Genomic DNA, 71,576 nt, shown 5'->3' with positions numbered 1-71,576 from the left:
GTAAACATCAATCCCTAGAAAGAGGAATAATTAGCAGCTAAATGTGGAATGCAAAGGGCTGCTGTTATGGTTGGGTCAGAAGCTGCAGAACAGCTCCAATCTAGAGCAGAAGCAGAAGATAATTTCTCCATCCAGGCTGTGCTTGAAGATTTATCTAACATCATACTAACCTCCATGAAGAGTACTGTGCATTTGCCACTAGTGGGCACACAGAGGTCCTTTTCTGACATGGATCTACTAGTTCCAGTGTAATGTCGTGGGAGAGACAAGGGAAATCACAAGCACAGAAAGTCTTTTCTGTATCCTTATCTACATTTGTATTTGGTAACTGGAAAAACACAGTTGTGTGGAAATAATTAGGTGATGGTTCAGAGCACTGTTAGCTTTTATTTTGGCTGAAAGTTCTTTGTAGTGATGCTCTGCATTCAGTGGTTGAGAGCTGATCTGCATTTTCAAACACTAGATGGTGCCAAGGGTTCACATATAAAGAAAAGCAACGAAAATACTCATTTTACTGCCAATACTGGTGTAGTTTGGTCGTTTTGTAGTTCTGAATTAGTTCAAAATCTATTCTTAGAATGTCTCATTACCAAGGAAGTCACAGGGAAAAAAATTCTGTACAAAAGGATACTAACCCAAGTAACCCAAGTCACATCTAAATTATTGTTGGAGTCCCGAGAGAGAACAGCAATTCGGACACAAAGTTTCAATACAGGGGTGTTCTCAGCATGGACCTAGTGTTTTCTTGGATAGAAAATTTTATATTTGCTCATTCAATACTCTTACTGTTCGCACTATACAACCAAACTTTTGGGAATGAGAAACAAATTACCCCAACTTTAAATCAGAAATGCATAATATCCTCTGCATACTGCTTTACAGCAATATCTGGGGGAAAATCTGTAGCCATTTTTCAAGCCAGTATCATACTTTCTTCAGGCAGTTTGTATGAAACTGTTATCTGTTAGACTACAATACTGATAGTTTGCAGGAAGACTGCTATTAAATTAACAGCAAGAAAGGTAAAAAAAAAAAATTGATACCTCATTAGCATTTTTATTCTAATACTCTATTGTTTCAAGTTATTGACACTGTTCAATTTTCCCAGTCCAGATTTTCCTGTTTCTACTCAGTCAGAGTTCTGGGGAAGAGGAATGTCTGTCTGCCAAGGATATGCAAGAAGTGTGGAATTATCTGAGTCTTGGGGAAAGTGCCCAGTTCATGCAGTTATCTTCAGCACAAGTGTTAGATCCTGATCCTGCATTCAGAAGAATGCTCCTAAGGAACCTCTCATAGATAACAATGCAAGTGGACAGAGAGTCTGTCTTCTCAGTGGAGAAAAGTACCACTTCTTAAAGCCTTCTGATCCAAGTCTTTAGGAAGGATCCTTGGATCCACTTGATGAAAAATTGCTCCCTGGAAACCAGGCTGGGATGCCTCCACAGTGCAGTCTCTGTGTGTCCTGTGGCAGCACCATGCACACAAAGAAAGGAAGTTCCTCCTGGATGACCGGCCCACAGGTGCGTCTCCCACGGCTGACCCAGTCCCCAGGACACAGGAACAAAGTGCTGCAGCCCAGCACAGAGCAGGCTGAGCAAACAGAAGGCACCTTGTCTGTTGTTTGTACATCCTGCATTTACCAGAGCTGTGCTGCCCCAACAAACTTGTGTACAGAAGCTGTGCTGGGGACAAACATTCCAAAGGGGAAACAACAGTGTATCTCTGCCTAATGGATAGTGATGTCTGGAGATCACAAAGTGGAGATGTGGAGAATGAGGACAGATCAATAACACAGAATGGTCTGGGTAGCATGCTCAACTGGAAACAGAAGACATAATGAAACATAAAATCTTACATCAAGGATGAAAGCATAACCCTCATATTCAGACAACTGGTGAAGGCTGGGTGAGCTCTCATGTGAAAATGTGACATTGGAAAGGATTTGGCAATGAGTAAGGTGGATTGACTGCTGAATATTCAGCCTGGGCTCTGATTCTGCAGCCAAAAGCCCTAATGCAATCCATAAATGTACTCATAAATCAAAACTGAAGGCGCCTATTTGATATTTGTGTGATTGATCTCCATTAATTTCAGCTGGAGACACTAAGAAGGTTTAGAGTAGACTCATAGTTGCCATAAAAATTGGAAAACAGTTAGCAGTGAAATATCTCAGGAATTTGGTTTGCTTTGCTTATGAAACTTATGTAAGTCTATGACCCCCTGTGCAGTTTCTCTGCAGATAAGTTCACTTCCCATGACCACTGGGTCATTTCTAATGCATGTGTGTGTATAGATCAGCTACTTAGGGTGAGGTCATTTCAATCTCATTTTGACTTAGTTGCATTTTGCAAAGTTAAGTTAAATACTTTCTTTAAAAGAGAGGCCCAGTGACAGATGAATTTGTTACCCATCCATGTCATGTAAGAAATAAGGACTTTGTTTAAAAACCCAGTTCTGAGAACCAGCTACCACAAGTTTCACCTCATGCCTGTCTGTGCAACTGATTATTGCAACACCATCCCTAAAAATCCAGGGAAGTCATGAGTATACAGGTGAGCCCCACTGACACAGGACTACAATTCATGACTGGGAGATGATCACAAGCTGGAAATACCAATGCATTTTTGGGCCAAATGCAGCCTTGTTGCCCAGGTGTTGAGCAGTCCTGCCCTTGAGCACTCCTTCTTGTTTCTTGTCATTGTCACTGTAGATCATCTGTCAAAGAGTGGATAGCTTCAAAAAGCTAACTTCAATTTCTAGGTGTCCTTGCAAATCCACCTACACAGCATCAACTCAAGCCCAAAGCCAGAAGTCTTCAAACTAAATGATACTGCAGATAAATGAGCTGCAATGCTCAATAAGCAAAACTTTTCCAGTAGCAAGCAAAACATCAAATAAATGGGTTTTATTTCTCCTTTTTAATGGAAGGTGAGAGGAGAGAAGAGAAGAAATAGCAACAGATCCACTAGATATACCTGAATAGAACATAATTCACAGGTCAACTACATCACTCCCAGTATGAGATTAGAAATAGAGGCATCATAATTCTTCAAAAGCTATCAGGAATGACTGAGATAAACAGCTCCTGCTCTCAGATTGATGTTCAGGCTCAAGAGGGATGAACTGGTGAGTACATCTATGAGCACACTGTGAAAAGAATGTTCATTGTCTAGAGCTGGCAAGCAGCTTACAGAAATAAAGTCAGTGTGTGATACAGACCACATCAGTGTTCCCAACCCACAATACAGAACTATTATAGATCATTAGAATGGCCCTGGGTGTCAGAACTGTCTTTCCCAACTTTGCTTCCCAACTTAAATTGGCTATGTGATACCATGGCAGAATTTTCACTTCCACAAACATGAGTTTTACACACATGCTCACCTAAGAAACTCTGTTTATGCTCCAAGTAAGTAAGAGTTAAGCTCAGGCTAAGAAGCTAAGGAATAAAGAAATACTTAACCAGATCACCATCCATTTACCAGTTTATAGTCATTAAAAAAATTTATATGTTTTCCATATTTGAATATTTCAACTGAAAAACCCAAATCTTAGTATTTCCATGCTTCACAGTGAAGTCACAAAGTCTAATCCATGAAACTCCAAAGTGTGATGAGGTCCTCAGCTAGAAGATAGCTGGAAGAACAGTAAGATTTATTAGAAAGTAGAGAAAATGATCTGAACAATTAATAGGAGGGAAATAGACTCTGTTTCACTCTATTGGGATGAATGGCATTTTGCCTGGAATATGAGTCATGAAAAACATTATATTCTGAGTGTATGACATGGCTAGGCAAGAAGGAAGGGGGAATAGTAATCTGGAGGATAAATTTCAGGAAGAAATAACTAAGAATAGACTGAGGTGTATATTAATGCATGAGTAACTACTGTAAGATTAAAAGCTCAGCTGCATCTTATCACTTTGAAAGTCATTCAAGTTAAAAGCCTCCAGAATTCTGCTGATAGAATTACTCACATCTCAAAGCCTGTCAATACAGCACAGGAGAGCACAGCACAATGCATTCTCACTCTGGGACACCTGCCTCTGGAAAGAATTTTCAGTACAGTTTTGATGAATCACAGTCAGAGCTTTCTTGAGTCATTGCAAAACATTAATTAACAGTTTCAGACCCAAATAAACATCTGCAATAATAACTGAAACTCACAGCTCTCCCACAGAACAATGAAGGTTTAGCAGACACAGCCTGGTCCAACACAAAGCTTTGAAGAAAGTGAAGTGTGAGAAAAGCCAGAGAGTCAAAATTGAAACATGATTCATTGCTTCTATAAAGAAACCCCCAGAATTACTGATGGCATACTCATCTTCTTTGGCCACATGTAGACATTTTATTGGTACTTAGGTAAGTCCTTTGGCAAAATGATAGTAGCAATGCTGGCACCTATAACCACACTCAGAAGTCTCAGATTATGGTGGCAGCAGTTTCTGTTTTCTCTTTTTTTTTGTGGACTGGGGTCACTGAATCTTGTCTGGGTATTGCTGTTGTTGCCAGCAGTGAGTGTTCAAAGGGAAGGACACCAGAAACACAAAAGCATGTCAGGACTGAGATGGGGAAAGCTGTGGGCATATCTTAGTGACAGTAGGAAAAAGCAGACAAACTTCCAGGGCACAATGACTATATTTTACCTGAACTGCTTGCCAAATGCAGTTCTATCCACTGTCATTAACAAAATCCAGGCCTAATAAATGTCATTTGTGTAGAGTTGTTGCAGGACCTGATTTGACACATCTATTACTGACATCACACAAGTCCTGCTTGGAGGAATTTTTGATTGAATGTGCTGATCCAGACTGCATCCAAAGCTATTTCCAGAGGACTTCAGAAAAATATTGATTGCAGCAATAACCTGAAAAAAGATGCATCTAGTATGTTTTATACATTATATAGCTAAAAAATACATTGGATAATTTGATTTGCTGCTATAGTTGAATGTACTCGCTTATGCTATCAGCATAAAAGCAACTCACACACACACTCAGATGCACTATGCCTAGTTTTTTTGTATTACTGTGCACGTGGACTCTGAATTTTGGTTTGGCAATGTATGAAGCTTATTGCCTAGAACTTCTTTTTAAGGCTATCAGTTTTATTTAATTATATTCAGATTTTAAATGCATGGCTTTGATTTTTCTGTCTTGATTCAATGCCCAGTGAAGTCAGTGGAAAGTTCTTATTGACCTAAAAGGAAGTTGTTTGAGGCACTTTTGTGTGGCTGGTTTGATTTGACATTAAAGTTCTTCTTTAAATATGTTCCCCACATTTAAAATGGGTTTGGAACTGTCACAAAGTACTGAACAGTTTTTTGAATGCAGAGAAATGACTAAAGAGCACAGCTTGTGAGAGCCTGCCCCAGCTCTCACTGAAATCAGCAGGAGCTGTTTCATTTACTGCAGGGGAAGCTGAGCTAGAGCTGAAGATCAGAATGACATTTATTCCAGGATTTATTCCAGAAAGTGAAAACCTAATATAAAAACCATATGGTTTTGCCCTTTCTGGGTCTTTATTGAGTTGGAGAGAAGGTAGGATCCCAGTGCTGGCCACAATTGAATGAATTAAATTAAATTAAATCCACAGATTTAAATTTCCAGTGTTCTGTGAAACTCTCCACTTTCATCTTTAAAAAAAAGAACAAAAGGAAAAAAGTAAACTAACTGCTTTTAGAACTACAGAGGAAGGTGGAAAACCATAAATCCTAAGAGCTCAGAAATAAGAAGGCCAAGTCCCTCCTCACAGAATGATACGTGGTAAAATGATATGATTTTTAAATCAGTTTTGTAGCTTGGAGGACTGATTCACTTTGAAAGGCTTAGTGTCATTAATGCCTCTGTCTCACTATGCTGGATAATTATTCTCTGGGCCATTTCTCTCAACAGAATCAGCACTCCAATAATGCCAGAGGCTTTCCAAAAAGTCAAATTTCAAAAGGTAAGAGTCATGCAAGCATGTCATCAAAATTAGTTTTATCATGAACTCATATGCAAATGTATTAAATATGGTGTTAAAGCTACAACATTATAGTCTGCCTTGTTCCTTGTATAAAATCAAAGTGGAAGAGAGATTAGAAGACCTTCCTCAAAACTATCTAAGTATGCACCATATCATGTTTTTTTCTGGAGGGAAGCCTGTGTCATATACAGGATACCATATATCTTTGGCAAACGGATGCTGCTTGGAATTCCAAGGCTCTATTACTGATACAAGAATGATTACCGACAACCCTAAGCCTAGATGTGATCTGCTGCTCATCTGCTGTACCCAGATTTCTTCAACACAGAAACTGTTGAGGGAGCAGCTATATCACACACTGCTCATAAATACCTGAGCACTTTACCAGCTCTGCACACCTTGTTATGCTACTGTGCTGTTCATATGGAAAATGCTTGTTGTTTTCTCAGCTGTCAACATCTTCAGGGCCTTCTCCCCTCCATTGTCTCCTGCAGTACATGAAATATGCCCTGCAGACCTGAGCTGTGAGATTTTAACATGTACGTCCTAAGGCTGGGGAAATCAGACATTCCTAATATGAAGGATGCAGCCAGTGCCTGGCTGCTTTCCTCTTTTCTTAAAGCACCATATTACCACTTCTTGGGAAATCATTTTTACTTAATGAGGTATGCTCTTGCTAAAATGGCCTATTAAACCTCATGAGTCTGCCATATCAGGCTTATAAAGAATATTTTAATGGAAAAAATATTTCTTTAAAAGGCCCTGCTTCCAAAAGCCAAAGGGGCTTTATAATTTTATGAATCCCCAAGCTTTTATTTTCTTTTCTCCATTTTTTAATAACATGGATGATAAATAATCTAAACTTTAATACCAAAGAGTACATTTTGTAAACTTTAAAATCTTAATGTTCCTTTGGAAACACATTACACACATTATTTCTATCACTGCCACTGCTGGGTATTTTTAATTCTGGAAATTCACATAACAGTTGATTAGAAAAGTCTCCTATTATTTCTTTTGTTGAAAGTATGCAAAGGATAAGCCTTTTAGTAGGGACCTTTATGAGTCAGTATTTAAAGACCAATTAAAAAAACTATCCCCATCCAAAGAGAAAAATCAGCAAGTAGTTACAAACACATTGGTCATGAGTGAAATGAAAATAAGAACAAACAACAATATGCCCAATTTTGTTTATCATGTGAGAATCTGTTCCAGGGCCACCTTTTAAGATGCTTCCTTTTCAATTGCATAACAATTTGATGTAAGCATTACCTCTGTTCACATGGACTTTGCCTGGGCTAAGATGGTTAAAGTGATGGTGGTCCTGAGGTGTTCACCAAACCAGGTCATACAGCAGGTCAGAAGGAACTCACAGACAGAGACCTTAAGACCAAAGAAACGTCAGGGAGCAGTCTAAAAGCAATTAACATTTAGAGTGTGATGAGAAGAGAGATTTGCAGAGCTCATCCTTCTTACTTGGTCTGACTGTGCTTTCCCTCTCTTTCGCTAAGGCCTTCTGGGATTCACCTCTGTTTTTGCCCTGGCAAGCTGCTCGTTTCTTTGGCTAGTTTAAGGCTATGATAATACTGTAGCTTCATTAATAATTGGTAAAAGCATTTTTAGGGATTACTGCAGCAATGACTTGAGGACTTGAATGAAGAAAATGAAAGACAGTGCAGGGAAGAAGTGTGCACAAAAGAAAGGTACTTTATGGGAAGTGTGAAAAATGCTTTACTCAAAAAATTTCCTTCAATAAATTCCATCTTCTGCTCACTTTCTCTAATACTGGAAAATTACCTTCTTTTTTATCACTGCTTTCTGGGCTGAACCCTTTTATTTGTGAAAGGAAAGCATTATTTATCCAGTGCTTGCTCTGTGACTCATATTTCATTTGGGGATCACAGCTTCTATGTGTCAACTTGATTTTGCTCTCATTGTAATTCAAATGTTTGTGAAGAGGTTCCTCTACTGCTGCAGTGCATGGGGGACCTATTTTCTCATCCCCTCAGCACAATCACTACTTGTAAACTTGGGGTTCTAGTTTGATTTTTCAGAGTTTGATTTTTTTTCTGTATAATAAATCCATGTAGTTTTTCAGTATTTTGAAAATATTCTAAGACTTCACATTTAGAAGGTCCTCTCACTCTGCCTTGATTTGCATTCGGTAAAACAGTTAAACAAATAAAGTTTAACCCTAGAAAATTATCACATTGTGACTGGGACAGAAATTGGCCAGAACTCAAATTTTGTGAATTCTCAGCAATATTCAGAACCAGGTGAAAAGTTGAAGACTGTAAATGTTCCTGAGTCACAGATTTGCACCCAGAGGAGATTTCTCACTTTCTTGAATGGAGGGAAAAAGGAAAGAGCAGGTCTAGATGCAAACCCCCAGCTCCTCTTAGCACAACTGTGTCCTCAGAGTAACTACACAAGTTAACTGCAGATTTTTTCACTAAAGCTGTTTTCAGGGCCTGGATGGACACCTGTATTTCCCATAGGGGCTCTATGGGTCATTTGTCACATTACAACCATAAACCCCTTTAGAGCAGAGTTTTTTGCTCTAAAGTCAGGTATTTCCTTTCCTGTAAAAGCTTATCTGTGCTTTCATGTACACTCAGTAACGCTGTCTTGATAAAGGTCTCGATGAGATGATGACCATTAAGGATACTGACAGGCTGTCTCCATGTAAGTACCACTCACTACCCTTCATTATTTACTGTCCAGCTCTTTATGGAAAATTCTGATTTTCAGAGTCTTGGATGCCGTGTTGAATAAAAGGAAATTATAGTGAAGATAATAAAAGAGGAAAAATTGCTGTGAGTTCTTACTGCTCCAGGAGGTAAACCAGAAAAGAAAACACTAATCCTTAAAGGTATATGTTAAATCGCAGCTTCTTTGGGGAGTGTGAAATGTGAAAGCTGTTGCATCTGTGGCATAAAGCTGTCCAGGGCTCATCAGTGTAGATGTCCTTCAAGAAAGAGTTACATTTACTTCTGTAGATAAATACCTGAAAGCTGATGGCCTAGGACAGAGTAAAGCTGCTGCTCTCCTTCAGGTTTTCATAATCCCAACTGAAATTAATGACAACAGGGCAAGTATTGCTCATGCAAACACTATGCAAACTACACCAAGGGTCTCTACCTGAAATCAGAAAAGCTCAATCCAAATTTTACATTCACTGGCTTGATCTTCAGATCCTTCCACAACTGAAACACCTTCTACATTTATTTGCTGGAATGCCATTTAAACTAATTTCTTTTGTTTTCCTAACCAGTAGAACTTTCTTTTTTTTTACTTTCAGCCATATAGTTTTACTATGTACACACTGCCAAGCTACAGTGTAGCTCCAGTATTTATTCCATATGAATCTTTGGCAGCTTGAATGACTTGGAATACGCAAAAAATATACCTACCTGCCTTAGCAAAAATTCTGCTTCTAATCCAGATTCACATAAACTGTGCCTCAAAATAAATTGATTAATAATTTGAACCACTGATTTAATTATGACTTAATACAGCAAATGGAAATTCCTAACTTGGCTCATTTATTGTTTTCCATTTCCATGGCTTTTTACCTCACAGAAAGAGTTGGATTCTCATTGATTAGTAATGTAGTGCTCATTTGCAGCAGAACATAGCCTTCATATTACATTGGGGCTTCATTTTGCTAATCAGTAAGACACCTTCTTTTCATACACAATCATTTAACATGGCATGTATTTATTCAGATTTTTAATGCCTATACTTCATTCTAGAAAAAAAGTAGCTGCTATTAAGAGTCAATTTATTTTTGATTCCTGATTAGTGTTAAGCTATGCTTAGATGCCAATTGGAATTCAAATATATTAAAAACATTCAGAAAATTAAAGTAGTACTTTATTAGCTGAATAAAATCAGCTTGAATACCCAGCAATATGAATAAAAAGGCTTTTCAAAATAAAATTCCCATTTAAAATGTCACCTTGTCTTCATGAGCTGGATGATTGTTCCTGGGCATTCCATCCTTCACAATGTTATGGAAGTAATGTTATTCTGAAACTGGAGGGAATTAAGTTTTTCAGCTCCCTAGCACCCCAGCTGTAAAATACCTCTACATGTGCCCTGTGTACAGCTTCTAGGCTCTGTTTCAGATGCAGGAGTGAACCTCCTATAGGTATTGCTGGGCAGACATGCAAGCTTCAAGACCACAGTTTAGGAGCTCAGCATTTGCAGGTTCTGACTCACACCTATACTGCTGTGGTCAGAGGCCACCTCACAGATTTAGTTGGCACAGAAATCCTATCTACTCATTACTTTATTTAAACATCACCTTTTCTCCGAGGATCACTCCTAGGAGTTATTCAGCACTTAGACCCTTTCTTTTTGCAGGTGCCTCCTTTGAGTCATGACAAAACTGGCAGATAAAAGCTCTGCAGTGGCTCCCAACCTGACAAAGAGAGATGACCTTCAGGGAGCAGCTGCAAGGTACACAGGTGAAACTCCATCTTCACCTCAAGTTCTGAGAATACTTTCCCCTTCTTATACCAGGCAAGGCTCTTCCACAGACAACAGGAACCATGCCAATGATAGACTGTGTTTTGTTTAGACCAGTAACAAAGATGATCTCAGAATATTTTTTTGTAGGAAATTACAGTTTACATAAGAAGATTTTATAATAATTTATATGGTTAATTGCAGCTTTTTACTGGCAGGGCTGTTTCATGCCACAGAAATGCTATCTTTTGTGACAGCATTTCTCAATCAGACTTCTTGAAAGCTTGCACACAAAACACTTGCCATCATCTACAAGCAGAAAGATTGGCAGGAGGGTGTTCTGTGTGAGAGGTGCTTAATTGAGGAGTTGGCACCTCACCCTGAGCTGAAATAGCTTCAAGAGCATGCTGCAAATATTTTCCTATTGCCCAGACCTCTCAGTGGGCAGGGACTTGGCAGGAAGCTGAGGCCTGCATGAAGGGAAGATTCTGTGTTCTGCTTAGTTAAGATCTGACCACCATATGTACATACTTTACTGGCAACTGCTGATGGCCCTGCTGGGCATCTGCTAGCTTTGCCAGATGACTTTTGCAAACAAACCAAGGATACCTGTAACCTCCAGATTAGTGCCTCTTTCTGGGTAGAAAAAAAAGATTTCTCACAATAGAGGAGCTCTCCTTTCTATTGAAGGGGCTGATGCTATGAAATAACAAGCATGCTCCCTGCACTTGAAAAAATGGTCCATGTACCCCAGACCCAAAACCAGCATGTGCCAGAGACCCTCCTGTATTCCTACTGTGAGTGCAACGGATGGACTGTGATATTGGAGATTGCTTTATGACTGTGATAGCAAGACTGATGATGCATTGGAAATAGATTACACTGGTAAAATAAGATCTCTTTGTCATGGCTCACAGATACCTTATAGAAAAAAAGTAAAGTTTTCATATGTTGACACTAGAAGATTGTAAAATTTATTAACGTTTAAAATATGTATTAAAATAAGTGGGTGCTGGTTTAACTCTGACCTCATAGACTAGGCCAGAGAGGAGAAGCAAATGGTTTCAACCATGGCTGAGCTGCAGAAAGTGAGCCATGGCTAATACAAATGGAACTGGGAGTCCCTAATGCCTTTTTTGAATGCACTCCAGAACTGCCACAGCAGATACAGATAATCTAAGCTGTAACAGCAGCTAAGTATTTTTTAAACAAAAATATTTTGAGAGATAAATCTACAAAGAATATAGCAATGGTAACTAGCACATAGGACATTATGAATAGGCCCTAATGCCTCTTTTGTCAGATTAGATATGGTGGTGTACAATCATTTGTATTCCCAGCCCAGTACTCCTCATTAGTACTACACTTACTGGCTTTTCAAAACATTAAACAAATGCTTTTAGCACAACAGCTCACTTCATTACTTGGTGTTCAATGTGATGGCATGTGCCTGGAGGTCAGCAGGAACATCTCCATTGCTACTCCACAAGCACAAGCTGCCAAAGCTGATTTTGGACTCAGATCCCATGACCTTGGTGAAGTCACCTGCAGCTGGCTCCACCAAGGAGGCTGAAGTGCTCCAGTGCTTCATTTTAGGCTAATTCACATGCAGTGGGATATTCAGCCTTGAGATGGGCACTGCTGCTTACCTGCAAAAAAGTGCATTTCAGAGCTGTTCTCAAAAGTTATGAATGATACTGCTGTGAACATTTGTCCAGACATAATATTCTAGAACATTAAACTCAGATTGAAGATTTAACAAATCACTGTATGGATGCATGTGTTCTATTGCTCAGTGTTGACAAACAGCAGGACAGTCACCAGTATCATCAAGGGCAAATGGCCTGAAATTGTGCCAAGGGAGGTTGAGGCTGGATATGAAGAAAACTGTCTTCACTGAAAGCATTTTTAAGCATTGGAACAGCCTGCCCAGGGAAGTTGTGGAGTCACACTCCCTGGAAGTGTTCAAAACCCAAGCAGACCTAGTGCTTTGTTATATGGTTTAGTGGGCATGGTGGTATTTGGTAAAAGTTTGGACTTGAAGACCTTGAGGATTTTTCCACTCCTAATTGTTCTATGATTATTTTGCATTCTTGCAAGGAGATTCCAAATCCAAAGAAGAAATTTCTCATGCTGATCAAGAATTAAATGGAAACAGACTCCAACAGTTTGACAGCACCAACAGTAAAAACAATTGCCAGACACTAGAGCTACCATATGTGGTGGTTGTGTTATGTTTGGAGAAGCTCTATCAGAAAAGCAGCTACTTCACAGCTTTGTTCTCACATTCTGTTAGCACCCTGCAGTCTCCTAAAACTCCTGCTAGAGAATAAAAGTATTTTATTCATAGCTACCCAACAAAAAACAGATGAGGTATTCTCTCACTGTTCGCAGCATAATGCCACTGTAACATTTTACTGTCAGAATCTAAAACCACCTACTCATTCCCACACAAGAAATCAAAACCAAACCAACTTATCCCACATACTAACAAAGTGTACAGAAGAAAAACTTAACTGCATATTCCGAAAGACAAGCAGGCAATAACCAGATGTCATGGAGAACTGGCTGACCTTGAGGACATCCTTGAGGACTCAGAACACTAAGTCCCGCTCTTGAGGATTCAGCCCCACTTCAAAGGGCTCTAGGGGTTGTTTTCTAAAAGATGCCTTGATTAGGAAAGGTGTTTATGCTGTCCCCAGACAGCATCCTGCCTAGGAACAGCCAGAAAATACAGAATTGATGTAATCTGCTTCTCCACTGTCTTCTATCCTATCTGGCAGAATTAGGGTGCAAGCTAAAATTCCCAGCTGACACGGTTAAACAAAAATGCCACAATGCTTCAGAAACAGCTGCCTGTTAAGCTGCCCTTTGGAATTCATGACCCACCAGAAAAACAGCAAGGCAATTATGTGCCCATACCTAAAAGTCACTGGCTGGAATTTGGTTAAGTGGACTACAATGAAATATGGATATGTGGTTGTGGAGAGCCATTCTCCAGAACTGCCCCTTTCCTCCACAAAAATGTTTCTATATCCTGAAATTAGGACTCTCTAATACATAGAAATGTTATGGGGCCTTCTGCAGAATCCAAAGAAGAGGACAAATCTGTATTTGTTTAGCCCTCAAAAAACATTTTTAATCCTTTTCCTCAATCAAAAGCAATTTTCTAGACCAACAGGGAGAAGGACTGAATGATACACTGTATCATGCAATGAAGTACCATGCAATGTATCTAAGTACTGCATGTTCAGCCTGTTTTGATGTGTCAAAAATGTTCAGTCAAGAGTCAACAGGCTGCCTCATACTTCCAGTGAAGACAATTTATTTCCCACTAGCTAGAAATTGCAGCTCAGAAGCAGTTTCCGATTTTTCGAAGGGAATACAGAATCAATAAGGTAATACAAAAAATCAGCTTCTATTGTATCACTATATACCCACTAATGGCAAACTGAATTTTTATTAAATTTTTTCTGGAAAGAAACCTGCAGTAACAGTAAATCATATGGTGATAGTATATAAAAAAATACCACTTGTTCTGATATGCCACATTTTGTACCTTACACTGTGAAGTACCTTATTACACAGCTTGATGTGAGCACCCATTCTCAATGAAATAAATTTAATGGGAATTAAGTCCCTAACTACCCTTAGATATTTTCACTTCCAAACCAAAGGAGGAGAAATACTTGGGAGAAAGAGATACTATACTACATCAAGAAGTGTGTGAAAATCTGACCGTTAATTTGAATTTGGATCAGAATAGATTTTGAATCTATAGATTTTAGGGGTTTTTTTCCTATCAGATTATTGATTTATTCAGTATTTCTAGTTTTGCCAGTTTTATGAATACAGCATTTTTCAAATGCAAATGTATTTTCAGATATAGTTGTTCTTCAAAGCACTCTAATCCTACTGACCATCTTCTTGACAAGTGCCCTACAACAAGCTGGATATGCCTTTATCATTGGCAGAACTGGGATAATATACCATAGCCCATACGTGTTCAAGTAAGAACGAATTGAACAGATAGTTTTATGTATGAAATGTTCAATAAATGTCGAAATTCCATCTAACTTTAATCAATGCTGAAAGCTGACCAGTCATATAGGGGAAATATTTACACAAACAAAACAGCTGCATAGCCCAAAGTATTAAGTACTGTTATGAAACTTACACACACACACATAAAATGTTATGGAAAATTGTTTAAATGGACCTTGAGAGGAAATAAATCCCCTCAAGAAATATGAAAAATATAATCCTCTCAGAAATATGAAAACTCTGCTGTACTTGTTTCTCAAACTAATTAATTCCTTCAGTAAAACACTTCTTGTGTCAAGCTCCTGTCCAGTGTGCCCTGGTCGTACAGGTACCAAAAGATTGCCCATGGAAAGGGCACACAGAGACAAGGCACCTCCCAGCAATCTGCATATGCCACGGCTCTTTTCAGTGAGTTCCAACCCCAACCTGACACCAACTTCCTCATCAGCCTTGCACAAATCATCTGAGTGGTTCTTATTTATCCACCTGGTGTGGGATTGTAAGGGAAAATGAATGCTTACTGAGTGCTCAGTGACAGAAGAGTGCACTCATGTTCCACACACTTTCACTGGTCCTACTCCTACCATTCTGTCCCTCAGTCCAAATGGTGACATTTTCATGATGAATATAAAGGCAGGAATAAAGCCAGAGCATATGGCACTTCATGGCTGAACAGTGTTCATAGAATTGCATTTCACAGCTGGCATGTGACAAGCATACTTGTCAAAACCTGGCTAACCTATATATTCACCTGCAATGAATCTTCATGACCTTGCAATATACAGTCTTATACTGGAAAGGATTTGAAACTTTTAATTATTCCCTTAAGTAAGCTTAAACTTAAAAAAATGTCCCTGGCCCCCAGCTGTTTCTGAAAAAAACCAAACCAAAACACAACAAAATCCTCAGAAATATTTCATAGAATAAAAAAGCATGGATATTGCAAGCTGGTTTATAACCTTAACATTTGCATGACCATTTGTTTTTAATTCAGCTAAGATAAATAATTTCAAAAGTTTTCTCTTATATAATGAATGTGACATTCTTTAAAAATGTTTTTTTTTCTTTTTAATTCATTCATCATAATACCAGGTCATCTATTTTTTCCTCAGTGCGGCTATCAGTACTGCACTTAAAGTTCACCAGTAAAAAATGCTTGTCTGTTACCCTGCAAATCTGGATTAAAAAAAAAAACAAGGGTGGGGGAAGGGTTGTGAATATTAGCAGCAAATTGAGGAATAAATTGCATTTGCTGATCTCTACAAAATTTTCCGAGAAGCTTCAAAGATTCACTCAGAGAGTTCACTGTTTGTAATGCTTTAGAATTTGCCACAGAAATTAAATTTGAGTACTTTGACTTGTAGAACCTGTATTTTGTTGCCCTCACTAGCAGACACATTTTTCTTTAGCTACCACCAGGAGTTTCTCTGCTCAGTGCCTCCACAACAGCACTGCAGGATGACACATTCCTGTGTACATGATACCCCCTTCTTCATCTCCAGGGCAGCCCTACCAAATTTATGTAAATCCATACTGATTTACTTACCTGGCCACTATTTCTAAACTAGGCTGGGAAATGTGCCAGTTTAGTGAGTCTCTGAATTTATATTTCACATATTCTGATGATAAGGCAGCAATTACTGTTGCTAATACCTCACTATTCAAACAAGGATTTATTTTAAAGTAGAGTGACTCAGTCACAGCATCAGGCTCATTTCAAACTCAGGCTGACACCACTGCATAAACAAAATATGCCTGATCTTTCAAAGGTTTCTTTGGAATTCGAATAACAAACAAACCAAACTAAATCAATCTAAAAATCGGTAGAATAACTGTTCCCTTATATCAGATTTTTTTACTTCCCATCCTTTAGGAAACAATGCTTTTGAAAGCCATAAAATGAGGGCTATTCATCACTGAAATGTCATGTCATCACTTTTTCAAAAGCCTCCCACAGAAAGACAGACAATGTAAGATGTCAGAGTAAAGTCTTTGCTTAATCCAATTAGCATTTAAATATTTTGATCAATAAAATATGACAATTAGACTGGGCTAGAAGCCAACTCCCTGAGAGCCACGCCTTTTGTCACACATAGTCTTACTTGCACTGTTGTGTTACAGAACAGTAGTAAACATATCAGAACAGTAAACATCCATGACACAATTTGGAAGCTGTATCAACTTAAAATCTTTACCTTCTATGGCAGCAAAAGAAGCAACCAAAAATCAACAGCAAGTAATGATTTCCTGGAGACTGGGCTGGTTATGATATATTTAAGATGCATGTGACCATTAGCCAGTAGAAAATGGCATATGGGAGCTCTATGTGTTTGCATGTGACCTGAAACAGTTAACAATCCTGATATTGAATCATCAGCACCGTGATGACACAGAAAACAAACCCTCCTCAACATTTGTTTTCCCAATGGCACTTGGCAGATGAGCACACAACAAGTGCATTTGCTGGAAGTGCTGATGCCTAATCAGTCACTAACACTGCTAAGTTCAGTTTGCATCTTCTAGTGCAAAGAGAAAGGAAGGAGTAGTTTTGAGAAGCTTTCTACTAGATAGCCAGTCTGAAAATGGCTGCCTAATTAGTTAGTTATTTGGTCATTGAATTACCAGTGCCTAAAAAATCTACTTGCTCTTTATCACAAATGGCATCAAGGCAAAAAATCAAATGTCAGTAGTGCTTTCCTGAACCATGTAACAAAGTAACCTTTTACTAGCAATACCCACATGGAGAATACTTCACCCATCTCTTTCTTCAGTTGCTTGGCAAGATTTCAGATTCTTCCAGGTTCCTTGAACACAGCTTTTTCTGTTGCCCTTAAGTGCAAGAAGTAAGCACTCCCTGTCAACAGAGCACTTGCATTTTCTGCATTAGCCAGACATGATGAGCACACATTCTGCAAAGTCAACTATGGCCCCTCCCATAAAAGTTGATAAAAAACCAGTTCCTGACGAAATTTCAGATGACAACTTCATCCATAAAAGCACACATCTGGGAGGAAGACAGGCAGTACAAAACCAACTGGTCTTCATATGAGGAACAGCTATAAATCCAACAAGAAGAAAAACAAAAAACACATGGGTCTGTTACTTGTAAGAGCTGCCATGAGGCTTTCTCATACTGTCCAACCAGTTCTGATGACTGGGAGAGCAAAAATACTTTAGCTTAATAGCAAACCTCAACTGTGAAGCAGCAATGTTTTCATTCTCCCATGATATTCAGGGAGAGTTTTCCTGTCACCTCTATTCCCTTTTGCACCTGGCCACATTTATTTTCTAAACCAGTGATCAAGTGAGAAACTCATAAGCAAAGGAGGTATGTTCATGATCCCATGCTGAACCAGTGCTCATTGAATAGACAGTTTTATTAAACAACTGGTAGGTCAGTGCCAAAAACCACTCCTGGATTCTTCAACGGCTAAAGCAAATGACAGAAAAAGGCACATCTTTAGGCCATATATACTTACATGAAATCAGCAGATTTCAAGCCCAGTTCCAATCCAAGAAAAGCAGTGATTTGTCAAGGGGAATTCTAAAGAGTTTGGTAGCTCCAGAATTTTGTTCACAGCACAGAGGCCCTATCATAAACTAAATTTTGTCATTATAGATGCAAAGAGCTTGTCTTTGGCTATCATCTTTCAATGAATAATCAATCTCTCATGCTGGGGAACCTTGTGTGTCTAGGAAACTTACAGCTTTCTATTAGGAAAATAAAGCAAAATGGTTCACTGCACCACTTTGAACAGCTGTGTTTCAACTTTTGCATGTAGCTTTAATGACCACTGATAATACAAAGGCACCAGCCATTCTTGCCCAGGACTGTGGGGAGAATGGCAGAGAGTCACAGCCAGAGCATCTCTGAGTGGAGCAGAGCTGGAAGATTTGTCCAATCTGAGGCACTGCAGAGAGATGGGCTGATGATAGGAGTGATGCCAGAACAAGCAGGTGCAACAGACATACAGACATAATATTTGAAACCTGCACACCTCTTACTTTGCCAAAAAAAAAAAAAAAAAAAAAGAAAAAAAAAACAAGGAGGAAGATTTTGGTGCAAGTCCGGGCCATTTTCAAGAAAAACTGAATGCAAAGTGGACAGTGATGTCCTTGTACAAGACAAAGTCTTTCTGGTTATTATTCTGCTGATGAAGGAAGTGGCAAAATCCACCACCACATTTCTACATGAAAACAATTAAAACAGACTTAATGCTTTGGAACAGTATTGCCAAATGATAATTCTTGGATGGTCCTTTCTCCAGCTTCTGCAGCAGGAAGAGGAGGGTTAAAAAAATAAAACAACATGGGAATGAATGGGAGAATACCCTGACACAACAAGGACCCTTCAACAGCTCCTGTTTAATTTTCAGCTGATTGGCTTCTCCAGTCACAGTGACATTATGCAGCTAATCTGTTCTCACTCTGCACCAACAGGCAGAGTACTTGCATTGCTTACACTCAGCTCAGTAATAGTTCTGGCCAATGAGCACACAAAGGAACAGCAAGGACAGTATATACTAAGAATTCAGCAGTACCAAGGAAAATTCTAATCCTACTAAATTTGGCAGCACAAATCTCTTATGTAACCTGTGATTTAGAGGACAGGCTGATCATCTGGGAATATTACTGTGTTCTTCTCAGTACATTAAACAAAATTGGCAATTTTTCATTACAAATTTTGTTTTTCACTGCATACTGTCTCAAGAAAGACATCCCATGCTTACAAAACATTTTTAGCATCAACAATATGCTTTTATATATGACAATTCAATTATACAGAGGGTGTATATAAGTTTAGTAGCTACCCTTAAGTGCTTCTCTGCCAAGGCTGCCTTGAACTGTGGTACATCTCTGAGGCTCAGGAGATGGATGGCTTGAGATCTACATTTAAAGCAGTGAGACTTCAAAATAATGCTCGGAAAATGAGCTTTCCTGAAAGTTGAGTGTTATATCAGCAAAATTTACAGATCTCTGGAAGTGATACTCTCATGAAGCTGAGGAGCTTTGAGAGCTACAGATGAAAGATCCTGAGTGTGTAAAAAAAACACTAAAAAACAGAAGAGTTTGTATGCACGATTAAAAAAATCCCATCAAATCAAAACCTGTCCTTTTACAACAAAAACAGATTCTAACATGCAAAAGCAGCTGTCCAGTAATAAAACAAATGTAAAAAAGCTCAATTCACAAAAAAAAATATGAACCAAGCATCACATTATTTAAATTCCTGTTGTTCTTCAATCTTCAATACTTCCTTCAAAAGGAGGAATTCATTCAATGCCAATATTTATGGAGTGCAATAAACATTCAATTCATTCAAGAATTATGATGCCATGCTTTTGAAATAGAGATACTGGCCAGTTTTAGGAAGAGAAGTTTTATTCACAGAATAGCAAAAATCAATCCTATAGCACATATCCATTAAGGGTGAAGAGTTCAGGGATTATTGGAGAACCTGCCACCTGAAATTGTCACACACACTGCTGACAAGTTTGCTGTGAAACTTGAAGCCAATGACAGACATTTTCTTCTCAACCATATAAAGGATGCGTCATATACACTAATATGGGAATTCCTTGATGTGTTTGGAAACAAGTGGCCAACACCAAGCTATCACCAGCTAGCTAATCCATGTATCTCCATGCAGTTGTTACAGCAGGAGAAGCTTTTGCAATAAAAAGCAGCAGCATTCCTCTCTTTGGGGAGGCCCAGCTCATTCCACTATCCTGACAAAGCTTCTCAGCAAACATAAAATGCCAAAAATAACTACCTCTTCAGCAACTGCAAGGCAGGAAGGCAACAGCAGAGGATAACTGTAACCCAGTGTTCTTCATTTTGCCCTACAGTAGGAACAGCAACTTTTTCAGTTTCCATTAGTCATGTAGTTTCCTCTGTAATCATATGAGAACAAAAAGGAACCCAAAACAGAATCTGTTGATAGGGAAATTCTCATTGGTAGTTTTTCTGTTACAGTTGAAAGACAGTTGCAGAAGCATGAAATTGCCAAGAGGAGGATGCAGGGGAGTAAACACTTTAATAGGTCTAGTAAAAACTTCACCATGCATTAAGAATTAATAATTCTTCGCCCTAAATTAAGAATGAATTAAAAATTAACCGTGAATTAAGAATGAATAATTTTCTTAAAATACATGCAGAGGAATAATTATGCTCCATAACAGGAATTGCTTTAATATGTAGAAACTAAGCAAAAGACAAAAGAATTGCAGAGCCACAGCCAGCCTCTCATGCTCAGAGACTGACTCCTTGTATCAAACCAGAGCTGGAAAGCAGGCAGCCTGCTTTGATCTTTTAAATTTGACATGTATATAAGCAATTACACTACAGAACTCAAACCCAGTATTTAAAAGACAGACTACCTTAGAATATTATGAGACTGAGATATTTAGAAATTGATGCTCATTATTTTATTGCCTTGGGCCACCTGATACCATATGTAAAGTCTCCTTGGGGGCTAACAAGGGAAGAGCTGATCAGTCCTGAAGCCTGTGCTGGTGTTGGATGGGGGGCAGTTCGTTTTCCTCAGTGTTAGTGGGTTACTGGGGCTGTGTTCTGCATTTGTGCTGAACACAGGGTTGATAATACAGAGATGTTTTTGTTATTGCTGAGCAGGCTTACACAGAGCCAAGGCCTTTTCTGCCTTCTGCACTGCCACAATGGGAATGAAGCTGGGGCTGCCCAGGAGGCTGGGAGGAGACACAGCCAGGACAGGTGACCCCAACTGACCAAAGGGACATTCCAGACCATATGACACCATGCTCAGTGGATAAAGTGGGAGGAAGAGGGGCAAGGGGGTTATTCTGAGTGATCAGTTTGTCTTCCCAAGAAACCATAATGGGTGATGGGGCCCTGCTCTCCTGAAGATGGCTGAACACCTGACTGCCCATGGGAAGTAGTGAATTAATTCTCTCTTTTGTTTTCCCTATTAAACTGTCTTTATCCCACATTTTCAGGCTTTTACCCTTCCAATTCTCTCCTCAATCCTGATGGTGGGAGAGTGAGGGAGCAGCAGTGGGGCTTGGTTGCTGGTAGGGCAACACACCAGATTTCACTAGCTTAACAATTTGTGATTTAACCAACCATATTGTAGGCAGAAACAAAATACAACAGGACAATTGCATTAAAATCTGAAGAGCAAGGTCACAATACTTTGGGATTAGAATAATTATAAATACTTACAGACATACAACTAAATGAAGATACTTTAATGAGTTGATGCAAGTTCATATTTTATACATCTACAAAACATGACCATGAGACAAGCAGAAGACTTGTGATTGGGAAAAAAAAAGTCTTCATCTCAAAGATCTCTGTTCTGATGGCAATCTAATTTCAACCCATCCACTTGCTTCTTCTCCTTCCCTTTGAGCTCTAACAGTTGCTGAAAGCCATTACCTTTAAATACCAGTCAATATTAGTGCTAAAACAACAATAATCAAATACTATGTACATTTTAGGCAAGCAGGCTGTCTTTACCTCTCATTCCAAGTACTATAATCCAGAAAGTAATATTCACAAATCATTTTAGAGAAAAGTTACTGTACAAAGACACAGAAGGTAAAGTTCATAAAAAGACTAGTCAGTACATTTAGACAGATGTTTGCTTGTAGTTCTTCGTATCCAAGACCTTCTTGCCACACATTGAGCAGATGCCTATAAGCACACAAAAAGTGTGTCAATGATTTTAAAATTATTAAAATCTTTACTCAAAAACACAGTTACTATGTTTTTGTAAGCATTTTTCTCAAGAAATTGTTCAAATGAGCTCTTAGTAACAATCTATCTGTCCTCAGACATGTTCTCAATAGATACTACAAACTTAGAAGTAATATTGTAACTTCTAATACAAATTAATATGCGCAGCCTGTGTGTAATCCTTCCTCTGAAGAAAATAAACTCTATTTTGAGAGCATTATCATTCACAATACTGCTGGAAGCCTCTATAATTTGCTGGAATGCCTGAAGAGAGCCAGGAAAGGCTCACTTCTGACCAAAAGGTAGAAATGGTGTACTGCTAATCATTTTAAGTCCTGTACACAAACGAGGCCTGAGATGGGCAGACAGCAGCACGACTAAGAAAACACAGTCACCAACAAACTGACTGCTAAATGGGACACTCACAGGTGGAGTGCTTTGGAGAACTGTGGAAGTTCAGAACATGTTTTCATAGAATTAAGGTATTTATAGAGCAGAAGTGAAAAACAATGAACACCAAGAATACTTGAGAGTTGAAGTGCTGAACACTGATGTCCCAAAGTACTTGTCCTAAACTCTAAGAGTGTCAAGTCAAAAGACCAGAGTACCAAAATGTACACAAGTTGGGCAGCAGGGTGGGTTGTCTCAATCTTTCCCTCTCCTTTCAAAGCAGAAAGGTGCTAAATCTTTCATCTGGTAGGACCACACCTCAATTTACACAAACATTCACCTACAGACAAAAAATGGATCTACTGCTGCTTTCTCCAAATTGTGTCATATACTGACATCATGACTGGACATGTTTCTAGCAGTTCATTAGGAAGAGAACAGCAGAGAACATGGCACATGATTTACTCTGAAGAACAAAATGCAGCCCACTAAATACTGACTTCAGGTTTAAACTGAGATTAATTAACTTGAGATTGCCTCCCAGTTTCAGAGATATGCAAAAGCTGAAGCACTGAGCTGTATGACTGCATTTGCTTCAAGAAGTATGCCCTAATGACATCTTTGATGGTCAGAGCTAGAACCTCAATTAAAAAAGTTCCTAATTTTATGAAGATAACAGGTTCAGCCTGGAAAGATACACAAAGAAATATCAAATGCTGAAGCCCACCCAAACCAGACAAATTTTAGAATGAGTACAAGGTTCTACAGTATGGGATTCAGGCAGCTGTCTGGGGACGACTCAGCAGGCAACATTCCTACAGCAGGCTGCTAAACCACTGACACAGTGACACAGCATATATTTATTGAACAATTAATTTCATAAACAAAGCTGGTGAGCTGTAGCTCTGCACCTAAAAATCAGTTCACCTCATGCTATAAGAACTCTTTAGCATTAAATAATGTAACTGACTTCATGATGCTTTTTTCCATCCAGAATTTTAGATTTAGTTATTACAAAAATGGGAGAGGAGAGAAGGGACCAGAAAAGAGACTGCAACAAGCAACTGAGTTTTAGAAGACCAGGGGTTTTTTTGGGATTTTGAGGAAAATCAAACTTGTTAGATGACAGTTCTCTAAGCAATTGCCAAGATTAAATTTCCAAATGTACTGCTTCAGACACCAGAAACATTCTAAAAAAGCATAATCACAGAATAACAACGGTTTAAAAGAATCTCCTTCAGTCTCTTGTCACGCCCCACTCAAAACAGCCAACTTGGATAAGAAAGAACAGTCCTGGCTCAGGACTGTTCAAGCCATTCTCTGAATATCTGCAGTAAAGATTCCACAATCTCTGATGGCTCCTGCTACCAGAGTATTTGATCACTCCCAGACTCAAAAATTGCTTTCCTTGTATATAATTAGAATTTTCCACATTCTAACCTGTGTACTTTATTTCTTATTCTATTACTGTGTACCTAAGAGTCCGACTCCATGTTCCCTGTGCCTGCCTATCAGTAGCTGAAGATAGCAATTAAATCTCATCTTAATAAATAAATACATATTTAAGTGTTGTACTTCTCCTCATAAATACAAATTTAAGTGTTGTACCTCCTCTCTTGTCCCAAGCCAAGCTGTGGTATTTTGGCACTCAGTGAAACTCACCTTTTTTATAGGCACATCCTTGACAATAGTGGGACCCTGGCTGGTGGACAGAACTCTTACAAATCCGACATATTGCAAATTTGTTCTTTCCATAAGGATCAAACCTGGGAAAAAGGAAAAATATTTTATTTATGCATCCTGAAATGAAGTCTTTTTTCTGCCTCATCCTAAAAAGTCTAAGCTAGAGGGTGCAGTCAGAAACTCCAGCAAAAACTGTAATTTAGAAAAGGGACATACAATAATTATTTCTAACAGGCTACACAAAGTATGCAGAAAAGCTCCCACTTTCCCTATTAAGAGACATTTCTTCCATCACAGAAAACAACTTCATGAAAGCAGAACTAGAAATGTTTATTTTTATTAAGATACTACATGACTTTGAACTTAAAACACCTTCCTTGGCCCCTTGCAAACAGAAAGTCCTGCAGACATGAAGGAAATGCTCAAGAGATTATCCTGGCAATCTTAGCACAGAAAATAAGTATTCTCATCTTCTCTCATACAACAGCACCAAATTCCAGCAATTCCAGTGAGAACTGCAATAAAATACTCTATGGCTGAGCAGAAATCACCCATGAAATATGTATGGATGTATTTTTACCAACAAATCAAATACCATAATCCCTGCAATTTTACTTTATGAAGTGTACTTTGGACAAGTTTGGAGTGGTTGCCCAGCTATGCAGGAAACAGACCTCAGTTAGTTTGCTAACTGATGTTTTTAGCCAAAATCAGTGTTAAGTACTAACCTTGCCTTCTTTGAGGTCAATGCCTTGTTTTCATTTAATTTACGACCACCGCTTTCTACAAAAAAAAAAAAACAAAACCAAAATCAATTATCCCCTTCCAAGAATACTTTAAAAATCTTAATTTACAACTTTTACACATATGCAAATAAAGTCACAAAGAGAGATAAAATACTGAGCACAGCATTAGGGGAACAGAACATTTTATGCCCCATTTAAATACTCTATGTATTGCCCTCCCATGCAAGAAGGAAAAAAACAGAGAACAAAACCAGACAAATTCAATATGAAAGAGTTCTGGGCAAATAAATTACCAGTGCATTAAATCAGCATGGGAGGGAAAGTACATGACTTAATATTTAACTTGATTAGTAATATTAAGTTTTGGTCTTAAGACGGTAACATAGCTCAGGTGCCCAGGTGGCTTTCTAATACCTCAAAAGCAAGCTGCTAAACCTTGCTGAGGTTACCTGTAGTGTTTCTTGCACCATCTTTCCATGTATCAGGAGTGATCACCGTTCCAAGCTTCTTCTCACCTACATAAGGAAACATTACAAAGGAAAAAACTCAGAAGCACAAGAGTCAATTAGGTGGGAAAAGCCCTCTGAATCCATGGAGTCCAACCTGTGACCTATCACCACCATGTAATTGGACCTTGGCACCGAGTGCCATGTCCAGTCTTTCCTGAAGCACCGTCAGGGACGGTGACTCCAGCACCTTCCTGGGCAGCCCATTCCCATGTCTCATCTCCATGACTTGGAAGAAATTCTTCTCAATGTCCAATCTAAACGTCCCCTGGCCCAGTTCAACACAATGTCACCTTGTCCTGTGGCTTGCTGCCGGGCAGAAGAGGCCGATCCCCATCCGGCTACAATCTCCTTTCAGGGAGTTGAAGAGGGTCATAACGCCATCCCTGAGCCTCCAACACTCCAAACTAAACAACCCCAACAGCCTCGGCCGCTCCTCATCAAACCTTGTTCTCCCAACCCTTCACCAGCACTGCTGCCCTTCTATGGGCCCGCTCCATAGAAGTGTCCTTTTTGTAGTGAGGGGCCCAGAACTGAACACAGCACTGGAGATGCAGCCCCACCAGTGCCGAGTACCCTGGGGCCATCCCTTCCCCGGCCCTGCCGCTCACGCTATTGCTGATACAGGACAGAATCATTTAACCTATGCACACTAATACGCTCCAGATGGAGAACAACAGCTCACACAGGGAAGAGCGACAGCTCACACAGGGCCCTGCCGGCAACCGCCACCCGCGGCCTGCCCTGAGCAGCCGGGGACCTTCCTGGAGCCCATTCCCATGTCTCATCTCCATGACTAGGAAGAAATTCTTCTCAATGTCCAATCTAAACGTCCCATGGCCCAGTTCAACACAATGTCCTCTTGTCCTGTGGCTTGTTGCCCGGCAGAAGAGGCTAATCCCCATCTGGCTACAACCTCCTTTCAGGGTGTTGAAGAGGGTCATAAGGCCATCCCTGAGCCTCCATTTCTCCAGACTAAACAACCCCAACACTCTCGGCCTCTCCTCATCAAATTTTATGCTCCAGATCCTTCACCAGCACTGCTGCCCTTCTATGGACCCGCTCCGCCACCTCAGTGTCCTCTTTGTAGTGAGAACTGAACACAGCACTGGAGATGCGGTCTCACTACTGCTGAGTACAGTGGGGCAATCCCTTCCCCAGTCCTGCTGCTCACGCTATTGCTGATACAGGACAGAATCATTTAACCTATGCACATTAATACGCTCACAGGCGGAGAACGGAGAACGACAGCTCACACAGGGCCCTGCCGGCAAGCGCCACCCGCGGCCTGCCCTGAGCAGCCGGGGACCTTCCTGGAGCCCATTCCCATGTCTCATCTCCATGCCTAGGAAGAAATTCTTCTCAATGTCCAATCTAAACGTCCCCTGGCCCAGTTCAACACAATGTCCTCTTGTCCTGTGGCTTGTTGCCCGGCAGAAGAGACCGATCCCCACCTGGTTACAATCTCCTTTCAGGGAGTTGAAGAGGGTCATAAGGCCATCCCTGAGCCTCCATTTCTCCAGACTAAACAACCCCAACACCCCCGGCTGCTCCTCATCAAACCTTGTTCTCCAGGCCCTTCACCAGCACTGCTGCTCTTCTATGGACCTGCTCTACCACCTCAGTGTCCTTTTTGTATTGAGGGGCCCAGAACTGAACACAGCACTGGAGATGCAGCCCTACCAGTGCCGAGTACAGCGGGACAATCCCTTCCCCGGTCCTGCCGCTCACGCTATTGCTGATACAGGACAAAACCATTTAAACTATGCACATTAATACACTCCACATATGGAGAACAACAGCTCACATAGGGAAGAACGACAGCTCACACAGGGCCCTGCCGGCAACCGCCACCCGCGGCCCGCCCTGAGCAGCCGGGGACCCGCGGCGGCTGCTCCGCTCAGGGCAGCCCTGGATCCCCGCGGGCAGGGCAGGGCCCGCCGGGTCGGGCAGAGCCGCCCGTAGCCCCCCGTACCCCCGTACTCACACTTGTCGCACACCATGGCGGCCCCTCCACAGCCGCCGCCGCTTCCGGCACCGCCCCGGAAGCGCCTCCGGCCGGGCCCCGCCGCCTTCCGCAGCCGGGCGGCGCCGCGCGCTCCGCGGTAAGAGGCGTGAGCGGCGCCCGCGGCCGCGCGGGGTTTGGTCTTATTTTGAACAAAAGCTGTTTCCTGCCCCAAAATCCCCCCCTTGGCCCCCAGCCCGGCCCGGCCCGGAGCCCTGCCCTGCGCGCCGCGGCCGGGGAGGATGCGGTCCCGGCGCGGCGGTGACGGGGCGGGGCTCGGTGTGTTGCAGGTGCCGCTGCCCGGACGCCATGAGGGAGGCGGAGGTGCGGAGGCTGCTGGCTGCCAACCTGCTCTGCGCCCTGGCCATCGTCCTGGCCACGCTGGGCCCCGCTTTCCTCCTGGACGGATTCAGCGTGCTGGGAACGCACCTCGCGTGGCTGTGTGTCTGTTCTGTTTGTGTTGCTACCCTTAATATAATCTTGCACTTAGTCCTTAAACCTAATCAGTCTCCTAAGAGACGTTCCTTTGGTCACAAGGTAAGATTTTTTATTTTTTTTTAAATTCTTAAGTTGTTACCAGGCAATACAGAGGGGAAGCAAATTCTCTGAAGTAATCAAATGAGAAAGAAGACAATTTTTGATTTGTCTCATTTTCCATTAGTGAGTTGAGTGCAGCACCTTTTGAAACAAATTTTTCAGTATTTTCATCATGTCAAACTTTCTCTACCTGTAAATAACCTGTTCAGGTGAGTGATTCTGTGCTTTCCTGTTTCTTGTCAGTGCAGTGTTCTTTGTAATCCCAAGAATTTGTGTGGTGGCAAAACCTGGCAAAATTAAATTAAACCTGGCTCAAATTAAACCTGGCTCAAAACTCATTTTGCAGTCCAGGCCTGGCTTATCTTCTTGATAAGTGGATATATCAGGAAAAAATGTCATCACACACTTCTGGTGTGTAGTTGTAAGTTTGTAATGGCTTTAAAAGGAAAAAAAAAAATTTTTTTTGTAATCTGACACATAAAAGAGATGCTATGCTACATTTCAACAACTAAAAAAATCATATGGAAAAGTATTAAAATGTCTGCCTTTCCTTGTATGATGAAATTATGAAATTTGCATACCGAAGAATCTAAAGTTGAGAGAAACTTTTTGTAGTTACAGTTTGCAACGGGGAGAATTAAAGATATGAATTCCAATGAAAAACTTTGGAACAGAGTGATTTTGGAGCAGCACATGACTTACCCAGCAGGGAGGGAATTCCCCAGAGTTTTGAAGTCGGAGTAATAGTCTTCTGCTCCTGACTTGCTGAGCCAGGCAAGATGTAATGCTCTGAGGTGGTTTTTAAGCATTTAAGTAATCATCCCTGCCAGCATATCTTTGTGTGCAAAGCTCCTGTCTAGTTTTGCTGACTGAGGAGGATGTGAAATGCACAAAGCCATGATGGGAAGGAAGCGTTTTAACCATCTGTGATATGAAAATGAAGCACACTTCATGTTCTAGGTGAGATTTCATCCCAGGAAATAAATATAGAAAGGAATAAATATAGAAAAATAAGGGTTCAAGGAAAGTTACGGATTTTGCATTGGTGACCTGATCAGAACTGTTTATCAAGTGTTTGTGCTTCTACATGATATAGTGAGTACCCAGAAACTCGTTTAAGTTCATTGAATATTATGTGTTTTGCAGACTTATAGAAAGTTATGGATATTTCTCAAATCTATTCAGAATTTAAGATGCTAAGTTCAAGAGATGCCATGTAGTTTTAGTTAATGTAATTTTGATTCTTTACATAGCAGACTTTTTTATATTGTGTGTTTTCTTGCTTTTAATTTTTTTTTCACTTTTTGTGAGAGTTGCCTTTTAATGAATGGATGTGACAGTCAGCTGTAAAACAGAAGTGTAAAAATGTCCAATAAAATTACTTGTGGTTATCTTGTAATTTCTGGTTATATTTTTTGTATATTTGCCCTGCTTAATGGGATGCACCAAAAAAAATTGTAGGTAGAGTGTGATTTTTTAAATTATTTATTTAAAGTATTAATATCAGGAAAACTGTTTTGAAATGTGCCATGCTATGGTATTGTGCTGCCGCTGAAATGAAAGAAGTAATCAGAGTACCATGCTCTTGATAAGATATAGACTATGTGTGTTACTTATGTTTTGGTTTGAAGCATTATTCTGATACCTCATTGCTCTTTTTTAGATATCCAGATTTCTAAAATGCTGTGTATACTTTTTCATGTCTTGCATACTGTTTCATGCGATTATTGTTCTTTATGGAGCACCTCTCATAGAGTAAGTCAGAAGACCCTCTCTTTCTCTAAATATTCTAAGGGGCAGCTCTCCTTGCAGGTGTTGGTATAAGTACTTGGGAATTTTCTGGTACACAAGAAGTTAAGGGATCAGCTCCTAGCTGGGGGAAGAAGGGTGGCTGTTTCAGCTTTCTCTTGGTTTTGGGTTGTTTTGGGCTTTTTTTTTGTTTGCTTGTTCAGTTGGTTTTTTTGGAAGCCAGCTCTTAAATGTGACTTCTGTAAATAAAAATTCTAACACAGTTACAAACAACTGTTTACTTTAATTTTTATGGTGAACATATGGACACAAACACTTTTTGGAGCTTCATTTAGTCATTTTCCCTATAAGATTCTAAACCACACGTCTTGCCTGTTTTTCATCCTTTTGATATTAGTGTTCTCACTGTTATGAAAGTTTAAAGAAAGAAGTGTGAAGCAACCTGGGTGTTGAGAGATACACTAAGTAGTTGGCTAACAATTGTTTCATGTAGTTTGGTTTCATGGTTGCTGTCACAACTGGAAAAATAAATGGAATAAGGGAGTAAGTATCCTAGCACACTTCAATTTGGAACTAATGATCTCTGTGACGTACAACTGTGGTTTTTTAAAAATTGCTGCATCTGACTCTTGAGATAACAGCAGAACTCTTTCCAGCTTCCTTTACTTTTCTACAGAGTAAGAAGAAAATATTTTATTCTTTAATATGAGGTTTAAGAAAGCACACGTGCTTTCATAAGTTGAGTTAGAGGGGCTTTTTTCTTCCTGAATCTTGGAACTTTTAGAACATTAGCAACCACCTCACTTAATTTTGTAATATTCTTTTTCTTTTTGTAGGTTAGTGACTGAGACATTTTTGTTTGCAGTTCTTCTGTCTACATTTACTACTTTACAATGCTTGTGTTTGCTGGGACCAAACATACAGGCATGGATACGGGTATTTAGTAAAAATGGGTAAGTCCTAATCTAAAGTTTCTGATATTTCTCTGAATAGAAATGGACAGAATTGGTGTAAAAAATATATAATGGAATTTTTGGAAAGCAAAGAACTTCCTGGATGATGGGTGGTTTTTGTGTTTGTGGTTACAGACATATGAAAGCTTTTCTGACAAAGATTTATTTGAAGACACTGATTCAGAAAAACAGCTTCTTTTTATTTTTGGTACTCAGATGCTAAATTTCACTTTATATGTGTTTGAAGGAAGTAAAGTTCCAGCACATATTCTACTAAAGTAAAAACATTGTGCAGTTCTATATGATGGTTATCAGATAAAGGGGAGACCTGACACTGAGCTGTGCATGGGGAATCTTGCACATGATCCAGTAATACCTTTGTAAATACGACTTTTAAAGTAGGGATAGGAAGTCAAAACAAGCCCTGTTTTAAATTTGGATACAATATTGAAAATTACACATAACTTGCTCTGTTCTTAGTTATGTAACATTAACCCATGCTCTTTTTTCAATTTCAAAGAAAGCTGTTTTGAGTGTCAGAATTTTCAAGGATTCATTTTTTCAGGAGTATGTTTAAGGTAAAACAAGCCTTCTAACAGTGTTTTCACCTCCAGTGGTGGCCATGGCATTAGCATCTATCAAGGATAATGTATTTTTCAGAACATTTCCATTTCTTCTGCCTTTTGTCATTCCATAAATAATAGCAGGTTGAAAGAATGGAACACTGAAACATAAAGAGGCTTCACATATGCTTGAGATTCAATGAAATTTTAGTATTCATTCCCTTTTAATAGTTTGTAATGGTGAAGTCTCATCTCAGAAGACAGCAAAAGGTTGTATTACACTGCTAACCTATGGAATTATTTTTGCTTTGCACTCCTTTAGAGGAGGAGACTTTAATGCTACTTTCAGGTATTAAATTTTGGTTTATCTCAGTTCTCAATGCACTGAAAAATATCTTTAATCCTTATTCAAGTCATTTACACTTGTTATTTTCAGTGGAAGTGTAAATATACTGTAATAAAAGCAAGGAGTCATTTAGCCAAAATAAATCTTTGCTGATTCACTTGGTCATCTTTGGAGCTTTTGCATGTGAAATAACAGCTGAATTGAACAGATGTATAACAATATCAGTCTGTCTTTGTGCCAGGTAGATTTTGAATGCCTGTTGATTTCTTTCTTTCCTTGTCTAGATCTTAATGCAATTTCAGCACAATCATTGCATTGGAAGCAGTTGTCTTGTTTTGACACTTTAGCTGTGAGGATTTGTCAGTACTTCTTACTAGTGAGCCATGTGACATTATGTGAGAAACATGTTTATTATTAATGATGTTTGTTTACACTTTTAGTGAATATGCACTACAAAGAAATATTGTAGCAGGGTTTTTTATGGATTGTAGCAAGCTGCTCATTTAAAAATAATCTTCTGTTTTTTCATTTGAAATTGGAACATCTTAGATTTGGGCATGAGATGAGTGTAGACATGCATTAAAAGGTTGTCTCTGACTTAACCATGTGGAATGAGGTGGGACTGGTTAAATGAAAGAAAAGGATGGTTAGGTGAAATCAACAGAGCTGCTTTCCTTGAAAGCAGAATTTAGGGAATTGAATTGCACTGGATCATTTAGCTTGAAAGTCTGATTAGGTGTATAGCTTAGTATGGAAAAAAAATTGTTTTTAAGTACCTGAGTGCACTTTAGACTTAAGTAACCTTAAGCCTATGTGCACATAGAATGTGTGAGAAAAAGTCTGTATATTCTACATGACAAAGGCTTCCATTCTTAGTTAGCTATAAATAGGGCCCTTTTCACTAATTCTGTCTTTGGGAAGGGGTGGGCCCACGCCAGCATCTCTGGGCTCCTTACTCTGACATTGAGAGTTGTGACTGATGTCAGGGTCATGGCACTGATCATTCTCTGTCATGTGCTGCTGCGAGTGGTTACAGGGAAGTAAGAGCTGCAGAAAGGGTTATCAGCATTCGTGGCAGCATGTGGCTGTTATTTAAATGGTGTTTCAGTAACTTAGCTGAAATAGCCTCCTGCATAATAGTCTTTAAGAAACCAGTTTTTGGGGTTTTTTCCACTCTCTCCTCTTGGAGACTGTTTGTTTCAAATCACTGCTCTGAGAAAGTGTGTTGAAATTATAATAGCAATTATAAGGTGTAATCAGGGTAGAGAAGAGATTTTATTTGGATGTTGCCAAAAAATAGTAAAAAACCCACATCATTAGGGCTTCTTCCTGTTTTCATTATGCCTGTTTTATCACTTTGTTTGTGAGCTGTTTACTCTTACAGACATTAAATGCCCCTTGTAAATGTAGGGCCATCATCACACACCAAGGGCTCCTTAGTATTTAGTCCTACTACAGCCAAGAATTCCAAATCTTGTCTATGAAGGAGCTGTCTCAATAGATTATTTTGTCAGCTAACCTCTTAATTCAAACATTATTTGATGTGGAACTGAATGTACTGTGTAATTTAAAGGGGTTAAATAATTACTTTAGGCTTTTAAAGACCTTTCTGCCACTAATGTTCGTTTATTATCTTAATCATTGCTACTTTTGTCTGCAGGATTATCTTAGTTTAAATGAAAGAAATGTGGAAAATGCAAAGTTTATAGACATTGCTGCAGTTGTCAGTCTTATGCAAATTAGGAGTTTATGTGATGGTTTAAATAATAGCTTCAAAAATCCCAATAAGTGTCAGTCATTCCAAGAAGAAAAGTGAGTACTTAAGTAATGACTTTAAAAAGTAATTGCTCCTTCAGGATGATGCTGGAGGACAAGTCAGGTTGCCTTTGGGTAGCCAGTCCCTGCTGCAGAGGGGTTCAATTAGCAGCTGAAATAGTTGCCAAACTGCCAATGGCTGTTTTTCACTTGGGCACCGTGCCTTGCTAATTCTGTTTTGCATTTGGAACTCGGTCTGATCTCTCCATATGGTACAGCAGTCTCTGGTGAATCTGCCACACACACAAGATGTCTTGTGAGGTATAACTGTACCTCAGTCAGTCCTTGGTGTATTCTGTTGTCTCTTTTGCTGCTTTAAGGTTGTTGTGAATGTTCTCTTCCTTGTTCTGCCTGACAGCTCCCTGCTCAGTTATTCAGCTTCTGAAAATAATTCAAAAGAATTTTCTGTGTGCAGACTCCTAAACAGTTTTCCAGTTACATCAGGACTTTTCAGTAAAAAGAATCTCAAACTGGTAGGATTGTGAACTGGAGTATTTTAAGTTAAAGGGTTCATGTTATTGTAGAAGAAATAGTTGTGCTCAAAATGTCAACCTGGCACTGTCAGTACTGTAGGCTGCAAGACATTTTTTACTGCAAATATTGAAAAATGTTTGCTTTAAACTTGTGAGCTGTTTGGTGAATAGCAAGTGCAGCAGTGTGTTCTTGGAAGTAAAGAAATTTTATTCTCTTCAAAACCAAGTGTTCATGTCATCCAACCTAAACAGCACATGCAAAGTTCAGAGTTTACTGTGCTTCTAGTCTTTGAGCTATAAAAATGCTCTTTTTTTTTTTCCTCCGTTAGCTGATGTTAACAGGTGTAGATTTATAATCTGAGATGTAGCAAACTTTAAACTCAGCTCAGCTCTCCTGCTGTACTGATTTGGAGCAGTGATTCTGCTAGTCTGGTTCTGCTGTCCTGAAACTGTGCCCTACTGCCTTCTGAGTTTCTGTTGCTCTTTTCTTAATTGGTACCAAGTACCCAAATGCTCATGGCCTGAGCAGAGCGATCAGTTGGTGCATTGACAGTAGTAAGTGCTCATCTGTTTAGCAGAAATCCAGCTTTTCAAAAACTTTTGAAGTCAGCAGTGGCAGAAGGCTATAAACTGAGGACTGCAGTAATTTAACATCTCTTACAATGTGTGCCATGACTGGTGGTGTAAGAGTTCTTTAGTGTGCAAAAAAATTATCCTGCAGCCAATGTACTTGAACTTGGATGCACTGCTACCAAAGGGCTCCCATGTGCAGTTACATTTACTTGCAGTGTTTCTTTTCAGTTGATGGAAACTTGTTTTGAAATATTCTCATAGTGGACTTCTGTGTTAAATTTTGAATTGTTGTAGTCATCAAATATGTCTACACCACAGAGTCCTCTGTGACTGTGCTTGTGCTATTCTGTACAGTCCCACAGTACACTTCCATGTCTGCCTCTCCCTGCACTGCATACAGCTATCGAGATAGATTTATTTGTTCAGTCTAGCAGTGTTTCAAAGTAACATAAATTAGGTTTTGCAGTAAACATCTCAAGGAAAAACAAATCCTGAAAGTGTGGTATTAAAAGATTGTAATTATAGATAAATTATGCAACTTAGATTTTTACTTCCCGTTTGTATGTTTTAGGAGAAACCTGCATGCTATTTATCAAATATGTGAATTTTTATGTCTGTTTGTAGCCTCAAAAATTTGGGGAGAAATCTGATCTAACTCTATCATGGTAACTTCTGCTGTTGTTGAAAACTTCTAACACACTTTTTACAGAGCTATGTCCATATGGGAAAGCAGTCTACAGATTACTTCTGTGTGCAGTATACTTGGAGCTTGGTTTGGAGCATTTCCTATTCCTCTTGACTGGGATCGGCCTTGGCAGGTTAGTATCTGCACCCTTACCATAAAGGTACAAAATATTAATTTTCTGGAGAGGCACACTATACAAAATTGCTCTGAAGCTGTTCAGGTGTATTGTCACCACTTGGTCACAAGCGGCTCCTACAGTTATGCCAAACTTTTACCAACTCTTTGGAAACATCTGTGCTTAGGGTGTAAGGAAGTAAAATGCATTATTTTTATTTCCAGTTTAAATAGATTCTTTATTACACGCTTGTGAGTGTCTGTTGCATGCAAATTTTATAATGGAATAGAGCTCTAATGATTTGGATAAGAAGCAGCTAGACAAGCTGGAGGAGAAATGGGAGAGATGAAGATGGCTTCAAGTTTGCCTTCAGTCTAGTAGCTTTTATTGTTCACAGGTAGGGAAAGAAATGCTTTCCTGGTGTTTTAGCTCCCTCCTGTCTTCCATAAAAGCTTTTAACAGAAGGTATTTTAAATGGATTTCGATCAGTTTGTGGAAATGGTGTAGCCAAAGCACTGTACTAAACACTTGTGATTTCTAAGGAAGGCAAACATTAGCTTTTTAGTTGAACAAGAAGAAATGTGAAGCTGGCATTGCAATTCTATCTTTATGAATTCCAGTGTTTATGCTAATTTCTTACTATGTTTTTTGGCATGGAAAAGTGATTCAATTAAACATAACTGAAGTCTGCAATTGCCATAAAAAGATGGCACTAGTAACAGCTTCTTCCTACATGTGCTCAGTGTTTTGTAACTTCGTCTGAATACCAAACTCATTCACTCTTGGCTGAGTAGTGTCTACCAGGCCTGTTGTTCAGCAGATGGTTTCAGAGGTTTCTTCCAGAAATCAGTGTAACAGGCAGCACACTTTCCACTGTGATATTATAGGGATGCTGTGGCTTACAGCTGCACTTAAAATTTGTCTTCTGTGAATAGCTCACAGCCTTTATGCCATTAGTCTTTCATTGCAGTAGTGTAGTTAGACAGTATATTTCAAAAATAATGGAGGAGTAAGTTAATATTTAAAGCAAAATAGTTTCTTCCCTGAAAACACTTGGTTTATTCTTGCTAGATATTTAACCATCAATCTGGCATATGTATGTGTTGACATTAATTAATTGTTGACAGACATGAATGTAATCCAAAAATCAAGGGATTCACTGAAATGCAATCTCCTTCCAAGTCTTTCTCACTTCCCTGTGCTGATGAGAGGCACTCGCTTTTTCCTTAATCAGATGGGATTTTAAAATAGCATGTCTCATCTGGCAGGTGTTGTTTTATTCCCAAAAATCTCAGACTTTACTAATGTGCTGTGTATAAAACCTCCACCTTTTATGCACCAATGATATGAGGAAAACTTAGGTCAGGGGGCTCTGAGTAACAAAACAAAGACACCAATAGCTGAAGACAGATACTTTAGGTAGAGTTAGTTTTTAGCTTTTGGTCCATTCCCACATGTTCCAATAGTGGGAGACACAAGTTTGATAATGGTCTGAAAACTTTTGCTCTTTGAAAAGTCTTCCAAGTTAATAAAAGACAAACATGACTGAAAATTTAGCTCTATAATCTACACTTAAACATCTGAAATGATACTAAATGACTCCTCAGAACAGTAAAGCATCTGCAGAAACTTCAGATACCCAAACTTGTCACTGGCTGTTTCTGGGTGTGAATACTCCCCAGTGCTCCCTGTATGTCTGCAATTTCCTTTTTCCTTCACCCTCTCCACCCTCATTTCTGACATACTCCTGATACCAAAGTTAGCAGGGGAGAGTTTATTACTCAAGTTCGACATCAAAGATCTTTTGCCTAGATCTAGAGCATTTGCTGTTGTTCTTTCTCTTCCCCTCATTTTTCCCATCCTCACTTCTCCATCTTACACATTATAGAGTTTTGAATAGTGGGATGGAGGAAGAAATTTTTGGTTCCACTTTGAGTCTGACCTGCTTGATCTTTAATGATGTGGGCAGTTCAAGAGCAGCCATAGAGAGTTTGCTTATCAGTCCTGCAGGCTGCCACTCCAACAGTCTTAAAGGCTAAGTTTTAAAGGCTAAGTTTTTGAGATCTGCTGTATTAGGGGAGATGAAAAAAGTTCTTGTTAAAATGTAATGTAGTTTTTACAAGTCCAGTTTTTCAGCAGAGCAACACAGTGAAGCACCAAAATTGTAACAGATCTTCAAGGCAGAAATCAACCTCTTTAAAATAGCTTGTCAAGGATCCTGCTCACAACTCTCAGAAGTTTTCAATGACCTATTAATAATCTAATATTTTTGTGAAGGTGATCTCTTAAATATTGGTCACTAAACCATAGAAGTGGGGGCAGGGTCCTGCCTAGGCATTTTCAGTATTTGCCCAGGAAACACTGCTTCCCAGCTTGCCCGGCTCAGGCAAGAGATATATTGTAAATCGGGTTCTGGGGAAGCACAACTTCATGCAACAGCTGATGTCTTTTGTCTTTCTCTTCCTGCTGAACAGTATGGGTTCAGCAACCCAGGTATTGCATGTAGTAGCTGCATGGCTGTCTCAGAAATCTTCAGAACCAGGAGACTTTTGTGTTCTTCAGAAGTTCATTGGGCACTGGCACAAAGCCCCTTTTTGCGAGATTATTCCTTTTACTGCCTGATGTCAGGTGATTACAGAAACTCATAGTGAATTCTTTCACTATAACAATAAAAGAGGAAAAGTGCTTTCTGTGTTGTCTTCAACCTCATACAGGGGAAAGAGGAAAGATCCTCATAAAAGAGTCTGCTGTTTACTTTGTGAAGATGATCTTTAGTGCTGATTGCCCCTGAGTGACCTAACCACTTACTGAACATAAAAATATCTGCACATAATACAGCTGCAGGATTAATAATAATAATATTTTTAATCTCCCCCAAATACAAGGACTAATGTTTTGCATAGAACTCCACAGAACTTCAGCTGGAATGTTTAGGGGAGCACCTACAGATTAAGTCCCAAGCAAGGTCTGAAAGAAACGTAGACCTTAATGTGACTTAGAAGTAATCAGAACCCAGTCAAAACCAAATTACTTCTAGACATCTGCATGAGTAAAGTATTAAGCTGTCGTGCTTCTGACATCAGCTGTTTCTCGTATTAGCCTAAAAACAGAGAGCTTGAGGATTACAGTTTTGGATTTACCCTTTTCCTGTCCAAAAATGGACTCGAATGGAGCAGCTTAGTCTTTGAACTCAAGATCAGCTTCTGAGATAAAAAGAGGTTTCATTAGTGATTGTTTTCCTTTTTGTATTTTAGCCTTTGTGCTGTAAACAATTGGTTTTTTGATCTGTAGTGGAAGTGGTTCTGCTTTAAAGCAGAAAATGTGGTTTAAATCTTTTTCGTTGGGGAAGACTAAAGTGATATTATTATTTTAGAGAGCAGTGTTAAGGCCTTTAAGGCTGCTTATTGCAAAATCTGGTTCTGATGTTTGTATTGATTGTTGTTAGTATTTGTGGTGTAACAATATGCAATAGAAACACAGCTACATTGCTACCTGTAGCTTCAGACAATTCATTATTGGCAGATTGTCACAGAAAAGGTGAGGTTGGTACTACATGAACTGGATGGATCAGCAATTATTGAGAAATATCACTTGATAAAGCAAACCAAAGGGGTTTTGCTTTTGACCTTTGGCTCTGTTGGTAGCCCTGGAATGTCAAAAGTTGTCAAAACCACAAAATATCCAGCTGGTACAGAAATGTGCTGTGAGTTTGGGATGAAAAATGCTATTGACTTAGCTTTGTTACAGCAACATAATCTGAAACAAGCTATACAGAAAAATTCACTGTGTCTTTAATTGGCATATTTTTCCACTTAATTGGAATTTAGCACTTAATCAAATCTGGTGTCTGCAGTCAACTTTTAAATTGAAAAATCATTCACAAATGGGGGAATGTAAAGCTGCTTCTGTGAAGTCTGGTTTGTTGATAGAAAGGTCTTCAAATGGAAGTGGTCTGTAGCGACTCACCTAAAGCAAACAAGAGGTTGGAGGCAGTTGGAGAATGCTGGAATCCCAGCAGAGTATTAAATAAAGCTGTCTGCACTATTCTGTAAGATACTTATCTGAATTGCCATGCTCACACCTACCACAGTTCTTCTGCTTTGTGTCCTTCAAAGAAAAAGCAACACTGGTTTCATTTTTTGCTACTGTTTCCCTGCCCTTGGCAGTCTGTTTTGAGTCTATCATATTTTCCTGCAAACTTAATAGAAGAACTGAAAAATTATGTGGTAGTCGTTGCTTTACATTGTGGCTGAGATGTATCAGTAGAAGTTGTACTTTTGTACTATTACCTGGGTCTTACCTGGTCAGAAAATCAGATGTCAGCATCCTTTGTCTTTCACTAGAATTTGTTTTTACTTCCAAGTACTTCAGGCTTCTGGGGAGTAAACCTGATGATGAATTTCATAAGAAGAATTCCAATTCATCTGCTAATGACTAAAGCCCAAATGCTACTTCATCCTTAGTTATTTACAAAGCAAAGGAAACATGTTGCTTCTTTATGCGTACATCTTGTGACATGCAACAAAACTGAGATAAATACAGATGTCTCAGAAAATCTTCACTTTATTTTCCATGTTTATGTTTGAAAAATATTGCATACAGGGGATATTCAGATTAGTGTGCCTCTCTACCCTCAAAAATAATAATGTTAATTGCATTTTTTAAGCATACAACAACTTCTATGCTAAGTAATTATTACTTAACAGGAACAGAATATTGTTTCAGAAATAAACTAACATTAATTTTCTGAATAATCTTTGCGAATGGAGATGAAAAAATATAAAGCATTTCTGTTAGAACTATAAAATATATTGTTGAAAGTCAGTTTGAGTGTCCTATGATTTGGGTTTTTTTCATTATTCTGTTGTTTTTAAAGCATCTTTTAAGCATGCCATATACGTTACTCCTCTGCTAGCTTTAAGAAAAATTTTGTAACTATGCAAAACAGTTGGTCAGGGATGCCTAGTCTGTTGTTATTCCTGCTTGTAGGTCTAGAATTCAGCTTATCTCAGACAAAGGTAAAGATAAATGCCTTACAGAAATGCAGTTTAGGCACTACAGTAGTTACATTTCTGTATTAAGAACAAAACAACAAACTTTCCAGGACTTGTTCTGCCAGGCATGTTTCAGTTAGACTGGTAGACTAATTTTGCCCGTGTTTTGAGATTGTTATCCTATTTTTCAGCAATTTTAAAGCAGTTTGCAATACTTAATTGTAATGATTTAAGTAAGGCTGTCCTAACCATTTAGAGTTATACATCCATCTCAAGATGCCTCTAGGCTGCTGAAGCTCAATGGGTATGTAAGGGTTACAGTTAGCCAGGACAGTTCTACAAAGAAATAGAAAATAACTTCTGTTCTTACAGTTGTTTAGTTTTTCCAGATTGCCTGTTTCACGTTGATGGAGTGCTTTTAATAACCACATGTGATCAGGATATTGGCTTCATGTGTCACTGAGAAGTGGAACCGCAAAACACACCACCACTGAAACAGGAGGGGATGATGTAGGAGTTACTAGGCACATGCTTTCTCTACTCAGCCTGAGGAAACTAGTTGTAGAACAACGTGGTAGAGTTAAAGACCACAACTTATCAGCACACTTTATATGTGGTGGAACTATTATTTCAGGTACAGCATTTGCCTCTGACAACTGGATTTAGCTCACTGGGGAAATTGCTGGGTTTATTGCGTGTTTTGATAGCAGACTTTTAAATAATGTGTTTGTTGTGTGCGTGCCCTCCAATACATCCAGGGTTTTTTGGTAGCATAATTTTGATCTGTAGTACCTGTTACTAGTGGTAAAAAGTGACTTTGAAACAATATTCTGCTTACAGTGTTATCTTTAAGTAGAAGTAAAATTGCTATATTCCTACTTCATAGTGGATACTGCAAGCATAATAGGTAGTGCTGATATAGCTCACCTGAGTTGACTGACTGCCATGTAATTTAGCCAATATGACTGTAAATATTAGCTTAGATAGCTCTCAGACATTTGTACCCTGAAAAATAATCCTGAGAATCTTGGGTACAGTTCTTGGTGCTTACTCAAGTCAGCTGAAATGGGACTTTAAACTTTCACTCTACTTTGGTTCTTCTTAACACGGCTCAGAGTGTTTCCTTCTTGTATTCCTTTTTGCATTTACTTCCTACTATGAAAGTTTTTTTATAAGAGAAGTTGCTTAATATGAGAACAAGGGATAATACACAATTGGAGTTGTTTTAAACAGAGGGAGAAGCTTGTTCCACTTTAGTGTGGTTATCATTGTTTATTTAATAATGTGTTTTCTCAATGTAAACCTTAATGGTGAGATCAAAGGCTGTTATGCTTGCTATAACTTTAGAACACAAATCCATGAAATCAACTTCTAGTTACAAATGCCAGCCTGAAAAAAGCCTCACACTTTCTTCTTGGTGTGTGCTTGTCAACACACACATTCTGTACAATGTGATAAGACACTTGTAGTTAACATGTGCATGCAACCAAAATAGATTAAAGGCATGTACTGAAGTTTTTCAGACAGTACAGACTAAACAATCAGGAATTTAAGGCATGTTAGAAACAGGAAGGGAAAATAATTGTGCTCATTTATTCAGTTTTAAAATGAAACAAAAATTATTACATAGCCTTCTAATTGAGAGTCAGAAATTAGTTTTTTGAAACAGTAAGCATACAAAAAATTGTGTTTAGGAATATGAGAAAAACACTCTTAAATTTACTGAAAAGTAAGTACAGTAGATTGCCCCACTGTATTTGCATTTGTATAACCAAAGTTCCAGCAGGCAGCTGCTTACTTCATAATATCTTTAAAAACTTTGTGTAGCTCCTCTGGTCTATAAGCATCTGGCCCTTATGTCCTTATCAATGTCTATATAATTCCCTTGCATGGGATGCAAGACTCGTAATGGATGACAAAACTGTCATGCAGTCAGAATTCTGGTTTAGCCAGCTGCATGCACAGTCCAGCAGAGCTGGGTACCTTGCTGGGATCCTGCAACATGCTCTGCTTTCCATGCAGTATGCTAGGCATTCTCACATCATAGAATCATAGCTGTTCTAAAGAGCGCTGAGGGAAACTAGCTCATTTATGTCCTGAAAGGTTGGCAATTCCTATTTTGGGTCATTATTCTTAAAATGAGTTCTAATATACACTAAAAACCTTGCAGTTCTGCAGGTCTATTAAGCTAGCTTGAAGAAATTCCTGTGAAGTCCTAACACTGCTGCCTGATGAAAAGGCAAAAAGAGAATTTAAACAAATAGCAGAAGTCAGAATTGCTTTGCATTTAACACTGCCTCATGCTCTGTCCATTAAAATACATTTTTTGTTCTTGGTAAGATTTGTTTTTGCCAAGCTGCTGTTCAGGTTCCTAGTAATAATCTACAGGTTGTTAAAATTGCCCTTTTCGCCATGCATTTGATATGTAAAAAACTGATTCTTCTTGTGTTAGGCTGTGAGAATGGTAGCTGATGCTTCCCAGCTGCTGAGACAGATAAGGCATTTCATGACAGTTTCATGAAAAATGTTCTATTCTATCTCCTGCACTCCCCACGCTTTTCTCTCCTTATCAACCTTTTTTCCCCTCAGCAAAAGTGCAGCTAGGCCATGTGGCCTAACATCTTATTCCCCTGCTGCTGACCCAGCCAGACATGACATCAGTACTGGGGCAGGATATGTCAGCTTCCTCAAGGCAGAAGGGAGCATGATGTAGGAGGAACTGAGCTGGAAAGTTCTCAGGGGATGAGAGGCGTGTATTACAAGTCTCATATTTTAAGCAAGCAGAATGGAATCTCTTGGAACAGGCAGACAGATATTTGCTGCTTAGATTTTTATCACTTACAGGCAGTTCATACCAAGTCAAGGACTTTAGGACAAGTTTGAGATAATATGAAAGAGGGGGCAAAAGCAGGCCAATTGAGTAAGTCAAAGTCATTTAAAGAGGTCCAGAAGAAAGTGATTGGGTCTCAGAAAAATGAGGCCAGCAGCTAATACAAAATAAAGCAACCCACTTCCACAGAAAGAAACAACCCATTTTTGTAGACAGCCAAAATCATGTGAAAGTGGTGTTATTTTAGTGTAGCTGCTGTGCTTAAGAACCATATCTTAATCTGTCTTTGATAACTTGCTGCTTTAGATATACCCATGGGTGCCTCAGGCTATATGTAGCCTAAAAGCCATCAGTCAAGAACAAAAGGTGCAAAAGTGGTACCTTTATTATTATTACCTGTTTGTTAGGGGGTTTTGCCAGGTCTTGAGGGTTAGAGAAAATGGCAGAAGGACAGCAACACTCTTTAAGTCCAAGCTTTTAACTGCTGTGCTGAGGGAGTTTTCAAAAGACCAAACTGCCCTCAGAACTACTTTGGGCTGTCCAAGCAGCACTGTAAGAATAAGTGCCTGGCCTAGTACCCCTCTGTTCCATGCCACTAGAAGGGATGAGGTGGTGTCTCTTTCTGTCTTATTCATAGATGGGGAGATGGCATGTTTTATGTTTTCTTCCCTTTGTTCCCTGTCTTTTCCACCTGCCATTTGTGAGTGTTCTGAGGTCAGAGATTCAACTGTTAAGAGAGAGAGCTTGAAACTTTGTAAGGTAACACTGACTTTTAAAAACCAAAGCAAAAATTGAATGTTTTAGAAGACAGACAGAGGCATAATTGGTATTAAAAGTTACACAGCTATTGAAAAAACACGTCCCAAGTTGCAGTTCAGTCAGGTGAAAGAGGCTACAACAATCATCAGATATGTATTTAATCATACCAATAATCACCCACTATACACAAAATAGCACAATATACAGGGTCATTCGGTCATCAGGGATATTTGCTCTCTAGTTAGGGGAATATGATCAATTCAGAGTCCATCATCTACTTATAGTTCTGGAAAGCAAATAGGCAACTACAAATTCACCTAATGTAGGTAAAAATTTGATGAAGGATTGATCATTGATCACTCAGCAAATCTGATGTAAAAGCACCACCGAGTTAAGAAGCCTTTGTCCATAGTTTTGTGGATATTGGAGTGGTATTTGACTTCATCAGTGGATAAAAAAGTATGACTTGTGTTCCATCTGAACAGTACTGAGTGAGCAGAAGGGTTTCAGAGACTTTTTTATTGTTTTGTCCTTTAGACAAGTGTAATATGCAAAATGCTAGAAATAATTACATTTTGTTTAAAAGTTGAAAAGATCCACCTGAAGTGTAAGTTTAGCCAAGGCCACAAACTTATGTGAGTTTCAAATGCATGTAGTACTTACCATGCCAAAGCCTCTCAAGGCTTTTTATAGTTGATCTACTATACACAGTAGATGAATGAAAACAAGCAAATCTTTGGCTTGAGAGGCAACTGCTGAAATACTCAGCAACAAAAGCAGCAGAGACAGAATGTATGAAAGTGAAAGAATGAAACAAGGTCAATAAAGAGTACCTAAGGCACCTTGTTTAGTAATCATCTTTGCTACACTCCTTAAGACCTCCAAATAACAAATAAAAGCTGTAAATGCTAAGGAATGTGAAGATGAAACAACTGAGGAGATTGAAGATGAAAGAGCAGAGGACAAAATACATTATTCTTTTTTGTAGTTAAAATTCCCATGATCAAAGGATGTGAATAAATATATTCTTTTAAGTGATAATGAAGTAAAGAGAAGAATCAGAGCTAGGAAAATGAATGAAAGGAGGAACCAGTACCATTAAGAGTAAGTTCATTTGATATTCATGAATTGCAAGTCAAAGTGAAGTAGAAAAGAAGGCTGGAGATAGGGATGTTTCTTGTATTGTCTAGTGCATTTCTCAGTCTCAAGTACTATGGGGAGGGGAGAAATATCCCCCTTAATTTAAAAAACAAAAGAATAGGAGAGTCCAGTCCATACTTGCTTTAGGAATATGCTCTGTAGAGCAGGAACTACAAACCTGTCCTTGCAAAAAAAAAGAAAAGCAAAGGAGAATTTTAAAGAGGCCTGGGAATTCTGTTTATTTGAAAATAAATAAATTCATTACTGCCCTAATTGAGACTTTCATCAAATGCAGTATGTAGTGGACTGGTACTATAAGCTACATCTGATGACAAACTGGTTAAGTCTTGGTTTGGCCATTCCTCCCTGCAAATCAATACCAATTATTAAAAAAAGAGAGCAGGGAAAAATTCTATTACTACTCTGGGTAATAGATGGTTTGGTAAAGTGAGTCAGATCTACTGAGTTGGCTTCCTTTTCTTATAGTTGAAAATAGAGCATATAATTAAAGCTCTCTTTGACATAACTGGCTTACTACAAGTTTGATGATCTAGGTGCAAGATGTTCAGTCAGCTTCCAAATTTGTGTTCCCTCCCTACTGCTAGCCAGAGGGAAATTTATCCTTTCATATACTTTTCAAGAAAAAAAGCCAACAAACCTCTATCTATCTCAGTCTCTGGCCTTATTTGAATACTAATTCCTTTATACACACCTGAAAGTTTCAAAACACCATGAGAGATTGAAAGGAGAGGTTGCTGAGAAATCCGTAGGTACCCAAATGTATACAGCAGAGTAGGAAGTCAGGTCAGCTGAATGCTTCTGGGGATATAAATACTTCTAAGGGGTGGTTTTTTCCACATAGCTTTTGGACTATCAAACTAAAGTCTGCAATAGCCAGAAGCCTGCTTACATTTTAATGCATATTAATTAAAAACTGTACAACAGCATTTAGTGTTCATGAAGATGATTGTTACGCTTTTGGCATTTTTAGGAAAGCACATCAAGCTTTAAAGTAGAATAAGACTACTGTCTTTCAGTACCTACACTTTGTGCTCATGAAGTACAAAAACCACAGACCTTTTCCTCATGGTCTGCTTTTGCCTTGTGTTCTCCCCTCAGGTATGGCCCATTTCCTGTTCCCTCGGAGCTACCTTTGGCTATATGGCTGGTCTGATTATTGCACCTCTGTGGATACACTGGAACCGGAAGCAGCTTACATACAAAAGCAGATAACTGGAGCAAAAAGAGACAAGGTATTTCTTTGTGCAGATTCCATACAGGCTGTGCAAAAGTTGGGGGTTTTTAAGATATATATATATATAGTCAAAGCAGAACACTGTCCAAATTCAGAGTATTTCAGGCCAAGCATCTCCACTCAGTAAAATCACATAGATGCCATTTCAGCATGGTGCAGTTTTTGCTTCCTCTAGACTGTGTAACCCTGAGAGATTGTACCTTCCAGTCTGAATAAAATATTTGTAACAGGTGTGGTGGCTTCTTATTACAAGTTCGTTGAGTTTGATTTTATTCCTCTGGATTTCACTGGTTGTAGAAGGCAGAAACGTAGGTTTAACTTTCAAACCTGGAACAAATTCACTATGTACTTAATGCATTGTATTTAAAATCAGTAGAATTTCACAGTAAGCCTGGCCATTGTCAAATGTCTCTCACGTGATCAAACAGCAGTTTATGCATCTTGAGCCTATTCTCTTCTTCACTGTGTGTTTCTTTGGAGTTAGAATGGCTATAATAGCTTCATCAAAAACAGTCTTCAGTCCTTTCTGTGTTAAAGCTGAACACTCCACGTAACAGTAGGCTCCTATCTGTCAAGAAAATAAGTTAATTCAATAGCAGTATGTCTCAGCTGTTCAATTCCATCTGAGCACTTCTGCTTTTTTTTCCTCCCCCCATAGCAACATTACAATGTTTGGCTGCAATCTGAAAAAAGTTATCTGAATGTGCACCCCCCTGTAGGAGAAAATAATATTTATCTTTTGTCCAAAGATCTGGAAGGTATTTAAGTTGATTGGTTTCTGTGGGAAAGAAGTAAGTTCTCTAGATTGGCAGTGGATGCCTAAGATATGGTTGATAATTAAAGAGCAAAAAATTATTACATTACTCATTTGTGTTTCATACATAAATGCTCTGTAAGTGTCCTGATAAGCATTATCCACACAGTAGTTACAGTGGTAGTATAACATTCTCAAATAGTGTCTAAAAGATGCTTCCAACATTTTGCTTGAGCAGGAGAGGTCCCTTCCAACCTCCACCAGTCTGTGGATTTTAATTATCTTTGAGTAATATTTACATAGCTTGTATAGCTTTTACAAGTGTCTACACTGAAAATTAGAACTGTTACTGACAAGAAAGTATAATTACATAGGCCTACTCATTAATGTAAGTAAGTGTTGTTAACTGGTAAGCAGTCACAAGATTTCATATGTGGACTGCTAAAAGATATGCAAAAAGTGGTAAAGGAAGACTAAGTCAAGTAGAAATAGGGGTGTTTTGTTGTTTTGTTCTTTGTTACTTGGTTTCATTTAGGAGTATCCAGTTTACCTCTTTTGCTAACTTCTGTCCTTGCTCCACAGATACGGGCTTCTCTTTCATATCATTCAGTCTTGCCAGAGTTTTTGGGTCATCACGGAGATCAATCTAGCAAGAAAGATTGAAGTCATGCTGGAATACTTTCTCTAAACAAAAGTCAGCAGGCAATGATACCCTCTTTTTAAAGGAGAATCATTCAATGGAATATTATCACTATAAAAATGGAGTCATGGCATGATTCAGATTGTGGACCCTTCCTGATTCAAGAGCCCTCAATTTAAGTTGTGAACCTTTAATCTAGAAGGAAGAAACATTTATTCTGTAATTCATCACTTCAATTAGATGTGATCATCTTAGAACACCAAATGCAGTGGCAGAAAGATTAACCCATAGGTGACACCAACATGTGGGTCACTTCATAAATGAAGCCCAGTCCACTACCCATGAGAAGCAAGAGGAAATTGTCTCATTTCTCCCCTTTTCCTTTGCTTCAGCAAATATTGCATGTGACTAATAGTTGTAAACCCAAGAAATTCCAGTAACATGGGCATGAGCAGACATTTTTATTCAATAAGTCCTGTGACTTTTTAGAAAGTCACATGGGAGACATGCAGCCCATCTTGCCACCATGTTTACAATGGACATAAGTTTTTTTAACAAATGGGGATAGCTCATTGGAGAACAGCATGTATCTGTGTTTTTCTGCCACCTGTAAGGGTTGTTCCTCCAAAGGCAGAAGGAGGTGCTGCTCAGGTCCTGTTGGGCCTCAACTTCCAGCCCAGAGAAAAGGCACCATACAATGATCCTAATTGCTTAAATAAAAGTAGAACAGAACCAAATATACCTGTGTTCCTACTAGTAAAAAGGGAACATTAGGTGCATATTCCTTCAACTCCGGTACCCACTCTTCCTTCACATTTTGAAATGAAGCAGGGTTTACCACTGAGAAGCAGATAAGGAAGACATCGGTCATAGGGTAAGATAAAGGTCTCAGACGATCATAGTCTTCCTAAGGAAGAAAAATTCTGTTATCTGCAATATTAAATTGTTGCTTGTATTTTAACAGTTATATTCAGAAACTGTATTTGTATTTCATGAAGGTTGTTGAGGCAAACTTTCTGAATGTTTAAAACTATTCCAAGCTAGTTAGTGTCGCTGTTAGAGCAAAATTTACATATGAAGATATCTATATGTGAATGTAAATATTTTGAAAAATGTGTTAGTACTGATAGAAACTTGCTTCTCTATGAGAATATACAGATGATTACCATTCAAAAAGTTTTCACTTCAGGAAAAAAACAAAAGACTTATGGTTCAAACATACTTGCAGATCAAAGACTACTATTTGTAGAGAAATGAGCAGGTCTGACTGCTGTAGAGTCATCCAGGTTATACAAAGCTAGACTAGATTAAGGCTGTTTGATGCACTTACATCTTCTATTTTGGATCATACACAGAGGTGATATTTAAAGCCCTCCGTAGAATTTTGTTTCTTAGAAACCTTACAGTCCTGTTCCTAGTGTTCAGGGCAGTAGGAAGGATCTGAAGGGACCTCTTTTGTCTGACTGTGCTTTCTACTAGCAAGCCCAGCAAAGGATTAGATGGAACAGACATTCAGAATCAAGAACACTATGGAATATTAATGCCTTTGTTTATTTGTTTGTTGGGAGTGTGGGAGAGGAGTTAGTGTGAAAAGGTTATTTAGGACATTTAGAGCCCCAGCATTTAAAGTCAGCAGTCCTACTGCCAGGGTATACCACACTGTGGGAAGACAAGTACCTAGGAGCATTGCCCCTCTTGTAAATCGGAGTTCTCTCTAGCAAGGGAGAAAGTGGATTTTTGCCCCATGTTTTAGCTAACAGCCAGAGGGAGCATGCCCTTCTGCAGAGCTTCTCTCTGCAAGGCTTCCTTTGGTCTTTGGCAGTGAACCAATGCCTTACCATTCCTACTATAGAGTTTTGGTGGTTTTTGCAGCATAGATAACTAAGACTGAGGCCAGGCATTGCAGTGACACTAACAAATGCTGGATTTATACCTTCCACAGTAAACACCAGTTTATTAGGGCTGCTGCAGCAGTTTCCCTTTTTCCCATGTAAACTCCCCATCTTAATTAAATCTCACAAATATTGCAATGATTCATTCATTAAACATAGAGGCAGAAATGTAATTCAAGTCCATATTTGAAATGAGACAGAAAATTAAATTTTTGTTTCCTTGGGAACAGCCACATTACCAGATTATTAACCTATAGTCACACCCTCAGAAACGCCCTTCATTGATTTGTTAGGTTTTAAACATGGTCACTTGAATTTCAGAAAAACTGTGAGAACATCCTCAGAACCCTTTCTGCTTGGCTCATTTTTCCATTTGGAAGTCAACAGCTATGGGAAGAGAGCTGTTATTCTCATGAACTGGAGGAAAGATAAGCACAGGCAGAAATTCTGCAGTAGCAAGGAGGCGATCATTCCTTGTCATACTCTTATGCCATTTTGAGTATCCACTCTAGCTTTGTAAACAGGCTTGTCAATTAGGTAGAGCATGTTAATTGTTGACAGAGCTTCCCAGTTTCACAACCAGAGTAACTGACACCACTTTGAAGCTACAACATTTGACAGGTCTTTTCCCTGCCAGTGTCAGGCTCTTGCCCTGATTCAGAAGAAAGAAACAGTAACCATGTCTCTTCCAAATGTGTAGACATTCATCATAGAAAGCACAAATAACTTCAAAACACCAGCACAGGAAGTTAAAACTCTTTTAGCATGCAGTTAGATTTTTTAGAGTGTATTTTATGTTTCACTTCTACTGCTGAATATAGCTAGATCCTGCTCAGGGTTGCACTCTTACTTTCTGGGGTGGAGATTAAAATCCTAAAAGAAACTTCTCAACTACCAATTACTCTGTTCCCTGGAGTACAAAATCTGCATGAAAACACACAGTGGACCCATCAGTTGCTCTGAAATTCAGCTCTAAATAATATGTGGGGTATTAGTGAATAAGTTGTATTTTTTAAAAATCTACTTAAAAGCTGTAATTTGTTCCTACTGCCAAACAGCTGCCATCTCCATACTCTGCATTTTCTAAAAATCTCATATCTGGATTAGGGTAACTAGAATACTTCCTGCAATAAAAGCTGGAATGGAGAAAGCCTTTCACTGTCACCAGAAATTACTGTTAGTCCATTAAACTTAAAATAGCTCTTTAGTTAATCCGTTTCAAATTACAGATGGACCTTTTATTCATAGCAAATATTAATCATTTTCTTAAAGCCACTCTCAGGTCTGAACTCCTTTCCTTTCCTGCTCCTGCATTTGTTTGTGTGCCTTTTGATTTATACCCTGTTCCACTTGCACTGGGCCAGCTGTGGGCAAGTGTAGTTAAGAGTTAAACAGAAGGCAGGTACAATGTGATTGGATACATCATGTACCGCAGCCAAAGATGTGCGTGCTCTTTGCTGCAGTGGCTTCACTGCATTTAAGCTTCCTTAAATTATTAGAGAATTTGGCTATACCCACCAGCCCTGCTGCTTGAAACATGACAGTGCTCTCAGGCTCTCCTTTGAACCTTGTGTGTGCTCTGAACATCAGGTGTGCATTGACACCAATAGTGGCACCCATGATTGGACTGGTCCTGAGTCCTCCTGGGAGAAACCCTGGTTAAATTTTGCCAGCACCTAGTAGGACATCTGGACTTAAAGACTCCTTCTGCCTCCCAACAGCCCCTCAGAAACAGCAATAAAACCTGTAAAACTTTCTCTGATTTATTGGGCCAGCATAACTGCTACAACTGGTAGAAGAATCTGAAATACCAAATTAATTTAGACTGAATGTTACAGAAGCCTGGGAAAATCTTATTGCTTCAACTATAATTTATTTCCTCAATCTAGTGTAAGGGAAATAAATGTGGTTTATTCTAAATTGAAATGCAATGGCAAAATTGATTATACTAGCCAGTCAACATAGATTCCAATTTGAGTGTATGTACATACCACACTATACAGCAATTAGCTAATTAGTCAATCTGATTGGGGGAGGCACTGCATATATATTTAGACTTTAAAAATATTTAAGGATATTAGCAGGAATATTTTAAGAATGTGAATAAGATGGGCAAGAAAGCCCCTAAGGATTGAAATAGTCAGGATAAGTCTCAAAAACTTGAGGCTGTAATAGTGAAACAGCTCATTCTCCAACATACTATATAGTTTTAAAAAAATTGTTTGCTGAAGCAGGTGAATACAGAAAATATGAGGGCTATATTAACTTCAAACAAAGCTGGACACAAGAATGTTGACTTAATTAATGTTCTGTGGAGCCGTGATCCCTCTAAAGGATGTGACACTACAGCAGGGCTGTTCATAATTTCCCTAGTATCCCTGTGGAAAGCCAGGACAGCTGCTAGTACACAACAGACATAAAGAAGGAGATGAGATGAAGGAGCTAAGGACTTGGCTTCTCAACTACAAACAGGCGGTTTTGTTTTTAAAGTGGACAATGGAAATTCAGGCTTTAAAATTACTATGTCTTCTTATGGTAGGCTGAAGGTATGTCTAGCATTGCCTTTATCTTGGTTCCTTAAAATCTATCCTTTAGGTCTCCTTTTCCATGTTACAGTACCTAATCATCTGCCTGAGATTTTTTGCTGTCTTGTGTTTGAATACTGTATTTTGGATGGTGAAGAGGATTTGCTCTAACATGTCCAAAATCTGGCTATTTTCAACATTTACCTGTCCAGAAACAGGTCTTGGGAAACTTTTTGTATGCAGACAGAAGAATGGTATTGTAGTTCCACAGCATTAAAATATTCTTCATTTCATGGCTTTGCTCAGACCAAAAGCAGAACACAGTGTCCCATTTCAAGTCATGCATTTGATTTTGAAGTGATACTTTTGCCCAGTTCTATGGATATCAGCTGAGACACAGCTAAAGAAAAGGAAACTGTATTCCAGATTCTGCCACTGACACAGTATGTAGTCCTGAGCAAATCATTATCCTCTCTCTGTTTGCATCCTCCCGTCTGTAGGGGTTTGCTAGCTTAATAGTGCATTAGTCTTTGCAAAGCACTCCAAAAGCCTTTGATGTACACAGCTTATGTGCAGTGGGATATTTTAAAAAAATAAACTCAGACAAAGTGGAGTATAATAATTTCTGGACAACCTTCTTGACCCACAGAAAGCACTATTTCTTTATATTTATTAGAACACTGAGGCGCTGACATACAGAGGTTCTGTGTGTAGAGACCTTGTGGCTCCCCTGATTTATGGTATCATGCTCCTCCCAGCTCCAGTGGAAGTGATGGACACACAGACAGGGTCTGTCTGCAGAGACACCCCTCTGTCAGCAGTGTGAGAGCACAGGCCTCCTGCTCATCTGGAATGGTATTGGGGGCTCTCTGGCCACTTTGGAGAGATGGAAAGCAGTTAGTCCTTTGCAGCCACTACCTTCCCACACCTTGACCAAGACCTTTGAGGAAGTCCAGGCCTCTCAGACCTGCCATTGCAAGTCATGAAGACAATGCTAACCTAGATCTGTCTGGTTGATTTTTATTTCTTTGCTAGTGTTTTTAAGAAAATAGGAGAAACCAAATTACGGTGTATCATTAACACTGACACAAGAGCCTAAGATGGGTCATGTTTTAATTCACAGTCAGTGTCTTGTTCTGACAGAACCAAAGTAATGAATTATTTTATGTGTTTGGCAGTTTAGGAATGAAATTTTAACAATGCATCTTCAGTTGTTGTACTGACAGATCCTTGATAAACCTATTTCTATTCCAAGAGGTATAAAGTGGATGGGTGGAAACAAAATAAAGCTTGCACCACTGGAATTAAAACCGGAGCTCAAAACCTCTGCGTTTGTGATCTCTGTGTTAGCAACCATCTGTTGCTTTCACAGCTTACAACAGCAATCGTAAGGAGAGGTTCTCACTCCCAGCCATCTGTTTTTAGAGGGGAAGCCAAAAATAGACATCAGGCAGAGTTGCTAGAGGAATCCAACCTTCATGCAGCAAAGGGTAATCAGTACTGCTCAGAGGGGTGCAGTGAGGCAGAGTTTTGCAGAGTAAAATCCTTGGTAAAAGTCTGTTCTAACCACTTCATAGTAACAAGAGTCAGAAGTCTTCTCTTATTATGAATTGCCATATTTCAGTTTTTGAAATGCATTTCAAACCTGTCTTTCAAGACTGCATTTTTTACTTTTCCTCCCTGAAAATAAGTTTCTGTTTCAGAAGACCCCCTGTAATATTTTGGAAAGCATAACCAGCGAACCATAATGACTGATGTACATAAATCTGGACTTAGTAACAGCTCACAGCTACCTCTGGACACATCTCCCCATCTCCCCGAAATCATTTGGAATTAAAGGCTGATCTGCAGCTCTGCCATAAGCACCAGGCAAAGCCTCTGTCTAAAGGTTTTGAAAGCAACTGCTTGCTGCAAAAGTACACCAGGAACCAGACTTCACTGCGCTGAATCACCCTGTGGTTTCTGGTTCTACAAGACACTTGGTGGGGGAGGAGAGAGAGGGAAGTGGCCTGTACTGCCCCATGCCAAGCATAAATTGCTTCTCTGGCTAAAAAACACTCTTCAGATTTTTCAGTCTGGGCTGTGTAACAGTGTAACCCTTTGCAAGGAAGGAGGGTGGAGCGTCCCCCAGGATGCTGGTTTCCTGGCACTGCCACTCACAAGGCACCACTAATGCAGGACCATTTGGCATAAAGCTGCAGTTTGGACTGACAGTGCATTGTCTGCTCAGCCAATTCCACGACCCAGGCTTTGCTATGCTGATGACTGCATTTGATTTTTCAGTTGTCTACATCTGTAGCCCCTAGCTTTTGAACATGCAAAACGAGAAAGATGCAGTGATTATTCCCTGGCTGCAGGGGAAAAGTGCACTACAGACCCTCTGTCTCTTCACAGGCTTCTGAGGATATAGCTTGCATTGCTAAAGAAAGCAGAATTGTCCTGTTGTGGTTTGTTAGCACAGGTTTCCCAGAGAGTGCAAAAAGCTGTTGGTTTGGGCCCAGCATCTATTTTTAATTTATAGAAAAGTCTGCAAGTATGCAGAGTAAGTGCTCTTCCATTGTATTCTAAAAATGAAGTAAACTGATCTAAATCCATTTCTGAATTCCTGTGAGGAGGACTGTTCAAAGGACATATGAATTATACATTGAAAAAGCCCAGGTTTTGTGAATTACCTTTTTTTTTTAATAACAAAACTTTCCCCCTGGCATATTTGAAAACTGTGCAACTGCTTACATCTCTGAAAAGCTTTTCTGGATAGACAGAAATAACTAGCTGGAAGATGGAGCCTAGTTAAGATGGATTTTAGATCATTAGAGACAGGAAGGAGAGCATATTTCTTTTATTATATACAAAATTGCCTTTAAGTGATCAGATTTGATCCTAGACTTAATATGGAATTCAGTACTGTCCAAATGCTACATCTTGCCATGTGGTGATGCCAAAGTACTTTCCTAGATGGTCTCAATAGCACACTCCCTTCTCTCCATCACCATGAGAACTTCAACTTGCTGGTTGGTTTTCTAAAAGTGAAAGTCCCTGAATTTTCCCTATAGGGCTTATTATTTTAGCATCTGTATCAACAGAACATGTATCCAGCTGACTGCAGGTACAGTTTCACTTGAACACCTTCACCTAAACCTGTTGTTTACACACTATGGAGCTCCTAAGAAATGGCAGAGTAGCTGGCATGGACAAACCCTTTCACTCCTTGTCCATAAGAAATTTCAGTCCTGCTCTGCATTTTTCTCACTGTCAGTGACTTTATGAACAGCATTTTTTCCACACCAGATTTCCATTTTCCCCAGGAAGGGAATTCACCCCAGTTGTGTCTGCAGCCATGAACAATCAGGATTTTCCATTCTTATAGATGCAGCAAATAAAGTTAAAAACTAAAATGCACCCTGACACAGGAGATCTGGACAGATCCTCTGCAGAATCTGCTCTTTGGAAAGATAGGTTCTCTGACTTTATTTTCACAGAAGAATATGACCTGTTGCCACAGGCAAGACAGCCTACAGAGTAGAGTTGGTTTAATACAGTTATCCATATAATGTCAGATATGTCTTTTCATTTGCTACCTGTATAAAGACTGATCAGACAAGAAGACTGATCAGTTAGGTGTCCCATTCCCTTTCACCTTTTACAAATGAACCCCAAAAGCACATTCTTCAGTCCAGTGTTGAGGAACACAGAAGATTACAGCTTTGCTGCCTCCTCAAGGTTAGCTCCCATCACACAACTTCTCAGGAGAGTGCCAGGGCCATCATGTGCACCTTGAATGAACACATCACAGTGAAAGATTTTCTGGAATGAAAGGAGTTCCTAAGAGTCTTCTGCACCTTGTTTTATATCAAGTCCCATTTGCTAGGGCTAGCAGCTTCCATTGAAGAATGTGATAAAACACTCAGCAGATGTTAAGGCAATTGAAAGAAAAACCATAGGCAATTTTTCTTAAGTGAGGAATTTTTGAGCCATCTCACTGCCTGTGGCTGGCCTATCTGTTGGTCATAACTAAAGACACATCCCAGGTCACACCTGGCATCCATCCCTTGTTGACTCCAACACTGAATCCCAACTGGAAATAGGACCAACAAGGAAGTAGCACTAAGTCCTAATGATGATCTTAAAGTATTCGTGACTACATCTAATTTAGAGCACAAGCTGCCTGAGGTACTCTGAATCTGTGTTTTATTCATGTGGAGCAATATACTCACCTAGGATGCTGACAGATGTTGCTTTGCTCTGGAGAATAATGCCGCCACCTGCATTTTTATGTGCACACCAGCGAGTGCCTGGCATAGCAAAGAATTATTGCACACGTGCCACAGCACAGATGCAGCATGGAGCAGGATTAAAACAGACTGGGGACAGTAACCGTAAAGTGTCAAATGACACAACCTCTTCAGAGCTGCTGAAAGTGTCACATAGCACTCAGACATTTTTCTTAACACAACTCACCCAATCACCAATTCAAACAAATAGACTGCTTATAAAACCCCAGAACAGAGCAGTAAAAAGACACAGTTCTTCTCTGTGTCCTTATTTTGCATTTTTTCTCGTTAGGGCAGGAGCAATTTTGTTAGAAATGCAAGTGCTAATTTGGAGTCTTAAAAAAAAGTCCTGAAGTTCTTCCCCAAAGCACCCATTTTTGAGATGCTGAAGTTTATTATTCACAATAGAACTGCAGGATTTTGAACCAGTGTGCTTTGTATTATTTCTTAATTACCAGGTTCCTGGAGTCTCTATAAAGAAAAAGCACATCCTTTTCACCTTTAAATGAAAGAGTAATTTCTAGTACCTCACAGATGCAGAGAAAGGTTGATACATGAAGATAGATGAAGGCCAAAGATTTAAAGAAAACGCACATGCAGCAAAGGGCAAAACCATTTTAATTTCCTAGACTTTTGGGGTAGTGGTATATGTGGGTAGGAGGAACTGGCTCATCATTTTGAATGCCCAGGACTAACAAAACTTTGCTGAAGTAGGTTTTACATACACTTTGTCCGTGTGTTCTTAATAAGGAACTGGAACAAAATTTACTGAAATCAGCAGTAGAGTGCCAGCTAACACAGAGCTTTGGATTAGACCCTAACACACCCTTCTACATTGCACGTCCATGCTATGGAGACAGTGGTCCATCTAATTTTGTTTACTTTCTTTTAAGATGTAGTTTGGAGGCTGAATCAGGAGTTAGGCTATAAATGAAAACTGCATTTTTTTATATTTCTCCTATTTACCAAAATATGTAGAGTTCTTTGCAAAGAAAACAGATTTCAATGGAGAAGTCTGAGTATGGACCTGACAAAAATTCCCAGGGTCTCATATGTTCTCTATCAGAAAAACTCCCCAAGTCATGCTACCTTAGCCAGTTGTCCCATTCCATCACCCCTGCCTCCTGCAGCACAGCTGTAGATTATCTGATACTCAGCTGAGTGCAGGTGCACACACCATCTTAAAATGAACTCTGGGAAGTAAGAGGATACGCAATAACATTGTGCTGGAAGAGCAGTAACTGTTTGTATTCAGTGTTGCCTTTTTAGCTGGTCATGTTTAGATAGCATTGTAAGATGCCATTGTGCTTCAAAGAAATTAAAAATTGGTCAAATGCAGACACTTCTCTGTCACAAACTAAAGCATATCTTAACCTGGGAAAAAAGGGCTTTTTACTTGGCCATGTAACCATTTAGCAAGAGTCCATCCTAGGTCAGTAGTCTTCATAAAAATGTGCTTTTAAGATATCAAAAGTTGAAGTTTCAGAGAACCTGTCAAACTTGGTTTGCTTTGTGTTCTTTATTTTGTTCTGCCATTAACTTGCTGTTAAAGTGGTGAAGATATTCTGGATCTACATTTTCAAATGGATCCCTTAGATTTGATTTTAACATAACTCAGTGTCACTATTCAGAAGTACCGTGGGGCTTTCAGCACTCTGAAAATTAAATGTTAACTGTCTTGAGTTTCCAGCATCTATCTACTGGATGCTTCTGGGAACTCAGAACACCATCTCCCATTCTGCACCTCCCCATCTGGTGATAACAGTGCTTACCTATCCTTCTAGGAAAGCTGCTGTGCTTTCAAAGCATGAGTCACAGCTCACGCAGAGGCGTTTAGATGCAGGCTTTGCACTGACAGTATTATTGTTGCAAGGCCATTTTTAATAACCAATCTGAAGGTATAAGTCCTTTTCCTTTTAAAGAGAACGCCTGTCTTTGCTTAAACCCTTATCTAGAGAGCTCTAAGCACAGAGATTGTTAGCTCAGGCACTTCACCTCCTCTTACACTGAAAAACTTAAATTCCAAAGGGAGAATCTAGGCATGTTTTTATTGTATCTGCATACATCCAGTTGTTAAATCTACGTGGCTGGCAACATCCTGAGGCACAGAGCAGCTTCAGCGGAGGCTGAGCTATTCATAGGCCAGCACGCTGGGCTGGGAGTGAGCTCATGAGCTCCCAGCCTCCCCAGTGCCAGCTGCCAGCTCGACTGGGACATGGAAAGGGAGCGAGGCAAAATGCATGTGGGAGGAGGGAGGCACAGGGGGGGCAGGAAGGGGACAGGATGTTGGCTGCTGACATTTCACGTTTAGATCTGCCAAAATCGTGTTGGAGGGCTCGGTGTTTACACCTCTGCAGTAAAGGGTGGCAGGCTTTGCATTGTGTGAGACTGCTTCACTCCAGGCTGACATTTGCAGCTACGGCTGCCTGGTAGGGGCAACTCAGAAGGAGCAGTGTGCTCTGGGGTGGGACATTTCTATTTTGCAACAGAGCAGCAGCTGCCTCTCTTCTCAGTAAGATACTGGAGTGGTACCTAGGGCTAGACCAGGGCTACTTACCAAAGCCAAGACAAAGAGGAAGGAGTATAAAGATTACTGCTATTTATTTATAGCAACCACCACAGGTTTGGGAACTATCCATTTTTAATAACCACACCTCACATACAGACACCTTCACATTTATAACCATTTGTTTCTACACCTCTCCTTAATGCAGACACTCATCTCCCTAATAACTGAGTTAGCTTTATACACTTCAGCAGCCTGACCAACTTAAATATAAAATTGCTTTAGCATCAGGGCTTCTGTTACAGCCAAAAAATCAGTTTACCTGAATTAAGATGGCTCTGGCTGCAACCATTGTGACCATCTGGGCTGATATGTGCAAAGAAGTGGCTTGTTCTGTGCTTGTGAATACCATGTGTTGTGGTACTGTTCTGGGGACAGGTGAGAAGGCACCAAGAGCTTCATTTTATCAGACCCTGTATTAGCATGTTTAGAGCAGAGATATAAAAGCAGAGAGTCAAGGAACACAGTTCACCTTAGCTTTGTCTGACCAGGCCTCTCTAGTATCAACAGTAAGTGATGCTGAGGGATATAAATGTTGTTATGAGGCACTGCACCATAGTAAGAGTCACCATACCCTGCTCTGCCCAGATGCTGGCTTGGTGCCAAATCTGCACAAAACAGTCATGCCATGCCTCAGCATCTCTCTTCCCAGTGCAACACAAGCAGTACAGGCTCTGCTACTGCCTCCCCCATCCTTCCTCTAGATCCCAACCGTCCTTTACAGCAAAGACACAGGAGCAGAGCAAGGCTTCCTCCTGTATGTGTTCGGCACACACTGGAAGAAAGGCACGCTATGAATTAAAATCCTGCAGTAAAAGGAACCGGCAGAAGGATAGACTCCAACTGTCATTTTAAACAACAGCCTTGAATATAGAGTAAAATCCCCAAAAGGCAACTCCTGTGTGTCCCACCACTTATTCTGACCACTTGGGACATGGCAAAGGGACATGTGGCACCACTTTGTTAGTGCTTGTAGATTAACAAAGAGGTGCCACATCCTCCAAAAATGTTAACTTCCTGAGAGCTGGCAGTATTACTTCTGATATCTTGGACTAGCAAAATGATAATCACTTGCCAGCAGTTCAAAACCTCTCCAACATGGTGATCTTAACAGACCCCTGATGAAGCCATGGTTCTCTTCCCAAGCTGATTTTGCCATGCACCCCTGTTCAATGAAGAGCAGTATTGACCCACAGTCTCTCAGAAGAGGCTGCTGCAAAGCCAGAGGCATCACAGGCACCTCATGTTTAAATATCAAGTGCACTGATGTGTCTTCAGTGTAGGTAGGTGCCACAGTTCTCACATCTTCTGGGGAAACCAAGACCTGCTCTAAACCCTTGCACACAGCAAGGCTAAAAGGAGCTGCTAGCTCCACCTCTGGGAGGAATTGCTGGAGGAATGGCACTGAATTCCCACCCACCTCCCTGCTATGGGAGGCTGCCTCCACAGCTGCAAGTCCAAGTGGGCTCTCTGAGACTCCACAGCCCAGCAGCTGTACTGGCTATTTTCTGCTGAACCAAGGCCTCAGTATTTTCAGACAGAGAAAAGCCTTCTTGAACTCACAAACACTCAAAGGCCTGTGTGTAACTGAACTTTGTGAACCACTAGTGGCATTTTTCCTTGCTATATATATATTAACAGGGAAAAAAATGGGATTTTAATAGGTTTGTTTTCAACGTACTTTAAACTCATGAAGATATGAGGCCTTATGTCATCGTTATAGTTACTACATGTGATCCTGTGTGTGTTGTGAGGAAGCGAGCTAGAAGTGAGTACTGGATGAACTCAAAAGCTTGCAACTGCTCTGCCAAAGCAAAGTCTGTCACAAGTTGCTAAATACATAACCACGCAAGTTAAAGAGACCCACACACTGATAAGCCAGTGTTTCAGGGTGATGAGCCTGCTGTGCACCAGCTATGAATCAAAATCTTGTCTTTAATCTTTCTTCTGCTAACAGCTTTCTGCATTTGGAGTAAGTCACTATCTGAACTTTCATTAACCCCTTTCACTCCTCTTCCCCCTGAATTGACATCTGTAGATTGGACCTATTTACTTTGTCCAGGGCTGGAAGTACAAACCTGCTGATGATTGTGAACTGCTTAGATACCACAGTGAACACACACAGCCAAGTTTTATAAAACTATACTATCAGGCCAAAATCTTACAGTAAAATTATTTGGGGCTGACAGAATTAGATACAAAAGCACAGATGCATGCTGGCATAGAAATTTTAGCTTTGGGCAGCAATGTATCCAATCCATACAGAAGTCTGTGGAAGCAGCAGGCATGTACCAGGTACAGCATGCTGTTTCCCCAACACAGAGAAGACATCATCAACTCATGTCTTTTCTGCTCTTTATATATTTATGTTTTTATGTAAGCTTTCTATTATTGTGTAGCTTTGGGAAGACAGGCTTCTCAGCTGCTCTGACAAAGCAGCTTTTGACTGCATGAAATTGCTTTAGCTGTACTGGACGTTGGGATGGGGCTCCTGTGGGCAGTCTCTGGCACCCACCAGTTCCCCAAACATGCTGAAGTGGGATGGGGAGAGTGGTAAAGATTTTATCAATACCACAGGTCTGACTAAAAGGGGAGTTTTGCCAAGACCAGATATATCTGTAAAGGTAGCCTCATTAAAACACCTTATGTGAACTGAGGGTCCTCTGAATCAGGCCAACAAGATCTATTTCTAGGTGCCTGAAAAACTGCCCTGGAATTCAAAATTAAGATTTCAGCTTTTCAAAAACTGGGGAAAAAAGCTTACCTCAACTTTCTCTATATACAATTTCACACTGAAAAGTTTTTCTTAGTGTAACAGGAACACCTTAATTTGCTGTTTGTTGTAAACTGGCCAGTTTGCCCTACTGACTTTTGAGGAGGCCAAAGATCACCTGTGTTTGCAGTCAGCACATTCAGGCAGAGTGGGTACCACAAAGCCACCTTAGCTGAGGTTACACAGAGCTAACACATACATTAACAGCAACAAGCCCAGAACAAGCATCCCCAAATAAACCATGCATATGTACAGAAGTGCTAGGCTCACTTTCACACTTTCCAATGCTCATTATAAAAAAAACCAAATAGTTGCACACTAACCAATTGCTTTGTCTGAGCACTAGATCCTCACTTTGCAACCTACTTAAACAACATTTTAAAGCTGTGTTCTGAACTAATTACTATTCAAACACAGGACTGTGGTAGTAGTAAGAAATTCACTTAGCTGGCATAAATTTGACTAGCTTGTGTTTATATCAGGGAGATGACAAGCATGAAGTCAGTCTTTGTAGGGAGAGTCTGATCCTTCAGGGTATCAGCTTTCTGGAAATGGTGCTGTTTCCTACAATTCTCATGGAATTAATTTTTTTACTGATTTCAGGCCTAACAGAGATATAAAACTGGTTAAATGTTGATTCCCTAACTCAAAGCTATATATAGATCTAAAAAGGTACACTAGTTCAGGCAGCAGTTGTTCAATTAAGTACAGGAACAACATGGTTAAAATTTACAGCTTCAGTCTATGCGACTTCAGCGAGATTGTCTTACGAGTTGCTCTTTACAACAAGGAAGCATGTCTGAGGTCATGTGAGACCAAAGCACATGCTCACACTGCAAGAAGAAGTTTAATATAGGGAGTACACAACTTTACCGAAACCCATGCTGCGTTTCTGTATATGCCCTGCACCTCCTGGGCTCAGGCTCTTCACAAACGGTTTCGAATAAGCGATCCCCAGACGGTACTCTAACCCTGGAGACCAAACCTGGCTCATGGCTGGTGCCATGCAAGTTAAGCTGAGGAAGAGATGATTTGAATCATGGAGCCCTTTAGAAACCACTAGACCAGTGACCCCTCCAAACATCCAGTATTTTATCCATCATTAAAGTTACTCAAGAGCCATGCTGACATCACAGCATCTTTCACAGCTGGCTATAATGATCTTAACCAAATGAATCGCTTGAGTTGTACGGGACAGCAAAATAAACCCAGGTTATCTCAAAGGCAGTGGCTGAGAATTACATGTTGTTATTTTCCACCTTAGTTCGAACAACTCTTAGTAGCTATTTGAGTGCTGTAAACCACAACCAAGGCAAGCTGCGGCAGCCTAGCTCTCCATCCGACCCGAGGCGGCGGAGGCAGCGTGTGCCCTCTGTGCCGAACGGGGCACATTTCCCCCCCGAGAGCCGGCGGCAGGGTCGGCATCCCGAGCAAGGGAGTCTGGCCGGTGGCCATGCCCGGCCGGAGCAGTGCCCCGCAGGCGCCGGGCATCCCCGCAGCCCAGCGCCGGGCGATGCCGTGGCGCCTCGGCCCCAGCACCGCTAAAAATAAAGCCCGTCTCCTCCTGCCCGCCCTCGGGAATCGAGGTTGGATCGATGGCTTTCTTTTAAAGCCGGATTTTATCAATCGCCCCCCAGCCCCGCCAAGCCTCCTCTGAAGCTCCCAGCCCGGACCACAGCCCTGCGAATAACTTCAGCGCCGGGATCGCCGGCGGGCGGGGGGACGGGGCCGGGATCCGCGGGCAGCGCTCGGCACTCACCTGGCCGGCGGTGTCGTAGAGCCCCAGCAGGTACTGCTTGCCGCCGACGGTAACGCTGACTGCGAGGGGGGAGAAACACAGCGGGTGAGGGGGGGCAAGCCCGGCCGACCCCTGTGCCGGCCCCCCCGGCAGGGCAAGGCCGGGGGATGGAGGGAGGGCAGAGAGCGGCTGCCGCCCCCGGCGGTAGCGGGACCCCCCGCCCGCTCACCTGCGTAGTGGTCGAACACGGTGGGCACGTACTCCTCGGGGAAGGCGTCGTTGGCGTAGCTCATCAGCAGGCACGTCTTGCCCACGGCGCCGTCCCCCACCACCACGCACTTCAGCATGACCGCCGCGCTGCCATGGGCCATGGCCGGAGCCCGCCCTCATGGCCCCGCGGGCGCGCCCCGCCGAGCCGGGCCCCTCGGCATCGCCGCCGCCGCCGCCGCCGCTCAGCGGGCGCCCCCGCCGGCCCCCGCCGGGCGCGGCCCCCCCGCCATCCGCCGCCGCGCTGGGCCCGGCGGGAGCCGCCTTCCCCCGGCCGCGCCGCGCCGCGCAGGGAGCGCCCGCCCGGCAGCGGGGCCGGGGCCGGGGCCGGGGCCGGGGCCGGGGCCGGGGCCGGGGCCGGGGCCGGGGCCGGGGCCGGGGCCGGGGCCGGGGCCGGGGCCGGGGCCGGGGCCGGGAGGGGCGGGCGGGCGGCGGGGCTGCAGGGCCGGGGCCGCTGTGGAAAGCGGCCCTGCCCCGGCCCCTCTGCCCGCACACGCATGCACGGCAGCCGCCCGCGCCTCCCCGCCCCGCAAGTTTCTTGGGCGCTGCGGGCACCCCCTGCCCCGCGCAAGCAGCGCTGGCTCTGTGGTGATCCCCCACCATCGCCCTGCGCGTACAAAGGAAACTCCGGCAGCATACCCTGCTATTAGCCCCTAGCTGTGCCGGTAAGCGTGAAAATAATCAAAGGGAGGCGAAAGGATTTTGTTCTGCGCTGAGTTTGTTGGCTTTGGGTCTAAATTCAGTAGTGGGAACGGACTGAGGAAAACCAACGTGTGTCATTTGAACAGGCTTGAATACTCGGTGTCAAGGCTAAAGGACCAGAGAACAAGACCTAGAAAGAAATGCTGCATGAAAAAATGAGTGAAATCATGCTCCCACTAGTGTCAGTGGCAGAAGTCCCACTGTTCAGTGGCACTAGGCTGTCACCTTAGCAAGCTGTTTCCAACTTCACATTTTCAAGTGATGTGAAATATGTCTACAGTCAGACAGAAACAATTGCCTTTTTTAGTTTAAAATTTTTCCAGATTTATGCTATAAGCCCTATCCAATTACAACAGAAACGGCACACAACAGTGCAAGCCACAAGGAAACCTCTATGTTGAGTAGTTTGTGTTTCTATTTGATCTGGCATGCTTCAGGGAGAAAATAAATGCAAATCCCACATTGCACAAAGCTTATCTGAATATTCAACGAAACACATTTCCAAACCAGGACAAAATACAAAAGTTATTACGTTGCAAGTTTTTCAGCTTAGTCAATCAAGCTTTCGTGCCTTCAGACCACAGAGGGTGTGAGCAGGACATCCAAGACTGCTTGCTCTGGTGCTCTCTCATCCAGAGAGCATCAAACCAATGAAGAGACAGAAGCTGCCCCAGGAGGTATTTCCTGAGCCCTTGGGAAATGCCAGCTCTAAAAGGAAGCTGGATTTACCAAGAAGTCAGTCAACTGGCAGCCAGCACAGGACTCAGCACACAGGTCTCCCAGACAACAACTTTTCCTAGTGAGAAGATACGTCCTGCAGGAGTAGCTGTTTCAGGGTGAGTTATGGCACCTCATCCAGGAAAACTGCTTTAGAGGTTTCCAGGTATCCATGAGGGACTTGAAATCATGCAGATACTCAGTGGCCCAGGTGACATCCACTTCCCCTTTGCTTGCCAATGTATACATTTAGGAGTACCCCACACAAACGTTCTTGAGCAAGAGCAGCCCAGGATGCAGTCTGCACAATTCAGTGGGAAGTATACTTCCTCCACTCTGCTGCTTGCTTAATTGCTAGTGTTGCTTCCCAAATCCTGCAATCATCATTTGGAACTTGCACAATCTCAGCCAAATGATTCTCACCCAGTCCCCCATCTTGCTCAGACAATGCATAGCCAATTAGTCTGCACTAAATATTTAGAGAAGATGAAGATACAGAGCTGGCAAACTGAAACACTCACCTTGGCTCTCTCCTCAGTAGTTGGGCTGGTTGTACAGCCAGGGAATCACATAGCTGAAGGACTGGGACCTCGAAAAACCTAACAAGAGTTCCAACAAGAGTGATATGGCTCTATGGAACCATCCATAGGGGTGTAGGACTGTTGGTTTCATGCACAGCATAATTACTTGGTTTGTTTTTCACCCTTTGCAGATATTAATTTTCCAGCCAGCACCCACAGCAGTGGGATAAGGAGGGCGCAGTTCTACGGAGAATACACATTTCAAAAGTTCCTGTGAATTTGTTTATTGTCTTAAACTTCTCTGGCTTTCAGCAGCTCCTCAAGAAAGTGCTAGAATCTGCTCAGTGTCAACCAACTGCCTCAGTGGAGGTTTTCAATTCAGCTGTACGGGCGCAACAGATACCTTATCACATCCTTCTTTCTCATAGATTAACAATCTGTTCTGGGTAATATGCTTTCATTTTTCAGCAGTACAAATACAGTGTTAAAATAATTGCCTATAACAAATATTATTGTAAATATCTTTATTAAAGACTCCCAATCTAGCTTTTTTTCCCCTTAACTTCTTTCATAAGGTCGTAAAATAAAATGGTATGAAATGTTAAAAAGAAATTCTTATCATTTTAGTGATACTTAAAATGTATTTTTATTCCTCATTGTTTGCTATAATGTTGATCGGAAATGAGAAAACAGTTCCATCTAATTTTCACAAAAGGGACACGTTCTGAGTAGTTCTAGGCTATGCACTGAATGGTTACTTTAGTATCACATATGAGTACTAAACAGCCAAGTTTTTCATTTAAGGAATTAAAATTTTGCTTTGTAGGATTTCTGTAAGGTTGCTATATGCATATGAGGCTGAGCTCTCATTGAGGGGAAGAAATTTAACTAGATTATCCTTAGAAAGAGGTCCTGTTCCAAACAATTCAGGTCAGTAATGGGGGGAAGCATGTAGAGGAGAAGGTCTAATGAATGATGGGAAGCCTATGAGGACACAAGTCTAGTGAAACTCCATAATGATTGTGCAGCTGAACATTTCTTAGTAGAACTTTCTGGGGTACACCGACTTTTCAAGAGAGAACAGGCACAGGCACATTGTCTGGCACAGGACAATGAAGCAGGATCAAAACATCCCTCATCTGTGTTACCAGCAGCAGGGATCATAGAAGAGAAAGGAATGGAGCCAGGCCTTGGTACAAGCAGCAAAAGACCTTTTTGGTCTATGGAACCAGGAAATAAGTGGTATTAATCATGTAATCAAACACATTTTGAAAATATGGATGTGTCCATGTCCATTATTAACACATCTATTAATTTAACCTAGAAATTGACACAATATTGTTACTTTCATCAACTGTGCTGCCACTCTGTGCACTCTGTGCTGTGAGTACACTCCAGCAAGTCTCTGTCCCAACTCCCCTGTTCAGCTGCCAGATAAACTGCAGTGCCTCTCTTTGTCAGGGGGTGTTGTGCACCACTAGCATGTGGCCATGCATCTCACCACAGAGGTGGACATCTTTCCATGCTGGCTGAAATGACTTCATGGAAACAGCCAATATTTGAAGAAAGACCCCTGAAAATGCCAGGTCCCAGTCAAAGCTCAAAGCAATGTATGAAAAACACCCAAATTACTCCCATGCAGTCCATCAGAGGATTAATTTTTTTTCTAGGCATCCCTGCCAGTGGAGGATTGCAGCCATGGTTCTCTAGTTCTCTAAAAAACCTTCTAGACTTACAAGGAATGTTAAGTCTTTAGGAAAGTCAGTGGGAAGGGCGATGCCATCGGAACGCCCCGTTTGCACCATATTGTCTTTCAGAACAATCAATCTCTCATCCTCAAGCAGAGATGTCCCTAAGCAGAAGGTTACACCTCAGTGAATATAACACAAGCCTGGTTTTTAGTCAGAATAATTTTCATAAGTGGTGAGAACACCACTTTTACAGTTTATGACTCATTACAGTTTTGCTTTTCTGCCCAAGATTAGGTAATGCCAAGAATGTATCTGTATCTCAGCTAATACAGAGGAAACAAATCACATATTTCTAACGTGCCAGAAAAGGATAGGCAATTTGATAGTTGCAGATCTAATTCCTTCTGAATGTCAGTTTCCACTCTAATTTCCTCCTAATTTAAAGGGTCACAGCTGTGAGTTTGCCTTCCTCATGTTTTTCAAGAACATGGTGATACCTCCAAGCAAGGGCAAGCACTATGTGAAATCAGAATGACAGGATGGCACATTTTAGGTCATCTGCTAGAGCACACTGGCTCTTTACTGTATCTGTAGTGGCCCCCTTGTCCCGATGGGGTGAAGGTTGCACACAGGGGAAATATCGCTTGTTCTCTTCAGGGAGCAACCTAGCGTGCTCCCTACCTGGAAAGCTCAAGCACAGGTCTGGTCTCATTCTGCTATTCCGTTTCAGCTTGTGATTCTGTATTAACATTTCCTTTCTTTTTTTTTTTTTGCATGGATGTAACTGAGATGAGAGTTCTCACAAAAGCAACATAGTAGCAAAATAGCAAATGTGAAATAGTAGCACCAAGACCAAAACTCTAATGTATCGCTGGGAATGAGATGCAATATTTCAAAAATAAATTTGCACTTCCCACTGCAAAGTGTCAAAATCACTACTCTGTGCTTTTTTCTTAATAACTCTAGTACAGGAGCTTTAAAAGTGGTCAAAGAAAATACATCAGTGGAAATACCTTCTCTGAAAAATCATATCCTTTGAGAAGAATACCTTTTGAAGTCATGTCAATTCTATGAAAATGTTTTAAGAAAGCCCTACAAATGTTCTGACAGCTTCAAAGCATTCGATTTTTATTTTTTCAGTGTAAAACATTTTAATTTCTAAATCACTATGTTTCAATTCAGGTTAGCATAGTGTTAGCATATGGTGTAACATAAATGAAAACATGCCATCATTAAACATTTCCATCAGCTTTATTTTCTCACAGAAGTTTTGGGTTTTTTTAAGGATTGCAAAATTTTCAGATTGCGTTGCTAATTAGAACAAAGACAAAGCTCAAGAATATTCATAAAAGTGAACTTTAATCCTCTGAACAGCTTATGTTCTCCTCATACTCCTGGCAGGGTTAAAAGAGGTATTAAGAAAAAGAAAAAAAGAAACAGCCAACCAAAAAAAGAAACAAAAGTGTCTGGTTCAGATAGCTTCTGAGAGGGTACTAAATTTCAAATATGAAAGTCCACAGATCCAGGCCCATGCCTTAAGTTAATCTTGTGTTTTATTCAGGCCAACATAAAATTCAGTTTTCTACACAAGGATTTAAAGCACCAGAGAGAATAAATCTGTTGGAAACTTGGTGAGATTAGGGCACCTGCCTCCCACAGGTCTCTTGACAAATCTTGCATTTCAAGATAGAGTATTAAAATAAAAAATAAATTATGCCAGAGCTCTCTTGGTGCTATTTCATATTCAGTGAAGGAACCTGAGCAGAATTAAATTTATACTCAGCTACTTAGCCCTGGGCTAAGTGTCAAGAAGCAGCAATTCTTTTCCTCGGGCCAACCTGATAACAGTGCCTTGCAGTTCACCAGACATTTTGTTGGAAATAAAACCTGCATCATGATGGGGCTTTTTGTACAAGTCACCCCCATTCCCAGGCACAGAAGAGAGCACTAAGCACTCAACCTCCTCAGCTGATGCCACCTCTATGGCTCCATACACCCCTACAGCATCAGAGCATCCCTTTCACAGGTGCTACAAAATACCCACCTCTGATTCATCCCTGACTCATCCCAGCACTCAAGACTGTATAGTCTGGCATGGCTGTTACGTACCCTGGTGTACCAAAAGGAGAATGAAATAAAATCTTAAACCTTGGTTCACTGCCAGAGACCAAAGAGATGTTGTTACATGAATGGGAGATGATTTGAGAAAGGAATATTGACTCCTTCCTGTGTTTTGAAACAAAACTAATCCCCAGAATATCTCGATCTGGAAAGTTAAAATTGATTCCTACGCGGCATTGGTGAGTTCCCTGGGAGAATCATGCTGTTGCTGCACTCAAAACTACCCCAAATAATGTTCTAGGGATGTTACAGTCCTGGCAACTGAGCTTTAACATTTGATAATACACTCTGACTTTGTTTAATTTACTAGGATAAATGTCATCATTGCAAGGCATTGCAAAGCCTATGTGTTCCAAATTTCATTTTTATTGAGCTCCCCTAATTCAAAGCAAATTATTTCCCTTGATTCTTACCAGAAATTATTATTTATTAATTCTGGTAAATCTGCTAATATTCCCCTTTGTGCAAAAAACAACCAACAAATCTTCCAGCTCTAGATATATATGCATGAAAAACTAACTTTTAAATTCCATTTATTATAAATGTATCTGACCCTAAAACTGACATCTGGATTTGCCCCAAGCTTTGATAAAGTCTGGATTCAAGTCTGAATTTTCATGAAGTTTGGACTTCTTTCAACAGGTTCTCTGAATTTGAGTCTAGATCTGCTTGACAGACAGAAGCAAGTCCCTAAATGAGTTAATCTTCTGTACACCAGTAAGATTCAACTGTAAAGCCAAATGGTGATACAAACATCTTTGGTATGGTTATAGATGGGATACTGGGAAATGGAGGTGGAGAACAAGAGAAACAAGTGGAAAGGCAGGCAACCCCACAGTACCCCCACTGCTGCTTTGGGACCCAAACACACCTTGCTCTGCTAGGGAAAGATAGCTCCTTCTTTGGCTGTCCTCTTCAACAACTTGTCATGTAATGTGGCATGTGGAGAAAGCTGGAGGGCATTAAAAACAGACCTGAGAACAGAAATCCAGGCTTGGGGAATCCAGCATATGCAGGGGAGCTTGGGCTGTAAGCAGCTCACTGTGAAACATTAGAAACACCTTAGGTGCTAATAGCTTCTAGAAAGCTGATGGTTTAATAGGGCTGGAAGAAAAGAACATGCTGGAAATTTTCTCAGGTAGAGTTTTATATGTCCTGATGGGAAATGGAGGGGAGGGAGAAGAGATCATTTTCTTCTTAGGTATGTATAGGAATAAAAGAGGAACCATAATTTCTGAGCATTTTCTCATCATGGTGTTGATAACTTCACATGCCAAAAATTCCAAGGAGGTGACAACCTCCTTCCATAGAGAGAACAGGGCTTCAGAGTCACATGTTTATTTGACTTCATTAGTGCTGTTGCTGCAATATTAACTACAAGCACCTAAAGAACTTCCAGGATCTAAAAAGAAAAGTCCTTATTAAAAACATCACTTTGTTGGAAAACTTTGCTGACATATGGTTAAAGCTCCTCAGTTGCTTCCATGAAGTCAATATCAGCATAATTTGAACTTCTTAGAAACCAGAAAATACAGAGGATAACAAAGCAATATTCAATTCAACCTTTATATACCTGCAATGGAAATAATTCACCTTTTCAGTGAGTGACTTCAGAGAACATAGTATATAACTACTGTAGCTCAGGCACCTCTTGTCTTTGGAAAAGTGGACTGTATTCAGACACTTCTTTTACATGCATGCTCTGACCCAATTTCCTAGATATAAATTCTATGACAATTAAATTTTATCTTTTCCCCCGACTCACCATTTAGTCACACACATAATATTAAGCCCACAGAATATTTTTCCTACTTTACTTTGCACTTTTGATCCCACCCACAGGAGTGATGAACACTGTGGGGCTGAGGCCCCATCAGAAGGCATGGACTCCCATTTCCCCTACTATCAGTTTACTAAGTTTTCTACCATTTCACACAGCATTAATCAGCTCAGCAAATACTGCCAGTTCCCTGTTCCCACTGCCAGCTCCCAGGAGGGAAAAATAAAGGTTGCTTGAATGTTGACCTAAACTCTGTATTTCCTGGCTTCAAAAAAATCTAAATTTTGCTGAAGCTGATATTT

General features: G+C 40.4%; 3 protein-coding genes across 4 annotated transcripts; 1 reads left to right on the top strand and 2 right to left on the bottom strand.

Moving 5' to 3' along the window:
* Positions 1-21,688: 21,688 nt before the first annotated feature.
* Positions 21,689-27,587, bottom strand: CRIPT (CXXC repeat containing interactor of PDZ3 domain). The gene is made up of 5 exons (XM_059467395.1): positions 27,512-27,587; positions 25,468-25,533; positions 25,001-25,055; positions 24,252-24,355; positions 21,689-22,157 (listed from the first exon to the last, which is right to left on the bottom strand). Exons 1-5 carry the CDS (start codon positions 27,525-27,527, stop codon positions 22,093-22,095), a joined length of 306 nt encoding a protein of 101 aa, XP_059323378.1. The 5' UTR covers positions 27,528-27,587; the 3' UTR covers positions 21,689-22,092.
* PIGF (phosphatidylinositol glycan anchor biosynthesis class F) lies at positions 27,581-53,437 on the top strand. The gene is made up of 7 exons (XM_059467392.1): positions 27,581-27,629; positions 27,820-28,066; positions 29,730-29,821; positions 30,652-30,768; positions 35,248-35,356; positions 46,181-46,314; positions 47,653-53,437. The coding sequence occupies exons 2-6, from the start codon at positions 27,839-27,841 to the stop codon at positions 46,292-46,294; spliced, it is 660 nt and encodes a 219-aa protein (XP_059323375.1). The 5' UTR covers positions 27,581-27,629; positions 27,820-27,838; the 3' UTR covers positions 46,295-46,314; positions 47,653-53,437.
* On the bottom strand, positions 40,309-63,911 carry RHOQ (ras homolog family member Q). 2 transcript variants are annotated; one of them, XM_059467393.1, is made up of 5 exons: positions 63,705-63,911; positions 63,497-63,555; positions 48,453-48,617; positions 47,621-47,716; positions 40,309-46,884 (listed from the first exon to the last, which is right to left on the bottom strand). In XM_059467393.1, the coding sequence occupies exons 1-5, from the start codon at positions 63,844-63,846 to the stop codon at positions 46,729-46,731; spliced, it is 618 nt and encodes a 205-aa protein (XP_059323376.1). In that variant the 5' UTR covers positions 63,847-63,911; the 3' UTR covers positions 40,309-46,728. The 2 variants fall into 2 exon arrangements, with proteins under 2 accessions (XP_059323376.1, XP_059323377.1); XM_059467394.1 differs by having other exon boundaries at positions 40,309-46,880.
* Positions 63,912-71,576: the final 7,665 nt, after the last annotated feature.

The sequence above is a fragment of the Ammospiza nelsoni genome, chromosome 3 (genome assembly GCF_027579445.1).
Source record: "Ammospiza nelsoni isolate bAmmNel1 chromosome 3, bAmmNel1.pri, whole genome shotgun sequence".
In the NCBI taxonomy this organism is placed as follows: Eukaryota; Metazoa; Chordata; class Aves; order Passeriformes; family Passerellidae; genus Ammospiza; species Ammospiza nelsoni.
Note: the sequence above shows the minus strand (reverse complement) of the source record. Positions and strands in the feature narration are given on the sequence as shown.

What these genes read in the sequence shown, in the direction of transcription:
- RHOQ (XM_059467393.1), bottom strand. Translation starts at nt 63,846, where the DNA reads ATGGCCCATGGCAGCGCGGCGGTCATGCTGAAGTGCGTGGTGGTGGGG. An exon ending in CGTGTTCGACCACTACGCAG is followed by an intron (nt 63,556 to 63,704) that starts GTGAGCGGGCGG and finishes CCCCCCTCGCAG; the next exon opens with TCAGCGTTACCGTCGGCGGC. An exon ending in GACAGAAGTTAGCAAAAGAG is followed by an intron (nt 46,885 to 47,620) that starts GTAAACTGGATA and finishes TTTTCTTGACAG; the next exon opens with ATAGGAGCCTACTGTTACGT.
- CRIPT (XM_059467395.1), bottom strand. An exon ending in TTGACCTCAAAGAAGGCAAG is followed by an intron (nt 24,356 to 25,000) that starts GTTAGTACTTAA and finishes CCTTTTTCCCAG; the next exon opens with GTTTGATCCTTATGGAAAGA. An exon ending in AGGATGTGCCTATAAAAAAG is followed by an intron (nt 22,158 to 24,251) that starts GTGAGTTTCACT and finishes GTGTGCTTATAG; the next exon opens with GCATCTGCTCAATGTGTGGC.
- PIGF (XM_059467392.1), top strand. Translation starts at nt 27,839, where the DNA reads ATGAGGGAGGCGGAGGTGCGGAGGCTGCTGGCTGCCAACCTGCTCTGC. An exon ending in GACGTTCCTTTGGTCACAAG is followed by an intron (nt 28,067 to 29,729) that starts GTAAGATTTTTT and finishes GCTCTTTTTTAG; the next exon opens with ATATCCAGATTTCTAAAATG. An exon ending in TATGGAGCACCTCTCATAGA is followed by an intron (nt 29,822 to 30,651) that starts GTAAGTCAGAAG and finishes TTCTTTTTGTAG; the next exon opens with GTTAGTGACTGAGACATTTT.